The following is a 71,851-nucleotide window of genomic DNA, read 5'->3' as shown; positions in this document are numbered from 1 at the left end:
CTCTTCAGCCAGTAAGCATCTGCCTCCTCCTGCAATCTGGAAATCCCCAGGGGCCAGAGCACAAAGATAAACCAGTATCTTGAGGAGTTGCAATGTTTGGTTGCTGGGTAGAGGCCAAGGGAAGGTGGGTGTCCAGGTACAAGGCAGGATGATGGAGTATCCAGAGGGAAAAGAGGGCCCCAGTGAGAAGTCTTTGGAAAGGACAATATGACTCTCCATTGTTTGTTCATATTTGATTTTGTTTGCACTTTCTGCTCCGCCGAAGGTATCCTGTATTAACCCCTCTTCTTTTGCATGAAAGAAATGTGGACTATGAGGCATGGACTCATTGGAGAAAGTTAAACAGAGAAAACTCTCAGACTGTAACTGACTTGGGCATTAGTGTTGGGCTGATGGAGTCTGAAGGCCAGATCACCCCAGAATAGAAAATATAAGCCTTTACTCTTCCTATACAGGGCTGTCTAGATGTGGTGGGTATTACTGTTACCAAGAATGTATGAAAATAATATTTGGATAGGAAAGGTGGGAGAGAGAATGGGACATATAATTAATTGAAAGCAGAGAGGAAGGGGTAGGTATAATATTGGCATGGTGGAGAGACAGTTTTATGGGACTAAGAACGGTTTTGAGGAAAAAAACCCAGTAGTAGGGCTGATTGGGTGCATGTTTGGCTGAAGAGGGGAAGTATCCAGGTAGGAAGAAAGGGTTATCATAAACAGAAAGGCCTGATTCAAATACGTATGCCTTCGTTCTTTTACCTTTAAGACATTTTCATTTTGAATTATGTATTCCTCACTCTTTTAATAGAAATGAAAAATTCTCTCATATCTTACGATTTGTGAATCATGAGTTGTTGAAATTAAGGGACTTTTCTGTGCTAGTTTTAAGTAATTGACTCTCCAGGTCTGCATGTGAATATCCCCACAGTATTGAAGGCAAAGGCACGTGCAGGGCTGAAAATAGATCTTAGGATAACTTACCAGAGCTTTCTGAAAACAGTAAACATTAACAACCAGAGGGCACTGGTGTCTGTATCTTAACCTCAGTAGTGCCTATGTAGGTGTGTTCATGTGTTCACATAATAAATATTCATCAGGCTATATATCTGAGATTTATGCATTTCCCATTATATTCATAGTGTTTTAAAAAGTTAATGAAAAATCAGGGAGCAGGCAGTTGTGTTAAATGTTTTGGAGATGTCAAGTAAAACAAAAAGACAAAGAGTTACTGGACTGACAACAGATGCTTGATGGAGATCACTCTTAGTCTTAGCCAAACAATGTTCAGTATCAATAGGTTGATTGAAATAAATATTTGTAGAAAGAAACAACCAACCAAACCAAGTGTCCTGTTCTTTGCAGACTGACAATGTAAATCTCCAGCAATGCTAATTGAGAAGAAAAGTATATGGAGATTAAAAAGAAAAACACTCTCAAGGGCATGAAAGGTATGCCCAATTAGAGCTTCCAGGGCTGAGGCCTCAGCATCAGCTGAGGCTGCCTCTTGAAGAAAGGTGAATTTACACAGGGCAGCCAGGGGAGGAACATTCTGGATCAGACGTGAGTGAGGAAGAGGCTGTTTGGATTCTCAAGCTTTATGCAGCCCTTTATGCAATAATGCACAAGTCTGAGTTTGTGGCATCCAGAACACATGCGGCAGTCTCAAGCATACCCTGAATTTTTCTTTCACTCTTCACTACCGTTCTACTTCAAAAGTTTTCCCTTGTCTTCTCATGATCTATCACTGAAGATATCTCACCCAGTAGCTACACAGCAAGGTTTTTATAATCTGATTATGATGTGGATCTCACTAATTTATTCAATCTGTGCCATGATATAGCATTTCTTAAGCTCAGGGATTTTCTTTTTGGTTTGTTTCATATAGATCACAGTCTATAATCATGTCCCCAAAACTTGATTTTTTAAATAAAACTCCTGAGGACTTTACCACAGCTGCTGGTGGTACCTAACTATGGAGCCCATCAGTGCTAGGCTCCGTAGGAGGTGAATTGAAGGGGCAAATGTATGTCCCAGGATTAGGATTGAGAACCTGACGAATGTTCATCTAATGCTTGGCTAAGAGAGAAAATGTGTACCACAGCAGATGGGATCAAGGCACAGAATTCCATTAATCTGATTTATTCCATTACTCAGAGAGGAGCCAGAACCCTGACAAGAAGTAAAAAGAGGTAGCTTGAGACAGTATCCAAGGATAGGGATATGGTAACTTCACACGATGAAAGTCCTTTTTTTCAGGAGAGGCACAGGAAGCGATAGTTAAAGCAGGCTAGTCTTGAGGCTTGGCAAATAAGCACCTTTCATTTAAGATTGACTGAACACCTAAGAAACAGTTCTTGAGCGATATATGACTACTGTTCTGTAAAAACAAATCACACAGTTGCTGTGGTGACTCATTAGGCTGAGCCCTCAAGATACAATACTAGGGTGATGAGGGTTTTAGGAAGGCGATCAATTGTATTTAATATGGTCTGGTCTACACTTGAGATTCAAAGTCCAGGTCTGAAACAAAGGCATATGCCCACATCCTAAGGAAAGAAAATTATCTGGGAATAATAGAAAAAAGATTTGAAGTACTAATTTGGCCTGGAAAAAATATTTTTCATACCCACCTCCACTCTATCCTTAATCTGAATTCAGTTTGGCAAGAATTGTTGTATGGCAGCAGAAATGTGAGCTATGCTTAGGCTTTCTGATTAGAGATGGGTTGCAGGAAAAACTAAGGAAAACCTTTTCACAAGTGTGATGAAGAAGAAAAATAGCAACAAAGCAAATAAAACAAAAAATCCTCAACTTGAGAATTGACCTATAATGGAACTGATAGTGGGCTCCTATCATAGTCCAATGAGGAGAAACTTGTTGTGTACAGCCACTGGGTGAGACATCTTCAGTGGCAACTCATGGGAGGACAAGAGAAATTCTTCAGGCAATGCAGGATGAGCAGCTTTTTACTTTGTAAATGTGGTCTTCAAATCACACACACTCATTTAAGGATGTTATTTGGAGCAATCTAGAAGTATAGAATTAGGCAGGGAAAACTGTCTTCTGTTCTACTATATTATAGCTATATTTTATTGAACACCTATGTACCAAGCATCATGCTAAGCACTTTTACATAGCTTATCACTTAAATCTCAAAATATCTCTGTGAAGTAAGTATTATTAACTCTGATGGGTGAAGAAGTTGAGGCTTGGAGAGTTACATAATTTGACTGATGCAAAATGGCTAGCAAGCGATAGAGTAGGGTTTTCAGTCTAGGAGTATGGATCTAGAACCAATGCTTTTTGCCACTTAGCTATCCTGCCCCTTGATGATGTGGGACCAATAACAGATTTTGAGTAGGGTACATGAAAGTATGCAGGATTTGTATGCTGTATTCTGATGAACAGAATCTAGGGTTTCCATGAAGATGATTAACCAATGTCTCCCAAAGCTGGGTGATAACATCAGAGGAAGGAGCTTCCCCTTGTAAGGAGTCTTCTCAGATGGCAGGGGAAATGTGCCTATGACCAAACACCCTATGAAATCATGGAAACCAATCATCCTAAGGAGAGAGTAACTAAACAGCTATCACACAGGAATGGAATGGTAGTTAATGCTGACTTCTTTATATTCAGGTTTCCCCACTTAGATTGTTACAAATTATATGATATGGTAACACCTGAATGAGGCAATGGAGGGTGAATACATCAATAAACAGAGATGAACAAGTGGTAGAGCTCAGCTGCTGGCTGTGCACAGCAGTAGCTATCTTTGTCTCATCAAACCTGGCCAAGTGAAACCCCTAACCTTGTTTTATCCATAGTTGTCTTGTTGACTATCTATGTTGGGCTGGATGGACACCTGGGATTCATAGCTTAAACCCAAAACTTACCACACACTTACTACATGATCTTGGCTAGAATATTTAATCTAAGTTATACAAACTGTGTTTTATGGAATGGATGTTTGTCTTATTTTACAAATGGAGAAATACACTCATTATGAATACTGCACTTTTAACATAGTACTGGCACATACGATGTTAATAATAAAGTGCTTAACTTTCTAAAGGATAAAGCTTTCTTGTTTGGAATATCTTGGTTATCAGGAAGAGCGAGTTAGTTGTATTAAAGAACCATAACAACTTATTGGGGAGGGGGGTCATCTATAAGGTAACCCTAAGATTTTCCTTGTAGTAATTTAATCTATTAACTGAACCAAAGTGAATAGGATCCAGGGTAAATTTAGAGAAGGTAAGGATTATATTTATTTATAGACAATTTATAATCGCCTATAAAATGTGATAATGTTATTCTCTAATGGTTTTATTTTACTGAACTTACTAATGTATATCATCAATCGCAAGAATGCTGAATTTATGTTTTGTCTATGCAATATACTGAGCATATAAAATGTGATGTTTGTTCTCAAGAAGTTCTGGTTTCAACATTTAGTAACAGCTCACAGAGATAAAAAGTCAATCTTTCCTCTGTTAATTGTTCTTTCTGTGGAAATTGTTTACTGTAATGAGTATATATATCTTCATTCAAGTGACTTGTGACCACAGCTATGGATCACAATCTTCCTATAAGGCACTTCAGTGCATACCATAAACTCATAGAGTACTGGAATTGTCGATTTCGTCCCTACGGGAGATTTCAGGAAACTGCAAAAGAGGTAATTAACTTAACCTGGGCATGGGGTTGGGGGAGGAAGAGAGCAGGACACAAGTCCCTAAGGAAGGAACTCACAAGCTGATCCTTCATCAATGAATAGAAACTTGTAAGGAGGATGAAAGGTAGCACAGTATTAGAAGTCATTTTTCTGATCCTGTGATATCACCAAGCTGAGAATATCCCTAGGTTTTCCCAGCACCACAAATGGGAACTAATCTTATAGGACTGCATCGTTCTCTTACATCATCTATACATTAATAGGCAAGAAGTCTCACCTGTGATGCTGGGTCCAGCTTACAACCACACAATGGAAACCCCTGCCTCCTTCCTCCTTGTGGGTATCCCAGGACTGCAATCTTCACGTCTTTGGCTGGCTATCTCACTGAGTGCCATGTACATCATAGCCCTGTTAGGAAACACCATCATTGTGACTGCAATCTGGATGGATTCCACTCTGCACGAGCCCACGTATTGCTTTCTGTGTGTTCTGGCTGCTGTGGACATTGTTATGGCCTCCTCGGTGGTACCCAAGATGGTGAGCATCTTCTGCTCAGGAGACAGCTCCATCAGCTTTAATGCTTGTTTCACTCAGATGTTTTTTGTCCACTTAGCCACAGCTGTGGAGACGGGGCTGCTGCTGACCGTGGATTTTGACTGCTATGTAGCCATCTGCAAGCCTCTACACTACAAGAGAATTCTCACACCTCAAGTGATGCTGGGAATGAATATGACCATCACCATTAGAGCCATCATAGCCATAACTCCACTGAGTTGGATGGTGAGTCATCTACCTTTCTGTGGCTTCAATGTGGTTGTCCACTCCTACTGTGAGCACATAGCTTTGGCCAGGTTAGCATGTGCTGACCCCATGCCCAGCAGTCTCTATAGTCTGATTGGTTTCTCTATTATGGTGGGCTCTGATGTGGCCTTCATTGCTGCCTCCTATATCTTAATTCTGAGGGCAGTATTTGGTCTCTCCTCAAAGACTGCTCAGTTGAAAGCATTAAGCACATGCGGCTCCCATGTGGGGGTTATGGCTTTGTACTATCTACCTGGGATGGCATCCATCTATGCGGCCTGGTTGGGGCAGGATGTAGTGTCCTTGAACACCCAAGTGCTGCTAGCTGACAGGTATGTGATCATCCCAGCCACCTTAAATCCCATCATCTATGGCATGAGGACCAAACAACTGCTGGAGGGAATATGGAGTTATCTGATGCACTTCCTCTTTGACCACTCCAACCTGCGTTCATGAACACAGTATCTGTTCAGATCCAGAGCATTCTAGCCAACTTCAAAGATGCCTTAGAGATCTGTGGAGCTGGACTGGTTTACCTGGTACTATAAGGAATTCTAAGATGAAGCTATAAAGGATATCTTTGTGTAACTTTTAAATTTCTAACAATAATATGAATGAAATGTTTCTGATTTTCTGACATTTTTAATGGGTTAATACGATAGTGTCTGAATCAGAGTAAGTTTGGTATAGAATACAGCTCTGGAATTTTTCCTTCTATAGCTTCTGACCTATATTTCCTACCCAATATCCTACCATCCCCTCTGCTGAAGAAACCAACTGTTTGGTATCTTCCCCTAAACCTGACTGATATTCTCAGAACTGTTCTTTCCTCCAAGTGATTAAATGGAAGAAGCTATTAATATATGACCCTGCCCTCTGGCCCAATAGTGATCTCACTCCATTTGGGTCCTATGCCTACACCTAGACCAGGGTCCTTCCCAAGCTGTATGGTCTACTATTCATCTGGGGAGATATAAACTTGGGATCAGAGATGGTGGTAATTCTACAACACATAAACTGGAAGGAGAAAATTGGGATTGGCCCATGCATCAAAAGCCAATCACCAAGAACGGATGAAGAGAATAAGTCTTTGGTTCTCTGATTCCAAATCACTTTGGACACCCAGGTATATTGTTATGTTCTGTAAAATACCACTTAACTTTTAAATGTATCTCCTATTGTTATGCTAGTTGGAGTTAGTGCACCAATTACCAGCTTTTTGTTTTTAAGCAACAGAAGCTAAGTTAATATAAGTTTGGTTTTGGAAATCTTTCTTGTTGCTTCCTAGTCCCAGTCTGTGTAAGTTAACCTTAAGGCATAAAAGAAAGGGATCAAATATACACAGGTCTTTCTTCTTGTGGGCACCTCTCAGGGGATGTGCTCTGGGATGAGGAGGCTAATAGAGAACAATGTAGATAAAGAAGTTGACAATAGCAAAGACTTGGAACCAACCCAAATGTCCAACAATGACAGACTGGATTAAGAAAATGTGGCACATATATACCATGGAATACTATGTAGCCATAAAAAACGATGAGTTCATGTCCTTTGTAGGGACATGGATGAAGCTGGAAACCATCATTCTCAGCAAACTATCACAAGGACAGAAAACCAAATACCGCATGTTCTCACTCATAGGTGGGAATTGAACAATGAGAATACATGGACACAGAAAGGGGAACATCACACACCGGGGCCTGTTGTGGGGTGGGGGGAAGGGGGAGGGATAGCATTAGGAGATATACCTAATGTTAAATAACGAGTTGATGGGTGCAGCACACCAACATGGCACACGTATACATATGTAACAAACCTGCACGTTGTGCACATGTACCCTAAAACTTAAAGTATAATTAAAAAAGAAAAAAAAGGAGTTGAAATGTAACCACTGTTCTCCAGGTCACTGGATGCTTACATGATTTTTGGTTTTGTTTTTCCCCTTCAGAAAATCTTGAATTGAGTAATCAGTATATGTTAAAAGAAAAAGATCTTATATATAAGAGATATGTACATTTGAAAATCTTAATAAAAAGAAAATTTCCTACTAGTGTTAAAATTAAAGTGCGAGAAGAAACTGTTGACAGCAAGCTACTATATCTGAGTCTTAACACTTCCTGTCTACTGATAAACAACATTAATTCAGAGTATTAAAAATTAAATAAAACATGGAAAGCAGATAACACAACCTCTGACATATTGTATGAACTTAAAAATATACCCAATACATTTCTAATGCCATAATTTTAAGGGAGTAGTCCTATACTGCCCAGTACTCATATGACAACTCTTTCAAATAGACAAGCTCCTTAGTAACTTAACATCTATACCTTCTACTAATATTAGATTTGTTTACCTGCCAAGAATGTATTCAATTTTTGAACACCAGCAGAGTAGAAATCAGCCTCTTAAAAATCTGATAATGATGCACTGAGGTCCCAAAGGGCAGGAAAGTGAAACTTTTTTCCCTCACAACCCCCTAACATAAAAACAAAACAAAATTATGAGGTTATAACATTAAAAAACAAGATTATAAGTTGTTAAACACGTTTGACAAGATTTTCATTTTGAAATGTCACATTATTCTTTCTCCATAAGTAACCTGAAAAATTGGCTAGGTCCATTAAATGAAAGCATATTAGATGCATTAAAGAATCTGATGTAAAGCAACAAAGGCATAGTCCAGCCTGCACCCCAAACACTAATTTCTTCCCAGCATTTCCACCAGGAAGCTTGCCCTACCAGGTTTGTGTTTCAATCTCACTGGATTTTTCTAAAAGTAGATGGAACCCACTGCTAGTAGTCAAGTATTTACTGAACCACATACTTCCCAAAGTGTGCTGATTCCTTTCCATGGCTACCCCAAATGGAAAAACCTGTGCTTCTCACCATACATTCAGATATGGCCCCTGGCCCATCACATGAAGCAATGTGTGCTCTCTTAACTAGTGCCTGGGATGCACAGTAGATCCTTCATGTTTAGATTTTAAGAGATTACAACCAATCCTGATTGAAAAAAATGAAGACTGCCTATCTGTAGGTAGTTTTGAACCCAAGGCTTTGCCCCTATGTCTACCTTTTTTTCTTTTTTTGCAGTACCCAGGCATTTTACCCTCTTTGCAGCCTTCTCCCTTAAGGTTCAGGTATTGCATCCCTCAGTTTCTTTGCAAAACAAGGGTAGGCAAAGCTTGTCCCTGCCTTGCAGTGAAGGCTTGCACCAAACTGGGGATGCCACCCTAGGCATTGCAGGGAGCAGTGCAGGCACTCCACCTCCACGTGGCCACCTGCCTTCTGCCCTACTAGACCACTTATGAAAGGTACAGTAAAAGAAATTATCCATTAAATTCATATTTGAACGGAAGTATAATTAGGTATCCTCTAGTTTGTACTGCCCCTTTTAGATAAAAGCAGGTTATTTTTGTTTTGATTCTAGTCATATGAATGAAAGTTCCCTCACTTAAATATTTAATACACACACACACACACACACACACACACACAGAGTACTAGACTAGGGGTACAATGGTGAACAGACAATTAAGGTCCTTGTTTTCATATGGTTCTCAGGAGGGAAGTGTAAACAACTACTCTGTAGAAAAGGGTTTTCAGGCACTTAGAGCTTCAATCTTCTTGTCTGGTCTTAAAAATCAGACAATCTGTAATAATGTGGATTGTTTAACCTTACAAGTCTTCTAACAAGTAATTAGAGTACCCAAACAGGCTTATAAATGTAAAAAACAATCAAACTAACCAAAAAGAGTACATTACAAATGAGGCCATTTCATTCCTTCCTTCATTCTAAGTTTGAATGAATTTATCACCTAACAATCCTCCGTTTCTAGGAACCTTCCAAGATTTGTCTTAGTAGTGAAAGAACAACATGGATTTTCCCTTAACTCTTTTGTGCCAATTGTCCACAGACATAACTGAAGTCCTTCCTAGGGACCTACTTCTCAATTACCCCCAGGCAATCGCCCAACAAAGATGCTCCTCTAATGGAGGAAGGCTCAACCCTTTGCCAGCACCAGGGTCTGTGGTGACTCACTAGCTTATTCCCCTCCAAGCAGCTGATGGAAACTTCTCCCCTTCTACTGCTAATTCTCAAGAAGCAGCCTGGAAGCATGGTGGGCAGAATGCATTTATTTCTCCAGTTTGGCCTATTTTAACTCCTACATATATGAACAGCCAATGCAATTAAAGTAGAAACACAATTTTTAATATTCCTTATCACAGCCAGTTGAAGCTCCTTTCTGCCCAAAAGGTCTAGACTGTCAGCAGAGGCCCTGAGACAAAGGCACTGCTATAAGATGCGGACTGTATCATGGCACAGTGGGAAGGTCACCATGTGCAAAATCCATGGCTTGCCTGCCTCTGTGCTTCAGACAGGAACAAATGCATGGGATGGATCTGGGATCTATACAACAGCTCCATGAGGCAGGACAATAATATGAGGTTTTATGCTGAATTACACCCATTTTCCCAATGAGGACACGTAAAACCTCCCAAACATGTGAGAAGTTTCAGATCCAAATATAATAAATGATGTATAGGCATGTGACCTGCGAAGTGAGTTTGTTAACCTTGTTTCATTTGAGTGTGAAAAATGCTTTATAATTTTTATAATCTTATCTTCAGCAGCTTTGTAAGAAATATCTTGCTCCAGGGGCCGGGCGCAGTGGCTCATGCCTCTAATCTCAGCACTGTGGGAGGCCGAGGAGGGCGGATCATGAGGTCAGGAGATCAAGGCCATCCTAGCTAACATAGTGAAACCCCGTCTCTACTAAAAACACACAAAAAATGAGCCAGGTGTGGTGGTGGGCGCCTGTAGTCCCAGCTACTCAGGTAGCTGAGGCAGGAGAATGGCGTGAATCCAGGAGGCAGAGCCTGCAGTGAGCCGAGATCGTGCCACTGCACTGCAGCCTGGGCAACAGAGCAAGACTCCATCTCAAAAAAAAAGAAATAACTTGCTCCATTAAGGCCATTTCAGTTTCCTCATTCATAAAGTGAAAATACAAACTAAGGCTCACAGGTTTTCTGATCCTGCCACTTAGAGAAAAAAGGCAGGACTAGGACACTGGTCTCCTAGGAGTCCAAGGGACAGTGATTTGCCCAGCTTGTGCTTAGAGAGGGAAGGGCAGTGGGGTGGCTTGGGCAGGTCTCTGTCCCCCTGCTGCACTGAATTTCTCTTGCCAGGAGGTCAGAGAGTGAGGGTCACATAAAGGTTGCTTAGTTGTAGCAACCTCAGGGGAAGCATCCTCTGACTGGCCTCAGCACAACAACCGGCTCTGGGTATGGGCAGCATTTTTTTTGGCCTATTGGGAAAGCCTATCTAATGGTGTCCTGAAGATTGTACCTACTTCATCATCCTCACTGACTTAACTGTGACACCGGACAGGAATCAGGGAAGAGGGGGGGTTTGGCTACTACACGGACAAAGTCCTGATCCTTACCCCAACGAGTCACCTTAGAACTGCTCTGATCCTCACCATCAGCCCTGTCATGCTTCCCTCATGGGATGCAGTGCTCATTTGACTCGGCCTCTGCTTTTTAAAATAAGTGGTTTCATGACAGACTTCAGCCTGGTAGCAAAGACCAAAGGATCAGACAGAGGAATCCTTGGATACTGGGCTCAACTCAGTTTCAGGGGATACCTGTCAGTGGCTGGGTCCTCCAAGCCCCATGGGGGCCAGGCCCAATTCCAAGGCCTCTCTGGTTAGGATGGTAGCTTTCTTAGTCCTCCCCATCCAGGGAGCAGATGGCCAGAGGAGCAGTGTTGTTGGTTCCAATGCTGTAGCAAGGACTAAAATAGGGCAGGAGGCGCCCGGGGAAGGGATAGCGGGGGAAAGTGAAGATGTGGGAGCCACAGTCAGTCACATTGTAGAAAGAAATGTCATGGGCCTCATAATCCACGAAGATTCCCACCCGGCGAGGAGGGACTGGCAAGGACAGGAGGGGGTACTCATCGGTGCCTGCTCGGTACTCATTTCCCTTCCTCAGCCTTATCACCCAGAATCCATAGTGGGGGGATAAGTAGACCACCTCCTTCCGGTCTACATTTTGCTTACATACTCCCAGGCCCCACTCAGACCTGTCTCCCACCTCCACCTCCCAGTAGTGCCGGCCTGAGGAGATGCACTGGCTTCCCAGGACGATATTATAGCGGTAAAATCTCTCAGGATTGTCTGGCAGTTTCTGGTTGGTGTCTCCATAGTGCACACGTTTTCTGTCCTCAGACACAATGAGGCGGGAGTAAGCAGTATCTGGATCCAAGCGCACATCAGCTAGAAAAAAAGGTCCTGGTTGGTAACAGTGATATAGGGCCAGGAGGCAGGGGTGAGGGCTCTCTGATCAATTCAGCCACAGATTTCTCAATGATGAGTGGGTGAGGCTGGATGGAGCACCCAGAGGGCACTGAACCATTTTCTTTCTCTGGGAGGGGTCCTTCCCACTGTCCACTACAGTCTCCCCCAGGATCCATTACCTGCATAGGTCTTCAGGATCTCTCTTAGCCCCAGCACACGGCAGTCTGTCTTCAACTCCAGGGAGATTGGTTCTGGCTGCTGCAAGCTCCAAGATTTGCTCCTGGTAGAGGAGGGTGAACCTCAGGGCCAGGAGTCCCGGTTTTGTCACGTGGGCCTTATCTTAGTACAGGGAAGAGGGGCTTGGCCAGGGACGTAGTGAAGTGCTGCACCCCAGCGAAGCAGAGCCATGATGGTTATGGTTATTTGGCTGAGCCTCAAGCTGTTTGTGTGCAGAGGTGAGAACACCCGCATGCCCAGGCTGTGGGAAGGGTTGGATGTATATTTGATTCTGGGAGAGGAAGAAGTGCACACATTTTCTGTCGGACATGAAGCAGTCACAGGCAGTCTTTCTTCCTCTTTGAGCAATCTACTTGAAACCACATTTTATAGCTTCACTTGATATACATTTGATCAAGTACAAAGAAGAAAAAGGAAAGATCAACAAAGATTCCTTAGCCATTACCATGTAAGTGGGACGAGACTGTGGACCAGCACCTGCTTTTCTGTGTGCACCAAGTCTGTGCTCCGTCCCTACTTCTGGCTCTAGTTAGGCCCCACTATCCCCTACGGGGCTGCTTAGAGGCTCCAAGGGTGAGAACATACCTGTTTAACACTTCCTGAATATCCTGGAAGGAGAAAAAAAAAATGCAACACCTGAGTATGTGCTATTCCTCGGAGGGAACAGACATCAAACTGGCAGGGAGTTTCTCTAGGGGAAGGGAGACAGATACCAAGAATGGAGAGATGCCATGCAGAGGTAAGGAGAAGCCTATGGAAGGACGGAAGAGCAGGCTGAGCTTTGGCTGAACTGGCCAACTTCAGGCTCCATCTCAAGACTCTCAGGCTAGAGGAGAGGGCCTGGAATGACGCCAGAGCTGCCTGAGCACTGCCCCACCTATGACGCTACAACAGACCAGGTCATCCACCAGCCAGGGATAGTGAAACAGCAGGTATTAGCTGGGGAAACACAGGATCCATGATCAGCTGGCAGAGGGCTGGCAGTCCCTACTGAAGGGTAACTGATGCTCTCTCCTGGAGTCTCAGTCTATCTTCAGCTATCACTCAGGGTTACTAGGGAAACTTACTACTCACCTGCAACATCCAGCGGACAGGCCTCTGCGACCTCTCTTTCAATTCTGCAATCATCCTCCACAGGACCTGGCTCTGCTGGATGAGCTCACTATGGTTCAACTCTAGTTTCTGCATGGTCTCCGCTGCCTCCCGTTGTAGGCTGGCTAGAGCTGCTGCTACCTCTGCCCCCAGCTGCCGATGTGGTGGCTGCTTTTTCTCTAGTAATCGCTTGTATTTTTCAAACTCCCATACAATACTCTGTTTTCGGGTTTCCACCTGTATCTGTGGAGCCAAGATGGAAATCAGCACCGATACTTTCAGTCACCCAGTATCGAGCATACTGACATATGCACACACACATACTCTGCAATGGTACCAACCACGTGACAGGCTATGCAGGGGCAAAGATAAAGGATACTATTTTTCCTAGCTTCCTGTTCCCCCAGCTCCACCACATGCTTCTAGGTCTCTATTGTCACTCTTATTGACTCCAGTAGGGTCCAGGATATTATCTTAATACTACATGCTCTAGACTATTTTCCATTTTCAGAATAATGACAAGATGTGTTACATTTAAGTCCCTAAGGCAGTGTAACTTAACTACACTGTTAGGTAGTTCATTTGCACGTTGATATTATATCTGTTCAACGTGCTGTTTTAGATTGGTTCAGTGTTACTTTCTGTTGATCAAAAGTTCTAGTAGTTTGATACTTACTGGCCTCAAATTTATTTCAGAGGTGATTTTCCAATATTTTAATAACCAGACTCTTAGCAAATATGCTCTAACTTGGGAAAGTGAACGAGAAACTCTGCTTTACTAAGCATGATATAAGCTACGCCACTGTGAGCTGACACATATGGGCACATGCTTTTCCTTTCTATGAGGCTACAAGACCAGAGGTTATCCCTACATCACTATGGAGAAACTGGAATTAAGAGGTGACGTGGCCTACCTAAGGCCTGGGACAGAGAAAGTAGGGATTAGAACCCTAGGCTCTGTGATTTCAAGCCTCACATTCTGCCTCACAGAGATGAGAATGCTACCCTAGGCCAGCTCCAGGACCACACAGGACGACCGACACAAACTCCTTTCCCCACGAGGCAACCTGCCTTCCAGGTGGCAGTTCGTTTCCTTTCACCAACTTCAAGCTTCCAGGCCTCTTCTTGCTCTTTCTTCAGATGTTCGAGGGCCTCATGAAGTTCCCACTGCAAGAGACAAAACCCTCATGAGGCCACCTCCGGCAGCCTAGGCTTCCTAGCATTAGGAGCCTATGGGAGAACTAGAGTCCTTCAGGCAACCGGCCACAGTGAAGGCTGTGGGGAAAGGGAATGCCACAGAGGAAGCAGACTCTGTCCAGATGAAATCCAAGGTAGCTCTCTGGGCTGAGAATCATTTCAACTCCCATAGTCTCTAAATGTCTGTAAACTGGAAGAAAAGGTCCATTTCCAACCTCTCCAGAAAAGTACCTTGGACTTCCCTTTCCATGCCAATTTTTATCCTTACCTTATTTATTTTTATCTTACTGTCTGCCAGAACCTTGTTACTCCAAATGTGGTTCAAGTGGATCAGCAGCATCCATATCACCTAGGAGCTTGTTAGAAATGAAGAATCTTGGCCTCACCTTAGACTTACCAAATGAGAATCTCAATTTTAGCTAGATCTCCCAGGTGGTTCATATGCTTATAAAGGGTAAGAAGCACTTTCCTAGAATAGTAATGCAAGGGATTTCTACTGAAAAGCATAAAGTGTGCAGATACACCATTTAATTCTGCTATTTTAACAAAATAGCAACTATTTTGTTAAAATTTATCAAGTGCCAGGTATATTTTAAGCTCTAAATATGCATGTGATACTTACAATCCCCTGAGGCTGGTATTAACCTTATTTTATAGACAAGAAAACTGAGGCTTAGAGGGTGACCTACCCAAAGTCATTCAGGTAATAAATGGTTGGGCTAGGATTTAATCCAGCCCTTTACCCCTATGTTATACTATCTCCCTTTTCTAATATTCTCAAAAACAGAATGAGTTAGTAAATACTTTTCATATTTTAGAAATCCCTCCCATATACGAAAAGCTAATTCAGGGGATTTGTCTTACACTCTCACCTTCCTATTTCAACTCCAAAAAAGAGAATTGAGACCAATGCTGGATCACTGGATCACAGAATCACTGAGATAATGGTTCCAATAAAGATGTCATTATGGGCATCTGATGAAAGAGTAAAGAGAAGCCCAGAAGCTGGAAGTTGATGAGGTTAGCTACAAAAAAGGAGTCCCAGGTTTGTCAGAGATGACTTGTCTAACAAACAAACTTGGGAGAGGAGAAAGAGCAAGAAGACTTGAGTCACAGCCTCTGATCTTCCTTTCATTAACTGGACCTGAAGTCAGAAAGGACCTGAGAAGATTGTATTAGACGACCTCTCTCAATCTTGTGACTCACCCATAGTTCGTTCCACCTCTAAAATAAATTACCATGTTTTCAACTTTCTAAGCCTCACTTTTGTCTATAAAATGAAGGAGTGAAGTGATCCATTCAATGCCAAATGACTACTTGCAGCACTGCTAGGAGGCGTTTGCAGATCAGGTGTAGCCTTGACCGTCTATGTAAGAGCCTCATGCCTAAACTCATCCAAGGCATCCAGAATCTCAGTTAAAACCCAAACTGTTTTCCTTCAGATTCTCAGTATTGAAATCAGCCTTGGGTTAGGAATTGAGCCCTGTTAGGATCTGGGATGGGGTGTAGAGGAAGTGGGAGAGCAGGAAATCAAGGAAGGTCATGAATACGAGGAAAGGTATAGCTCTCTGTATCAGATTCCAGGGATCTGTGGGTGTCAGGAACCAAACGAGTTAGCTCTCAGTCTGTGGTGCTGGTGGTCAAGCCCTTGATCTAGAAGCAGCCAACTTGGGGCCAGGGTTAGACTGGAGTGGCCAGCTTCCATCTCTCACCTTGTACTCCCAGGCAACATCCTCCATTGGCACAACACTGTGGGCCTCATGCTCTGGGGACTGGCTGCAGGCCTCACACATTATCAGGACATCCTCTTTGCAGAACATCTTCAGCTTTTCCCCATGGCGCTCACACAGGTCACCCTTCAGCCCCATTCCTGGATGTAGCCTTAGCAGACGGACTTTTTCTACAACACTGGCCAGCTGCCAATTAGGCCGCAGGTTCCTTGGCTGGACAGGAGCTCGACAGAGGGGACAGGTGTAACCCCAGTTCTGGGATTCTCCTGGGATCTCCCAGAGTCCAGAGAGACAGCTGTGGCAGAAGCTGTGGCCACAATCAATGCTCATGGGCTCCCTCAGGAAGGTCATACAGATGGGACAGGCCACTTCTTCCACAATGGCTTCCACCAAGGCTGTGGGATCCATGGTTCCTTCTCACACCCTCCTCAGAACATGAATGAACCCAGGGAGAAGTAGTAAAGGCTGAGAAGAAGAAAGACAAATAAGAGAAAAAGGTAACAGAGGAACAGAGAGATCAGTAACAGGAATAATTAATTTCTGGGGGAAAACCACCTTCCTTTTGACCCTTTACTGACCTTCTTTAATAAGCATTGGCCTTTCCAACTGAAGGGTGCATGGTCTGAACGGGCCACATTACTCACACCATGAAGGGGATAATGGGGATGCCTAAGTGAGTGAATATTGGGAGTCCTCGGTTTTCATTCACTTGGTCAACTCTGATTTTCCTCTGGGTTCGCTCTACTAGACCATTACCACTCCAATCATGCTCTACAAATCAGCATTATTTCTCTTAAACTTGGGTAAGTTCACATAAAATGTGGTATTTCAGTATCTGAAGTAGGGCCATAAATACCTCCAGCCTCACTCTCTGGTATGTTTATATTTACATTTATATAATTCAAAGTGTCAAAAGGTAGTATGCCAGAAGCCCATTGCCTACAAGCTCAATTTGTTTTCTTGTGTTGCACACTAAAATGTAAAAACTGTAAAGGAAACAGCAGTTCTTTTCCTGTGCCTTTTAAACTCCTGCCCACTGCTCCAGCACTAACGTACTTATTATTCACTAAGATGTCAAGGTATTCTTCTGAGCTTTTAGTGATATGTTAGAAGCAGAGATGAAATAACATCCCTTGGAGATTAAAACAAAGATCATTTGATGATCATCACACCCATATTGATGAATCACTACTCCAGCAAGAAATCTGAGATTTTTGCCAGGGCCACATATGGGCATGGAACTTGGTCAATGGCAGGCTCTTGGCTCAGTTGGCAATATTTATTCATTCACTTTGCTACTTTGTGTTACCAGCTAGAGTCTATACAAGGAAGGGCCATGTTGGTCCTAGTTCCTGTTGTATCCTCAGCACCTAAACAGCACCTGCAATGCAGATATTGCTGAGTAAATATTTGTTGAATGAATTAACCAGCTAGACATAGGAAATAGTTCCTAAACCCAAAATCCTTTTAGCATTTGTGAGGTAAATTGAGAGCATACATTAATAATAAAAGCAAGCACTCTTTGAGCACTTATATGATGTGCCAGGCACTGTTCTGAGCACTTTACATGAATTAAGTTGGTTTATTTCACAACCCTAGGCAGAGGCCATTATTGTTCTCATTTTACAGATATTTGGCTTGGGGCTCTGCCATCCATCTTGGGCAAATTTCTTAACCTCTTTAGCTTTAAGGTATAATACAAATTCAAGAGGAGAGAGAAAAATCACGGTGGTTCAGCGCAGTCCAGTAGCAGGAAGCAGAAAGCAGGGCAGTAAATCTTGCAGGACTCTGTGATATGCCATTGGCAGGGCATGCCTTCTCACTAGACTCCCTGTCTCTTGCTTTTCTTCCTCCCACTATCACTACCAAACTGTGGGATCCAGTATCCTAAAACCTCATTTTGGTAAATCACTAACTTACTAAATAATCTATCCTGGCTCCCGGTTAACAAGATCTCTCCTTGAAACAGCACCTGTGCCCAGCTAGGCAAAGGAATAAACTTCCACACACTCCCGCAATCCCCTCGTCCATTCAATCTACCTGACTTGGGTTCCTTCTATTCTCCCAGCTGAAAATGACTTCTACATGATCCTGCTTTTGACGTCATTTGCCATGTATTTGTCTATTGTCTTACTTCCCATACTAGAACTTTTTCATGTGGATAGGGTCATTGTCTATTTTGTTCATTTCTATTTCCCCAGTGCCAAGAACAGTGCCTCAAATACTTGTTGAATACGTGAAAACTAAATGTAAATGTTGAGTTCCAACCGACAGTAGATTGAAAGTGGAAGATGTGTTAATATCCTTAGCTAAGTCAGTAGAGACATTAAGAGACACCATCTAAAGTCAATAAAACAATAAATGGAAGTTGATACCTATTATTTAAAGCTACAAATGGAAAACCTAAAATAGCAATGGAAAATTGACAAGATTGTGGCAGTAAGAAAGTAAGGCAAAGAAATATCAAAATGATAAATCCTGAAATACAGTGGAACGCATATTATTTTGATTTAGGGTGATAAAAACATCTAAAAGGGGAAAAACTAAAAGTGGCAGCCTCTGCAAAGATCTGGGGATGGGTAGTTATTGCTCTTCAAAATAAGACCTGCTTTAATGTTTAACTTTTTATTATACATGAATTACTTTGAGAAAATTCAAATAATTAAACGTTCGGTTGCTTTGACTGTGCCTTCCGTAGGGTACAGCGAGAGTCTGAGAAGGGCATTTGAGAAGGGGGCGGGGCCTGGAAGACTTCCAAGAAGGACCCCAGCGGGAAGGGAGTAGAGGGGCGGGCGGTAATCTCCGGAGTCAGGGAGCAGCTGGAGGACAGTAAGCTCCTGGCCTGGCCACAGGGCGTTGGGCAGGTCCCCAGGGCAGCGGGCGGGTGGGGGTAAAGTGAGCGTGCATGATCTGATTTCAGAAAAGGCAGAGTTATCTACCCACCTCCCTCCTCGGCCCGGACTGGCGCTTCGCGGCGGAAACTCAAAGTGAAGAAGCCTGGTTCCGCAGCGTCCAATGGCCCAGCGTCAGAAGCTGCCGTTCCCGGCAGCTCAGCACTTAGGGCCAGAGAGCGGCAGAGGCCCAGAGCCCAAAGCCCGGCAGCTCAGGCCCCGTAGCCCGCAGCTCCCAGGATACTACACCCGGCTCTAGGCCCCGCTCGCAGGACGGCAGCCAATGAGCGGCCGGCTGGGCCCAGGTTGGCTTCGCCCAGGGGGCGGTGTGTTTGTGGGGGCAGCCAATCACAGGCAGGGACTAGGGTAACCCTAGCCAATTGGTGATGAGACGGGGGTTTCGACGCTTCTAGGCATGTCAATGTTTTTTCTCTACTTCCTGGGTTTTTCTGATCCCTTCACCCACTCAGATTCCCTTAAACTGTAGAGGGTTCCAGGAGTTAGTTCTAGGATAGGTCAAAGGATTGAGGCTCCCGAATGATGCCGCTCGGGCCCTGCATTAAGAGAGGCTCAGGTGGCTATTCATTTGCCAGTTTCTCTTGTTAAACTCAGAGGCCTGAGATTGGCCAAGTCTGGTTCTGTGACCCATCTTAGCACAGGGTTGGGCGCACATATGGTGTGGGCTCTGCTGTTCCTGGCAAGATTCGCGACCTCTCATGGTTCCAGGCTTTAAGTGCTGGGTTCTTAAACAAAACAAAACAAAACCCTCTCTTTTTTCCTGGCATACTCTTATCCTGCAATACTTCAGCAACCAGCTTGTCGTCGCTATTGCCACAATCCACTTTTAAAGTGAAAAACAGACAACAGAGACCGGGAGTTGATGGAGAAATGGAACACCTGGTCAAAAATTGTCATTAAAAAAGGAAAAAAAAAATTAAACAACTGGTATCCCTTCCTCACCTAAACACATAGACACATGCACGCACACAAAAAAAACTGTTACTTAAGACAGTGATGTGGTTTTTTCTTTGTACTCCCAGGGCCTTGTCCTTCTCTCGACACTTAGGTTTTAATAAGCAAGTGAAGGCACCTCCTATCTACATAGAAAATAACCAGGAAATCTTCCAACTGAAACTCGATTCCAAATTATATAATATCTTAATTGTTAGGACAGATACTCCAGAATGCTCATGCCTGTGTCTGAGTCCAGGCCATGGTTAAAATTCTGAAGGGTGAGGCCCAGAAATTTCCTGCAACAAATAGGGCTATGAGAAAAAACAAAAGTATCTTAGGTCTGAGCTGTACCCTCTGTCTCACCCAGTTTTGGAGAAATGGCTGCTCTAATAGAATAATGAATGGATTAATTGAAATAAGCCTTTTTAAACATTTATTTAACATCAATTTTCTTGACAATATTATACTGGATGCTGGGATTACAGCTATGGGACATATAGTTTCTGCCTTTAAGGAGCTGAAGGTCAAGTTGGTTGTACTGCTCTGGAATCTCTGTGAAGTTAAAACAGTTAATGAGGAGATTATTTTCATGTGTAAGGTGCAATTTGTAACTATGACCGACTGTCAAGAACCCTGGCAATCAGGGTAGCTGGGGGTGGGGGCTTGTGTTCATGTGGGGAAGGCTGGAGAGAGGGCTTTCGAAGACAGATCAGTTTACTTCCAAGGCATAGAAGCTTTCCTTTACAGATGTCTTCAAAATGTTTTGTTTGTTTGTTTATTTGTTTGCTGTGAGACAGGTGTGTCCACGTGAGGCTCTGTCATGGACAAATTCCACAGCTGTACCTGCAGACCCCAACCCTCTGCCTTGAATCCAAGATAGACCAAGACAACAAGATGAGTGGCTAACTGTAGGATGGTGTCCATCTGTGCTGTAGGGGAGGAGTAGCATCAAAGGAGAAGAAAGAACTGAGAACTGTTTGGGGCACTGAAGATGTAGGACTAAGGAAGAGTTAGGGGGTTAGTACAAATCTGAGGCCTGATTTTCTGGAAAGAGACCAGAGACTGACCATATTGCATGTCATACAACATGCATGCTTAGAGACCCCTAATTTATTTTCTTCTCTTACTCTTTCTGAGGAAGTATGAGCCACACCCTCAATTAGTTTTCTATAATCTTGGGCTTGAAGAATATAATCTTAGGCTTGAAGGCTTTAAAGGGGAAGAAATAGCTGTCTGTGTTAGTGGCATGTCAGTCAGCAGGAGAACCTGCTAGGGGTGGAAGGAGGAGGGTAGGAATACATCCTAGACCATGGGTAGATACCCCGCTCCACCTTGAAAGTCTCCTACTGGACCTTTTATGATGGAGTTAATACCTCCTGTTTCCTCTATTCCAGATTGTTTTCAGTTTCCAGAAGGCAAAACTGACATCTCCCAGGAGTCCAAGTAGGAGAAGTTAGGGCCTCCCTTCCCTATCTACTCAGTGCTAGCCTTGGCTAAGAGAGAGGAAATTCCTGCCTAGAGGGGCCAATCTGCAGGACTTTGTTACCACTGTCACTTTGGCAGAGGAAGGAGGTCAGGGATGGAAGGGGAAGTGAGTCTAGAAATTAAAACATAGAATTCTGTCTAGAGGTGGTGGAGAGTCTTTCTGAAAGTGCTTCTGGGTTGAGGCTGTCACCTAGATGGTATATTAGGGTTTAAGTGTTCCAAGAATTTGAGAAGCAGGAAGTAGAAAAGAGAGAACAATTTCAGAAGCAGATGAAAGGAACAGTAATAGGAAGATCTAGCAAGGATGTGGTGGCGGAGTTTCAGTGTGAGATGCCATGGACAGGAAAATGGCAGCATATGTCTATGTATGTGTATGTGTGTGTGTGTGTGTGTGTGTGCGCGCGCATGAGACAGAGAGACATAAATAACTAAATAAAAAGGTATATGTCAGAATATAGATGTATATTACAATAGCAATTGTTAATAGTTACACACAACTAACAGTAAGATCTTTGTACGGTGGGAAGCGGAACAAGCCAAATACTGTTATTGGTTTTGATATCAGAGTTGTGTTAGATTAAAAGAAGTAGCTTTATATGTCCTTGTATTTGATGTCTAATTCAAGTTCTTTAAATGTCGAATCTGTTTCAGTAAGTTGCCATTCTCAAAGTGTCAGTGTCTCCATGGTTATGAACAATTACACAAATAATTATTTTTATTTTTATTTGTCATTACTTCTGAGTTTTTTTCTTGATTCTAATCCCTGATATTATATATTTACCACTACTTTATGGTTTTTTTTTTTCTGAGTGACACATCTTTCTTTCCAAAGATCTGTCTAGTTGATTGTTCCTTTGAAAGAACCTGTTAATTTATTTCAATTTTTTCTGATTTTATCTTTATTATTTTTTCTTGATTTATTTTACTTATATTTATTGTCTTATTTTTCTTGCTTCTTGCATTGACTGAGGAGTGTAAAGTTTTCTCTAAATATAAGTCAGGCTATATACCATAAATCATCTTGGTGCTTTCATTATCATTTGTTATTAAATAAATTGTTAAGCACAGTTTTAAATTTGGTTTTCTCTTGAGATTACTTAATTTAATTGAAATTCTATATATATATATATATAATTTACTTAGGTTTGTTAGCATTTTATAACCACAATGCAATAAGAGTTTTAAAAATGCCATTATAACTTATCATTTGGGAAACTGTTTTGTGGCCAACTATATAATTGCATTATATAATTGTTCAGAAGGTACTGGAAAAGAAAGCATATTCTCTATAGTGGAAAATACTAAATTATATAGTCTTCTTATCAGAGTATAAAATGTGTTTGTAGGGATTTGGCCTAACTCATTGCCACGTGAATAGCAGACAACTGAGGGAAGAGCCAGTTAATCAAAATGCCTACTAAAAACAAGAGTTGAAAACACCAGAAACCTATTTTAAACATAAAAGGGACTTATTAAAGAACATTTGGTAGTCCATTGATGATGTATGCAGGAACATCATCAAATTACCCCATAGATCCACTCTGATGAAGCTATCACTACTGGCTCCATTGAGCATAGTCAACTTGGATCTCACTCCTAAACCTGGGTGCAGAGATTGACACTAGAATCTCTGCCTCTGATATCTCTGGAAGATTTACTCTTCTGTCAGCAGTCTTCACCAGAATGATTCAATGTGGTATCTTTGCTTTTATTTTCCTAGCTTCTGAATTGGCTTCCTGGAGGTGTGCATGATTGACAGCACTTAGACAAAATGCCTTCTCCCATGGTGGGTGATTATTCCCATCTATTTTCTCCCTTTATGTGAGGGAGACATACAATCTCATCCATTGCCTCATGACTCACAGTGCTTCCCGAAAGCTGGAGAATGCTTTCTAGGACATTATGAGACTTGGCTGTATGACCGTCTTGGGTCGTTGAAATAGGAACGGAGGGAAGTGTTTCAGTTCCATACAGAAGCTCTAAGAGACATTGCATGTTTGTACCACCTTTTGTTGTTTTCTCATTGTCACAATAAAGGCATATCACAAAGAGGGACTCCTGCTTCAGCTTGAGTCCTGGATGCAAAGACATGTGGACTGGGATCCTAGCAACCCATCTGCCGCCAAGCTCACAATGTGTGAGTGAAAACATTTGTTGTATGCCCCTGAGATTTTGGAGTTTTTGTTATGGTATGAAAGCTGATTAATTAGGTAGGAAGGTGATTTCTATGGCTTTTCTTGGGGGAGAAGTAGACACCCCAAGAAAAGGAAAATTGGTCAAACATAGGAAGATCATTCAAGTGCCAGCTACAGTGAATGACAAATACCCACCACAAGCACAAGCTCTACATTCACAAAAACTTGGAAAACACAAGTAAGTCCTTAGAACAAAACGTGGCTACCACGTAGTATAATAGCTCATTCCCTAGTCAAAGAGAAGTTTAGATCCACATTGCCATCACTGGCCACAGTCCTTAAAGAGAATTATAATGCTCCCTGGGGAGAGACCAGAAAGGAAACACAAGGGGAAAAAACAGGATTGATGGTTTCAGGTTTTCAGAACTGTTTTATTTGTCAGTTGGTGTCTATCGTTTGGTGTCTAGAGCCCGGAAATTAACTCAGGAGTTATTTCCAATTAAGAAGTTAAGAGTGAAACTGTGATTTCCTTACAATGTGAGAAAAAATCCACCTATTTAAATTTTTTTATTTGAAAGAAATCGTGTATGAAACACTTCTGTTTTCTCAAATTAAAATTTGCAATATGCCATTCTTCCCTTAAGTATTATGCATATTACAAAACCTCCACACTTCCTTTTCCATCTCCTCTTGGTCCATTTTGTTCCAAGCACCCCAGTGCAGCACTGAGAATATTCTTTAGGGAGAAACAGCTACATTCTTTTGGGCAGTGTCTTAGTCAATTTATGCTGTTATAACAAAATACCTGAGACTGAGTAATTGATAAAGAATAGAAATGTATTTCTCACAGTTCTGGAGACTGGGAAGCCTAAGACCAAGTCACTGGCAGGTTAGGTGTCTGGTGAGGGCCGGGCACCTGCTTCCGAGATGGGACCTTAAACTCTGTGCCCTACAGAGAGGATGAATGCTGTGTCTTCACATGGCAGAAAATGCAGAAGGGCAAGAGGGCTTAATGCATCTCTTCCAGCCCTTTCATAAGCTTGCTAATCGTATTCATGAGGGCAGAGCCCTCCTGGCTTAATCATTTCCTAAAGGCTGTATTACTTAATACTATCACATTAAGGTTTAAGTTCCAATATATAAAGTTTAGAGGGACAAATATATTCACACCATGTCAAACAAGATGCATTCTATTGAGCAAAAATACATTTCAAAAAAAGTTTAAGGCCTGACATTTTCCACAGTTCTTATTACCTCTCTTTTCTTTGTATTTCATGGCATCTATCACAAATTTCCAAGGACTCTTTAGCTCTTCACCAAAGTGCCTTCTTCCTGCCCTGGATTTCCTTAGGTCTGTGAGTCTGGCTATCCATGGGAGGTTTACTATTGCTGGCCACATTCACGAGGGCTATAAAATCATGATCATCTGGTTCCTGAACATAAGCTTCTGTTTTATTCCAGAGCCCAAGCCTTCAGAGACCCAGAGATCTATTCTTGGATATGTACATATTCCCAGATTTTTGCTTCTCCTCACTTAGACTTTACATTCTCCAGAATTTCTATAAATTTTGTTACCTCTTTTACTAAGTAGTAAACTATGACTATAACTTCCTTTAATACTCTTTTTCCCTCTTTTTTTTTCCTGTCAGTACAAGTAGGTCCATCATTTTTTTTGTAAATGCATTAGCTCCATTTTTCTCTACCACTTATAATAGCCACATATTTGCTAGATCAGAATGTCTTCTGATCTAGCAGAAGACACTTAATTTTCTTTTTCAACTCACCCTAATTTTCTTTTTCAACTCAACTCCTAAGGAAATTTTTTTTCCTTCAATTTCTGATAACACTCTTAATTTGTTTCCACTTCTAAAGCTAAAACTGTCTTGTAGATACCTCTGTAACTCTTCATCAAGGCACTCTGTCATTCTTTTATCTGATGACTAAAATGATGCATCTGACACTGCTATTTCCATGCCAATCTGATTAAGAAAGCAATGCCATTCTTGTTATAGGTTTCCTTTCATTATGTATTGGTCTTAGGATTTGTGATCATTTTATTCCTGCCTCCTGACCCCTGCCTCCCACATTGGTTGAAAATGAAACTTCTTCTTTATCTGCTTAGGACGATATTTGCTGTGCTTGGACCCGTGTTCCAGAGCTCTGAAATCTACAACTTTGATCAAAGTTTAACCAATAAATGAACCAGAGATAATTTGCCAAATGTGGTTGGTTCCCAGGGAAAGACTATAGATAAGACATGCAGTTTCCTGAAAGTTAGTCATCTCTCAATTATGATACAGCTTAAAACAGAATTTAAAAAATCCAGAGAAACATATCTAATACAGTTTACTAATTCATGGCTGTAACAACTCAAAGGCCTAAAATATTCTTTATAGATCTGTACTTACTTTGAATTTAATTCACTCCAGCCCAGGTAGAATTATTCCACTCTTACCATTTGACTTAAGGAAGAAGACTTGCCTGCCCTGTGAGGTGAATCCCTGGCTCTACAAATCAAGATCTTGCTATTTTGCATGCAAGACCATTTGTGCTTGGATGCCTAAATAAGAGGGAGTCCTTCACCAATTCAGCACCTTCAATTGCTCCTATGGTACTTTGCTTCCCAATGACAGAACCTGGTCTAGTTTCTCCCTCATCTGCTAACTAGGCAACATGCCATTGGTCATCTTAACAAGAATAACTTGACAAAATGGAAGTGTATTATTTGGTTCAGAGTGGTTGTAAAAAGTCATAGAGATAAAGATAGCAGATAGACAGGTACTCTGATTTTGCTAAGGGGACAGATTTAGTGAAGAACAAGAGGCCAAAGATACAAATGAGATGTATATTGAGGGGATAGGGTCTAGAAGATATGGGAGGGCATGGTGTTCAGAGAACAGGTGGAGACGTTGTCTTGGACAGAAGAGATATCTGACTCTATATACAGAAAAAAAGACAAGAATGGGCGTAGATGTGTTTATAGATGGGGGGATCATCTATAAACCTAAGATTCTCGATTTCTCCATACATAAGATGTATACCAGATGTTGTTGGCGCCATGTCTTACTGCAAGCCTGTGTCTCTTATCTGAAAGTTTTCCCTTGTGTGGCAAACCAGGAATGCCAGGGAGTTAATAGTCCTGGAGCATCTCTTAGCCAGTGAAAATGGAAGTTGGAGGATCATTACTCAACTTCTTTACTCCTTGGGTGGTATAACTGAGGTATGTTCTACTCCCTCCCAGAAATCTCTAATGGAACTGAGTTCTAGTTGCCCATAGTGGTAATCTACTTGAAGATGTTCACTTTTTTACTCCTCATGTAGTACAACTGTCAGGTATGTTTTACTTCCTCCAAGAGATCTTTAAAGGAATTGAGACCCAGTTGCCCATGGGGATAAACTGATTCCTTTATTGGTTCCCTCCCCTCCCCTCCCCTTTCCTCTCCTTTCTTTTCCTTCTTCCTAACTTCCCAACTATTTCATCTTGCAGTCATCTCCCAAATAAACTACTTGAACTAAAATCCATATTTCAGTTGTGTTTCTGGGCACCCAACCTGTGATAACTCAGATTATCTGCTAAGTAAATTCTCAAACAACTTCTCCATCCACTTTACTCTCTTTCATACTATTGAGTTTTTAGACACTGGAAGGTCTATTTTTTTTTTTTTTTTTTGGTATTGAGGGTTACTTGTTTTGAGGCCTTTGCCAATAGCTTAATAAATAGCTTAAATTGGTACTTCCCTGACACTGTAACTGTAATTTGGGATAAGGGGTGGTTATGAAACACAGACCCAGATGACCAATACTCCTCTGGACATGGATAATTATCACATATATCCAGGAACATAATTTGATATTTTAAAAATATATAGAATATCTAATCTTTGAATTATATATAAACAGCACTCAAAAGATCACTATTATTATTGATTTTGTGCTAGCAAATTTACATGCTTTTCAATTTTTACAAAATCTCTATGAGGATTTGCCATATTCATCATACAGATGAAGATTCTAATTTATCTACCCGAGAGCCCAAGCTGTGATCTGAACCCTGGTGTGTATGAAAATCCTTTTTTAATTCAACTCTATCGATGTAGCATCCCTGAGTTTGGGGACATTTTATTTTTGAATATTGTGGCTGAGTGCCCTTCCTACAGAGCTATGAACCTTTAGCATGGCATATTAGTCCGTTCTTGCATTGCTATAAAGAAATACCTGAGACTGGGTAATTTATAAAGAAAAGAGATTTAATTGGCTAATGGTTCTTCAGGCTGTACAGGAAGCATGGCGGCTTCTGGGGAAGCCTTAGGAAACTTTGACTCATGGTGGAAGGCAAAGTGGGAGCAGGCATCTTACATGGCTGAAACCGGAGGAAGTGGAGGGAAGGTGTTACACACTTTTAAACAACCAGATTTCATGTGAGAACTTACTCACTATCAATGGGAACAGCACCAATGGGGAAATCTGCCTCCATGATCCAGTCAACTTCCACCAGGCCCCAAGTCCAACATTGGATTGGAGATGACAATTCAACATGAGATTTGGGGGGGACAGAAATCCAAATCATATCACACCATATAACATGGGTAATAATATTTTGGTTGAGAAGACATATACATATGCACATTCACATATACTCATATACACATATAGGTACAGTATATTGTGTGTGCATAAGTATATGTACATATACACATAGTATATTGCATATACATAAGTATATGTATATAAGTACACATTTAAAATATACCACACTATTATTTACAACAATTTCATCCAATTTGTCTTTGTCAATCCTTTGCTTATTCATAGGTTCATAGACTGGGCAACCCTGAGTAGTGCAGAGATCACCAGCCAGGTTTCAGGTTGTATGTAAGTTACCTGATTTCTCCCTTTAGGCCTGTTTCCTGTCTTTAAATTAGGTTTAATAATACTTATCTCATAAAATTGGTGTTTCCACTAAATAATGATGTATCTACCACACCTACTAATGTATCTACCATGTCTAACAGTGTTTTGCACAGTTACACATGGGAACTATAAAGGAAGGAAAAACTACTTGATGCTGTGTGGTACAGGATTGAAAACACCTCCCTACACTGGAAATTTGGCACTGGTTCAAAGTTTGTGATGACTACACCTATGCAGTTTAAACTTGATGGCAGTTATTGATCATCACCATGTTATCAGCACCAGGATTGTGCCTGACATGTATTAGGTGCTGAATACATTTCTGCTGAATGACTAGAACAAATTACTGTGGAAACTGAGCGGAGTATTAGAAAGGTCTGCTAGGAAAGGACTCACTGCCTGGACCTCATCCTACAATCTGATCTCACAGCAACAGAAAATGGAAATTCTGCCATAGAATAGGGAAGAGTAGTGTTTGCTTCCACTTTGAATCTTCATAGAGGCCAGCCCAACCGTAAGTAATTGTTGAGGACCAGACCCTGGCACCCAAATGTGCTTTAAGGACTTTTCTGCCTATCCCTGGGAAAATGTCTTTTTGAGTAGTCAGTCGAAAACAGGAACAAGGACCATCCCAGCCATTTGGAGATGAACAGAGACTCTTGCAGTCCTTCTGTATTGAGAAAAGGAGAGGGCAGGGTGCAGTTCTGAGGCTCAGTTTTTCCCGCCATCTCCTTGGCTTCCTGGAAAGGGACAGCCAAAAGGAAGTGGGTATTAAATGTTCTCTAAAGCTTCCCTCTGCCTACACATGGTCTTTGGAGTTGCACGTGGGCTACTCTATCTTACACCGCCTTCCCCAATCTGCAAAGATGTGAGATGAAGAGCACAATTGACACACAGTGTAAACAGTACTAATGCAGCCCTAATTCCATGGGGAGATAGCCATAGTTAGATTTGATTAAAAAAAAAAAGCATTCCTGGTAGAATGTACATCAAATGCAAAAACACAAAGGCACAATAGAACATCGCACAACAGGAAAGTCCCTGGAGAAGACAGCAGGTACTAGATCATGCAGGGCTATTCCCATTGCCAAGCAGTATGAGTATGGACTTTATCCAAAGGATAAAGCCATTTGAACGTTAAAGATAGGGAATGACATGATGGGATCTGTATGTGTACTAGACAATAGGTACTTGCAAATTTTAACAGATTTATTGGCCACAAAGTTTATTATAAGATGATCACTCATCTGATAATAAGCATGTTGTGATCCAGTGTGATTTGTATAGCATGAAATCAAGAAAATATTTTTTCCTGTTCAGTTCTGTTTATAATTCTTTTTCTTTTTCCATTCAAAATGCTGCTCCAAACATCATACATTCTCACTGATATATGGGAGCTAAGCTACGAGGATGCAAAGGCATAAGAATGATACAATGGACTTTGGGGACTTGTGGGAGGGGGCCAAGGGATAAAAAGACTACAAATAGGGTGCAGTGTATACTGCTCGGGTGATGGGTGCACCAAGATCTCACAAATCACCATCAAAGAACTTATTCATGTAACCAAATACCACCTGTACCCCAATAACCTATGGAAAAATAAAAACAAAATCAACAACAACAACAACAAATGCTGCTCCTTATCTCACTGTGCCCATTTATCTCTGCAGCAATAGCAAAGCTTTTTATGAAGGCACTGTGCTCAGGCATTAACATCCAATTTCCATTAAAGTCTTTCAGGGTTCAACCTTCTAACTTTTGTTAAATTAAGTTTAGCCTAAAGCTGCCTCCTTACATATCTTAAGTTCAGTCTAAAAGTTTCTCTTTAATAGTGAACTGTAACCTAACGAAATGTGTAAAGACTATAACCTACTCTTCTATCAAGCAAAGTTGTAGCCAATCTGTGAAAAATACCCTTACCCATCCAAACCCAAAGAATAGACTCAGGGACCCGGAGAACAGCACGGCAGTCTTGCAAGATCAGCGTCTGGCACACAGGCACACCTGGGATGGTTACAACAAGCAATTTATTTCCCTCCCCAGTTCCTCACTGGCTGAATACTGTGAGGTTACAATCTTTCCGAACGTCACCTATTGGTAGTTGGGTTAAGGCTTCAAGTGTGTTCTTTAGGGTTTTCCTGCTGCATTTTATTGCAGCCCACAATGCACTGTGACTATTTCAGGACTTTAAACATTTGACTTATGGCCCTAGTGGCTGTGCTTAGCTGATAAGAAAGGGTATAATTACCCAGGTTGTAAACTAGCCTAAACCAAATTCTTTGGTGAAGTGGGAGAGGGGAGTTAAGGGGGGGCCTGACTGTCAGGTGCCTAGCTGTTGGGTGAAAGGGGAAAGCAAGAAGAGGGGATGGTTTTGTACATTCTGCTTCTTGGTTTCTTTGTAGCCTGCTTAAACCTATTTTAAGGCCTTTAGAACTGAAAATGGACCAGCACATGTATGTTATTTTCTACAAATATCAGACAGTCAACTGTTCAAACCATGTTCAAAGAAGACAAATGCTCAACTGTAACCAATCTAGTTGTTTCTACACCTCACTTCCATTTTTTTCTACGTCACTTTGCTTTTCCTGTACATAAATATTACATCGTGTAGCAGCCCTGGAGTTGCTCTGAACCTGTTCTGGTTTTGAGGGCTGCACAATTCACAAATCATTCTTTCCTCAGTTAAACTCTACTAAATTTGTCTTAAGTTTATCTTCTAACAGATGGTGTTAGAAGTGGGATTAAAATTCGAGCTTTCAGTGATCCCCAGGAGCATCGATTGACCCAGCAAGGTGCCTGTCAGACCCGTTGTGTCCATTGCTCCCTCACAGCAAGTGGGGAAATGGGGCTCATGGGTATGTTCTTGCTCCAATTCTAAAGGTCCATGGATTTGTGTTTTGAGTTATATGAGTTTGAGCACATTTTTTATCTGAATTGGTCTCAGAAGTTGTGACAGAAACTGGACTTGGTGAAGGATCAGACTGGGTCTGATAATCAGCTGGATTGGATCTAGTTAGAAGCCTTGAATATCTGACTGGATCAGACAGAAACTGGCAGTAAATGGCAATACTGAAGTGGCTACGTTGTCTGGGGTATATACCTAGGGTTTGTTTTCACGCACCAGGAAAATATAGAACACACATCAGGCTTTTAAGAGCAGAGGTTTAATAGGTAGAAGAAAAGAGAAAGAGAAATAGCTTCCTCCACAGAGGAAGGGTTCTCTGAACAGAAAAGAGCAAGTGGAAAGGACTGAGCAGAAAAAAAGACTAGAAATATTCCAAGCAAAAGTCAAAAAGTTCGCTTTAACTTTCTGAGTGCAGTCCATTTAGTTCTTGTTTTGCTTGACATTCATGAACATTTCAGTTCTTCATAAGTCCCATACATTCTTTCTCTATTCCAATGTTACAGTCTTCAAAGCTATTAAAAACCTGGTTTGAGAACACCTGTTAAAGTCTTATAGCTTGACTATAGCCCATCTTTTCAGAAGGAACAAAGCAAGACAACAATTGTCTGCAAATGACAACATTTTCATGGTAGTTACAGTTAAAAACATGACTGACAAAGAAGTTTCGTTATCTCCACGGCTTATGATAACTTTACCCTTAATTATGATTGATAGCATATATTCAGACATTAGAATTTTAGAAATCTCATACAATTTTGGAACATATATTAGTATTATTCACCAAAATATGACTTAAAGAAGACTGGACATCATTTTGGAAATCTCATGTGACTAAACATGTCAAATAATCCTGTTTACCTCTTCTATGGATGTTTCAGGGGCCCTCTGAACCATTCAGAAAGCCAGGCAGCAGGAAAGACAATTTTGAAACTCGAAGTTTGATTTTGGGATGTCTGTTAAATGCTAGAGGTTTAAAACACTGGATGTTACGAAGTAGAATTCCAGAATGCTAGAAATTATTTATTTTGCCAAAATGATGACTCAAAAGGCAAAAACCTTTTAGTAGCATTTACTATTACATGAAACTCCTGTTTAAAGCCATATTTTACCCTTGCATTAGTTCATTAATGTTAACCCAATTTCATTTATTTTTCATTTTTTTGAGACAGAGTCTTGCTCTGTCACCCAGGCTGGAGTGCAGAGGCACAATCTCAGCTCTGCCTCCTGGGTTCAAGCGATTCTCCTGTCTCAGCCTCCCAAGTAGCTGGCAGTGCAGGTGTGCACCACCACGCCCAGCTAATTTTGTATTTTTAGTAGAGATGGGGTTTCACCATGTTGGCCAGTCTGGCCTTGAACTCCTGACCTCAAGCAATCTGTCTGCATTGGCCCCCCAAAGTGCTGGGATCACAGGCATGAGCCACTATGCCCAGCCCCAGTTTGTTTAAATGAAACCTTATAGATGATTCCATCTAACCTTAGCCAATTTGACCATGAGGTGAAATCTTTACAAACCGTTTATAACCCTTTTGCTAAAGGCCAGATAAGCATCTTAAGACAACCTTGCTGTGCTTTTATTTTGATGCTTAGTTTGTGAAAAGACCATATATTCAAAAGATCCTTTTGAATTAATGTTTACACACTTTTGCAAGATTAATTTTTATATCTTTCTGTACCTTGCTTAAACCTCTAGCTCTATCTTATCAAATTTAATATAACCCTTCATCCCTGGGCAAAATTAACATTTCCATGCTTTCCTATAATCTTTTACTAAAAACACATTTTACTGTTTTTATATGCTTTTCATATAAAACTATTTAGTGATCATGACGCACTGTTAAATCTTAGCAACCTTTACTTTTGGTGAAAAACCTGGTTAGTAAGCGATTTTAATTATGTACTATGTGTGGAGCTTAGGACCCAGACAGAAGTGCAGATAAGTCTTGTCTCTTTCCAGATTCTAACTCCATGTGCCTTACCTAACTGTAAAGCAGGCAGTATACAACCTCGAACCATTTAGCAAACCTTGTATCTAAGTTGAATTATTTAGACCACCTGTTTGCATTTTGATGACACTTGCATTTTACCAATAATCCTTAAGACTATTTTTACTTCTTACAGATTAAACTATCTGCTTTTAATTCCTGTGGTTTCATGAGGAAAAAAGGGTTTTTTTTTTCCCAAAACGGGGTCTGTGGTGCCTCGGAGTTCCATGCTACCGGAAGTTATCTTAGGGCCTCTCATGCGTGCATTAAGAGTGGCAAGACAAAAAATGGAGAAAAATAATTCAGTCGACTGAGAAGAAAAAAACCTTTTTCCAGAAAGACAAGATCCAAGAAGAGAAAAACATAAAGGACTTTTAAATATACCTATAACTTGAATATCCACTTTTAAGCTGAGAGCTTTTTAAGAAAATCCTTTTAAATCTCTCGTTACTAGACTTTAGCCATGCGCGGCAATTAAGATTTTCAGCTTTTGAACGTTACAAAAAGTAATCTCACGGGTGAAACCAACAAGCCTTAATTAGGTTATGACTTAACCTCAGGTGTACATGGTGTTTTCAAAGGGGTGATAGGCAGCTTTTGAAACTATCACTGGAAAGTTGTGACTGAGACAGTGGAAGAGATCTGACCCAACCAACTGCATTTTGTTTCCAGCTCCCAAGCTGTCCTTGGCCATCCCTGGGCATAGGCCAAACCAACTTTGGGAGGAGCTGGGTTTATAGTTAATAGTCTAAAGCAAAGATGGTAACAGCCCCTTCTTAAGATATGCTTACCTCTTGCCTGGGGAACAGACCAAGAAACTAGCCATAAGATTAGAAACAACGGCCTAGGAGTCACGGAGCTGAGGCTGCAAGATTCTGACCCTCCCTTAACTGCTCTCAAGATTAGTCCTTAAGATATTCTGTAAACCCTGCTCTTGATGGATCAGCTGGCACCACCTAGATCGACAAACTGGCTTATCTGATTGTGTGGTCCTCACCCAGGAACTGACTTAGCACAGGAAGACAGCCACCATTGTAAAATGGTGGAGACTAAAACAATGTATTGCCACGTGGTTCCAGGTCATGCTCCCAACGACCTGAAACAAGATGGAGGCCTGTAGTCAAGTTTGTTACTGATTATTTTGTTGGGCTGGCTTGAACAGCAGGCTTATGGGGTCCTGGGCCTGCATTCTAATCTAAGGTACGCTTTCTTTGACAGAACCATACAGAAAGACACACAAAGCATACCAGACTGGCTATGGCTTAAGACTAACCTCACAAATTCTTTTTCATTAATTAAAACTTTACAGAGAATATAAACAATAATCCTTATTATCCCTTTTGCCAGTTTTCATAGGGAGAGAGAAGCCAAAAGGTAAAAAATCTTTTAGTCTTTTGCTGGCATGTCAGGCTTCTAGGTTCCCTTCCCCCTAGCTCAACTCTAAGCCAAGCATTTTAAGGTTTGGGGAAATTAACTTTTCTCAGGTTGGAAGAACATTATAAAAAAGCCATTTTAAACTGTGAAAGTAGGAAAAACACCATAGAAAAGTCTAGGAGTTCCAATTAGGGTTGTCAAGAGGTACTGCCTCTCTTCCTATTGGAAATGGTGTTTCCCCTATTTCTTCACCTTTCCTATTTTCTCTTTTCCTTTTAGGCCTGCTATAGAAGACATATTGCTCACCTCCAAATTTCTCTGCTGCCTACAGAATTGCCTGCTTCTCAGCTGTGGTTAGGGTTTGGCTTAGGAGCAGCATAACATCCCTCCATGAGAAGTCAAATACCTAAGTTAAATTTTGGAAAGCTTCTGTATACCTATCAGGGTAGTTAGAAAATTGACCTAAGTCTCCCTTTATTTGTCTAAGATCTTGTAACGAGAAGGGAGCTTGAAGGGGCCCCAAATAAAGGGGATCCTCAGATAGTTCCCCTGGAAGTTGCTTCTCTAATTTTGGAGAATTATTCTCTTTTGGACCTGCCTGATATGATTGCTAAAAGAGCTAGGTTTATTTTGCGATGCTTGCAGAGGTCTAGTAAAAAGGTCATGCCCTTGTGCAAAAGAAAATGAGCCACATTTTTGTTAAAGTTTCCGGGTCACAGAAGTCCTTGTGCTTCAGAATGCACTCCAGAGGAACTAAACAATTATGGCTAGTCATGCTCACCCAAGTGGCTCTAGTCCTCTGCCTTTGATTTCCTTTTGACTTCCTAGACTTGTGTGACCTGCCTGGCTCCCTGAAAAATGGATCTCAAGAAAAACTATGTAATAGTTGGGCAAGGCCCCTTTAATGGGGCGGGGGGGGGGCCGTGCTAGATTAAACTCTATATTTTGCTATTATGGCTGGTGCTGAAGCATTTACTTTTATAAAATGGTTTTGGCTAACTTCCAAACTTAAAATCCCCTTAATAGTTAGACACCACTCTAATTGGAGGCAGAATAGGTGCCTTAAGAGAACGTAGGGACTGAATGGCCATTTTTCTGCTGATAGGACAGTATTGAGACTAAAATTTGGCTACAGAGGACATTTTACTCCTAATTGTTGAAGACAGAGCTTTCCCATTCACAGATGAAGCCTTTTTAGCAGTGCGAAAAGCAAGAATTGGGAAACTGCAGTTTATGGCAAAGGACTCACAATGTGTCTCATGAAGAGGATTTCTGTTTCCACTAGGTGGCGCTGTTGGCTTAGCAATACCTTGTACTCACCAGAGAAATGGTAAAGAAGTTTATTACTGAGTTACTGCATGTTTGCCAATCTCTCCTAACAGAACTGTTCCCCTGAATTGTAAAAATTCCTGCACATTGCATATACAGAGAGGATAGGAGACATAATGACCATGGATAGAAAAGAAAGGAAAATTTTGTGACAGGATAGCTGGAGATTCTTTACCAACACCTGGATGGACTGTTGGAGGCTGGGTTCAGTCCAGAAGCCTTTGAATAATGCCAGGGGTTCGTTGCTGCACGCCAAGAAAATTTAGGACACAGACACAGGCGGAGTTTAGGAGCAGAGGTTTAATAGGTAGAAGAGAAGAGAAAGAGAAACAGCTTCCTCCATAGAGGAAGGGTTCTCCAAGCAGAAAAGACCATGCAGAAAGGATGGAGCAGAAAAAAACACTGGCTGGCAGCGAATGCACCGATTGTTTTAGTTTGGTATGAGGAGGTGGTGTCTGATTTATGTAGGGCTCACAGATTGGTTCAATTAGGTATGACATTTACATGGCACATGGGGAAGGCTGGTCACCTTACCCTAATCTTATGCAAATGGGCTTTTCAGTTGATCAGCCCCATCTGGTCTGCTCCTTAGGATACACGTGGCTGGCAGAGAAGGGAAGATGGAACCACCATTATGAAAATGTCTAGTCCTCAGTTTCTGCGGCATTCACCCATGCAAGTTCGCAGCTTGCAGGCTGCTCTTTGTTAGAAAATGATTTGGGGGTTCCCTTGCTATCTGCCTAAGTAATTCCTTCTTAACTCCTATATCAGTACCACAGGAGGTGTAAACTCTGGCTTTCTAAAATTTGCAGGGATTTGTATCTTCTATTTCTTTTGTGCTCTTAGGTAGGGAAAAAATCATTGGCTAGCTTGATCAAGGGGATCTGAGAATTAAGCCAAGATTAAATGTAAAAATGGGATGCTTAATTACTGAAGAACTGAGTACTCCATCTTCTAGCGACACCTACCTATAGTATTAAGTATTAGGTCCGGGAAGCATCACACATTGACAAAAATTGTAAAATCTTACTAAAAATAATGAAAAATTATAATAGAAAGCTCCAAATGAACAACATTCCATTTTGAAAAGTGCATTTGAAAATTAGAGCTGTTTAATTAGGCTCATCCAGGGATGCCTATTGATGTGCAGATGCTTCTAAAAAGATTTCATTATTTTTATTGTCTTTAAGAAAACTCTTTATAAAAGACAAAAAGCTTAAGCAACTAATTGATAAGAAAAATTAAGTCTTCTAACATTTTAGTCTGGTTACTACCCTGCCCTGAAGGTGAAGAGAAAGCTGGATAAAGTGTCTTTAAAAGGTAGACCCTCAGGTAAAGTAGGCTTCATGTTTTTTTTTCAGAGCTATCCATGAGTCTACACATAGCAAATGCTTTCTTTGCACTATTCCTTAATGGACTTCACCCTAAATGCAGTAATTTTGGGTAAAAAACAGAAGCTAAGTTAAAATGATCACCTATGGAAAAAAATCAGCCTCCAGAACATACCTTTATGGCATTTAGGTGGATATTTTGAAATGCTTTTGAAAAGAAATTTACGTCTATAAAGCAACTGTCCATTTGTGAGGGTGTTTGCCTCTGTACACCAAAGAGAGGAAGGACTGAGCCACTTATCATTGTTTTTTGTTCACATAACAAGTCTTACTTTTGTTTAAGGTGCTTTTCCTGGCCATGTTGTCTTAAATGTGCTTTTACCTACATGCTTTTTCTTTGGCTTGAGGAAATGATGGTAGGATATTTAGGTCTGAAGTCTCAGCTCTGTACTTTTAAGATATAAATTTTCCATCTTGTTTCATCTAGGAGTCATCCCTTTAGAAGTGCAAATTTAGGACTGCCTAGCTAACAGTTGCGTAGGGCAATGAAACAAGCCATTGGAAGACTGATAATCTGAATGGGGAAAATAAAAACTCTTTGGAAGTTGACAAATGAAAAACCTTAGTGAAAGCTATAAGATGTGCCTCTGTGTGTTTATATGATATTTCTATGTGATTTAAGATAACATAAATAGAGCTAGTTTTAAAATTATCGTTAAAATTTTGTTAAAATTCCTATTTAGGAATGTCTTCAGAATTGTCAGTATTAAAAACAATTGAGACAATTTTGCTTGGGTTTACTAGTCAGATAGGCTTATGCTGATCCTCTCCCTTCTCACACCCCAAACCCTCCAACAGGCCCCAGTGTGTGTTGTTTCCCCCATATATCCATGTGTTCTCGTCGTTTAGCTCCCTTGTAAGAGAGAACATGTGGTATTTGGTTTTCTGTTCCTGTGTTAGTTTGCTGAGGATAATGGCCTCCAGTTCCACCCATGTCCCTGCAAAGGACATGATCTCGTTCCTTTTTATGGCTGCATCATATTCCATAGTGTCTATGTACCACATTTACTTTATCCAGCCCACTGTTGATGGACATTTAGTTTGATTCCATGTCTTTGGTATTGTGAATAGTGCTGCAATGAACATATGTGTGCATGTGTCTTTATAATAGAATGATTTATATTCCTTTGGGTATATACACAGTAATGAGATTGCTGGGTCGAATGGAATTTCTGCCTCTAGGTCTTTGAGGAATTGCCACACCGTCTTTCACAATAGTTGAACTAATTTACATTCCCACTGACAGCATAAAAGTGTTCCTTTTCTCCACAACCTCACCAGCATCTGTTGTTTTTTGATATTTTGTTAATAGCCATTCTGACTGGTGTGAGATAGTATCTCATTGTGGTTTTGATTTGCATTTCTCTAATGATCAGTGATGTTGAGCTTTTTTTCATATGTTTGTTGGCCCTATGTATGTTTTCTTTTGAGAAGTGTCTGTTCATGTCCTTTGCCCACTTTTTAATGGGGTTGTTTGTTTTTTCTTGTAAATTTGTTTAAGTTTCTTATGGATGCTCAATATTAGACCTTTGTCAGATGGATAGCTTGCAAAAGTTTTCTCCCATTCTGTAAGTTGTTTGTTTACTCTGTTGATGATTTGTTTTGCTGTGTAGAAGCTCTTTATTTAATTAGATCCCACTTGTTAATTTTTGCTTTTGGCATTTGCATGAAATCGTTGCCTGTTCCTATGTCATGAATGGTATTACCTTGGTTTTCTTCTGGGGTTTTTATAGTTTTGAGTTTCACATTTAAGTCTTTAATTCATCTTGAGTTGACTTTTGTATATGGTAATAACAAAGGGGTCCAATTTCAATTTTCTGCATATGGCTAGCTAGTTGTCCCAGCACCATTTATTAAATAGGGAATCATTTCCCCATTGCTTGTTTTTGTCAGGTTTGTCAAAGATCAGATGGTCGTAGCTTTACAGTCTTTTTTCTGGAATCTCTATTCTGTTCCATTGTCCTTTACAGAGAGTTAAATGCTGAGGGATTTTGTCACCACCTGGCCTGAAGGAAGGCTTCTGAAGGAAGCACTAAATATGGAAAGGAAAAACCAGTACCAGCCATTGCAAAAATATACCAAAATATAAAGACCAATGACACTATGAAGAAACTGCATCAACTAATATGCAAAATAAGCAGATAGCATCATGATGACAGGATCAAATTCATGCATAACAATATTAACCTTAAATGTAAATGGGCTAAATGCCCCAATTAAAAGACACAGACTGGCAAATTGGATAAACCCATCAGTGTGCTGTATTCAGGAGACCCATCTCATGTGCAAAGACACACATAGGGTCAAAATAAAGGGATGGAGGAAGATTTACCAAGTGAAGGGAAAGCAAAAAAAAAAAAAAAAAAAAAAGCAGGGGTTGCAATCCTAGTCTCTGATAAAACAGACTTTAAACCAACAAAGATCAAAAAAGACAAAGAAGGGCATTACATAATGGTAAAGGGATCAATGCAACAAGAAGAGCTAACTATCCTAAATATATATGCACCCAATACAGGAGCACCCAGATTCATAAAGCAAGTTCTTAGAGACCTACAAAGAGATTTAAGACTCCCGCACAATAATAGTGGGAGACTTTAACACCCCACTGTCAATATTAGACAAATCAATGAGACAGAAAATTAACAAGGATATTCAGGACTTTAACTCAGCTCTGGACCAAGCAGACCTAATAGACATCTACAGAACTCTCCACCCCAAATCAACAGAATATACATTCTTCTCAGCACCACATAGCATTTATTCTAAAATTGACCACATAAGTGGAAGTAAAACACTCCAGCAAATGCAAAAGAATGGCTGGCTCAACATACACAAATCAATAAATGTAATCCAGCACATAAACAGAACCGGTGACAAAAACAACATGATTATCTCAATAGATGCAGAAAAGGCCTTCGATAAAATTCAACACCCCTTCATGCTAAAAACTCTCAATAAACTAGGTACTGATGGGACATATCTCAAAGTAATAAGAGCTACTTATGACAAACCCATAGCCAATATCATATGGAATGGGCAAAAGTTAGAAGCATTCCCTTTGAAAACTGGCAAAGACAAGGATACCCTCTCTCACCACTCATGTTCAACATAGTATTGGAAGTTCTGGTTGGGGCAATCAGGTGAGAAAAAGAAATAAAAGGTATTCAAATAGGAAGACAGGAAGTCAAATCGTCTCTGTTTGCAGATGACATGATTGTATATTTAGAAAACCCCTTTGCCCATGCCTCCAGCTACAAAACAATTCCATTGCTTTTTTTTTTTTTTTTTTTGTTCCAAAATAAAACCTCAGCCTACCCCTGCCAAAAAAAAAAAAAAAAAGAAAGAAAACCCCAGTGGCTCAGCCGCAAAACTCCTTAAGCTGATAAGCAACTTCAGCAAAGTCTCAGGATACAAAATCAATGTGCAAAAATCACTAGCATTCCTATACACAAATAATAGACAGAGAACCAAATCATGAGTGAACTCCCATTCACAATTGCTACAAGGAGAATAAAATACCTAGGAATACAACTTACAAGAAACCTGAAGGACCTCTTCAAGGACAGCTACAAACCACTGCTCAAGGAAATAAGAGAGGACACAAACAAATGGAAAAAAATTCTATGCTCATGGATAGGAAGAATCAATATTGGGAAAATGGCCCTACTGCCCAAAGTAATTTACAGATTCAATGCTATTCCCATCAAGCTACCTTTGACTTTCTTCATAGAACTAGAAAAACTATTTTAAATTTCATATGGAGCCAAAAAAGAGCCTGTATAGCCAAGGCAATCCTAAGCAAAAAGAATAAAGCTGGAGGCATCATGCTGCCTGACTTCAAACTATACTACAAGGCTATAGTAACCAAAAGAGCATGGTACTGGTACCAAAACAGGTATATAGACCAATGGAACAGAACGGAGGCCATAGAAATAACACTATACATCTACAACCATCTGATCTTTGACAAACCTGACAAAAACAAGCAATGGGGAAATGATTCCCTATTTAATAAATGGTACTGGGAAAACTGGCTAGCCATATGCAGAAAACTGAAACTGTACCCCTTCTTTACACCTTATACAAAAATTAACTGAAGATGGATTAAAGACTTAAATGTAAAACTCCAAACCATAAAAACCCTAGAAGAAAACCTAGGCAATGCTATTCCAGACATAGGCATGGGCAAAGACTTCATGACTAAAACACCAAAGGCAATTGCAACAAAAGCCAAAATTGGCAAATGGGATCTAATTAAACTAAAGAGTTTCTGCACAGCAAAAGAAACTATCATTAGAGTGAACAGGCAACCTACAGAATAAGAGAAATTTTTTGCAATCTATCCATTTGACAAAGTCTAATATCCAGAATCTACAAGGAACTTAAACAAATTTACAAGAAAAAACAACCCCATCAAAAAGTGGACAAAGGATATGAATGGACACTTTTCAAAAGAAGGCATTTATGTGGCCAATAAACATATGAAAAAAAGCTCATCATCTCTGGTCATTAGAGAAATGCAAATCAAAACCACAATGAGATACCATCTCACACCAGTTAGAATGGTGATCATTAAAAAGTCAGGAAACAATAGATGCTGGAGAGGATGTGGAACACTTTTACATTGTTGATGGGAGTGTAAATTAGTTTAACCATTGTAGAAGACAGTGTGGCCATTCCTTAAGGATCTAGAACCAGAAATACCATTTGACTCAGCAATCTCATTACTGGGTATATACCCAAAGAATGATAAATCATTCTACTGTAAAGACACATGTACACGTATGTTTATTGCAGTGCTGTTCACAATAGCAAACACTTGGAACCAACCCAAATGCCCATCAATGATAGACTGGATAAAGAAAATATGGCACATGTACACCATTGAATACTATGCAGCCATAAAAAAGAATGAGTTCATGTCCTTTGCAGGGACATGGATGAAGCTGGAAACCATCATTCTCAGCAAACATAGGAACAGAAAACCAAACACTGCATATTCTCACTCATAAGTGGCAGTTGAACAATGGGAACACATGGACACAGGGAGGGGAACATCATTCACCCGGGCATGTCAGTGGGCGAGGGTGAAGGGGAGGGAAAACATTAGGACAAATACCTAATGCATGTGGGACTTAAAATCTAGATAATGGTTGATGGATGCAGCAAGCCACCATGGAACATGTATACCTATGTAACAAACCTGCATGTTCTGCGCATGTATCCCAGAACTTAAAATTTAATAAAAAAAACTACCAAACTATTTTCCAGAGTAGTTGTGCCATTTTACATTCTCACCTGCAATGCATTAGAGGTTGTTTCTCTGCATCTTCGCTAGCATTTGGAGATACGCCATGCTCACTTATTTATAAAATAAAAGATCTATTTCTAGATAATTCCTGATGAAATTTATAAACTGCAAGTGAAAAAAAAACTATCTGGTATGCATCTAGACAGATATACCTACAGAGGAAAGCTAAGTCATACTGGCTGGCATGTAAGCTCCACAAAAGCAGGAGATTTTGTCTGTTCTGTTCATTAAAGTGTTTCCATCACTTAGAAGAGTACCTGTCATATTAGGCACGCAATAAATATTCATGGATGAATTAACTGCATTAAGAAGTCAATCTTTACTTGAGGTCATGAAAATATTCTTTTATATTACCTCAGGAAGGCTACTTGGTTTGCCTTTTGTACTTATATATGCAAACCACAAAGAATTAATTCTTATAAGTAGTGTGAATTTAGGGTTCAAATTTTATTTTTTCCGTATGGATATTCAGTTATTGTAGTATCATTTAATAAAAAAAATTCTCCTTTTCTGATTGCCTCACAGAATTACCTTTGTCATTTAGCAACTGGCTGTGTATGAGTGGGCATGCTTCTGAAATTTTATTTCCATTCATTGACTCAATTGTCTATCCCTGAACAAATACCACATATGCATAATTACTATAGTTTTTAAATTTTTGATATTTAGTATATAAAATCTCACTTTGTCCTATTCTTCTAGAGTTTCGTGGCCAATTTTGGCAATTTACATTTTTATGTATATTTTAATCAAGCTTACCAAATTTTACACAATCACCAATTAGGATATTATTGGGATTGTATTGATTCTATGGAAAAATTTGGGGGCTAATTAGATTCTTCACATTATCGAGTTTTCCAATTAAAAAGAATAGTGTTTTCTTCCATTTATTTATGTCTTCTTCAGTTTCTTTTAAGGATGCTTTGTTGTTTTCTGTGCAGAAATTCCTCTACATTCTTTGTTAGATTTACTCTTAGACATCTGATTTTTCTGTTATTGTAAATGCTTAAAAAATTTTGTAAAGAAATACAGTGGAATTTTGTAAGTTGACCTTGTATTCAGCAATCTTTACATACTCATTTCTAATAACTTATCAATAGAGTCTTTTGGATTTTCTACTTATACAATCACTAATCTACAAATAATGACTAATTTCATTTTCTAATTCTCATACCGTGTTTCTTTTTCTTGCTTTATAACAGGTTATTAACACAAGGAATCATTTTTATCTTTAGGTACAATTACACTCTTTTTTTTTATGGGAGGTTGTAGGGATTTGTGTGTGACACACATATCATTATCTCATAACAAAAAACAATGGCATTGGTCATCTGAAAATGAAATTTGGATACTATAGAAACAAGAAAACGTCATACAGGAAAGAGCTTCTTATAGAAATAGCACCTAAAACAGAATTTAAATAAATGTTAGTTTTTAGAGGAGGGAAACAAAGAGGTTGACCATTCCAGATAAAACAAGCATTTGAGCAAATGCTTGGAAGAAGGTATACAGATAGAGAACTTTATTTAAGGAACTAGAAGGATGCCAGTGCAGGGCCATATTGAGGGAGAGTTGAGGTGTCATGAGATGGGGCTGTCGAATTAGGCAAGTTCATATCTTTTAGGACCTCCAAAGCCATGAGTATATGTTTGGCCAAAGCTCTCCATTATCCATTGGACCTTTTAACATTCCATTTACATTGAGTGATTTTTCCTCCCTTCTTTCCTTCAAAAAATATTGAAATATAAGTACAGGAAAACTATTATATTTAAAATCATACTGTGGGTCACCTTAATAAGATCTATTCTTAATACTGTAAAAAGAGAAAAAAAATGAATGCTTGAAAAGTGCCTGTGGAAATTACGCCAGCTAGGTACGTAATGTTATTAATATTAGTAATAATTTATGGGGCCTACCCATTAAACATGCCTCAGTTGAAGTAATAGAGTTGTGAGGTATGAGTGCAGATCAACAAGACCAATAATTTCTGCCTTAAGAGTGGATAGAAGAGGACTCTGTACACGTTCCCTTTTATACATACACATTAGTGTCCACCCTCCCTACAAAGATACAAAGATATGTTCATAAGTATGAAAAATAATATCACAACGTTAAATGCTATCAGTAAAACAAGGAGAAAAAGGGTAAAGAGGTCCCGCCAAGATTAGGGGTCAAGAAAAGTCTTTCTAAGCAAGGGTGTTTAAACAGAAAAGGCTAAGAATTAAAACTGGGAATGGGATGAGTGTTTTTACCAGGGGAAAAATATAGGTGAAGGCTGAAGGGTGAGAGACAGCATGGCACATTGAAGACGTGGAAATATTTTGGGTCCAATAGGACTTATGTATGCAAAAAGGGAGGTAAAATGGTTGGAGATGGGGATGGAGAGTTGCACTGAGATGGCTTATGGAGTTCCTATGAGTTGGGTTCAGGAGTGTGTTCATTCTACAGGCAATGGGGAATTCAACTGTTCATTTTAAAGGCAGTGGAGAATTGCCATCAACTGATTTGTGTTTGGAAGATCACACCGGCCACAGCATAGACAACAGATTGGTAGGAAAGTTCTTCAGTGAGTCTGACCAGTGAACAAGTTATTCTGATGATCTAGGCAAAAGATTATCTTGGCTTGGAATGGAGAAAAGGCAAAAAAAGATGGAGAAAGATAATCAGACTGACAAAATAGATATCTAGTAGATAAAATAAAGAGAACTCGGTGACTGATTGGATGTGGTTGGAGAGGAAGGTGAGAGAGAGATGGGGAGAAGGCAGGGATGATGACTTCTAAATTTTTGACATGGCCAACAGAGTGATTTATATGACGTGGAACATAAAACAGACAGGGAGCGGGGTCCAGATTGAAGACCAGAGATGATGAGCTTAGTTGATAATGAAATCAATGGGCTTAGAAATAATGAGTTAGGTGTTGAGTTTGAGGTGCCTGAAGGACACCTATGTCCAATAGACTTTACCATATTTGGAGTTTAGGAGATTGGTCTGGCCTGCTTGGGTGATGAAAGCTATTGGACAAAGTAAGATTACTCATAGTTACTATATAGAGGGGGAAGACAGATTGTCTTCCTGGGCCATAGCTACCAGTAATGTGTGGACTAAAGGACAAGCAGCCTCTCTGCCAACTCCATCCTGTTGACATTTAGTCTCTTCTAGTTCCAAAATATACATTTTAAAATCTGTGTGGAGCTATAAATCCTCCCAGTATTGTCCATTTCACTCTTCTGTTCATGTGCAAATATCTTAAAAGGGTTGTCTACATCTACTCTCTTCATCTCTTCCTAACAAACTCCTCCTCACACTGCTGCATTCAAGATTCCATCCCCCACCCTGTTATCCAGGTAGCCAGTGACCTTTGATTTCAGTCTTTTCACTGCTTGAGCTCTCAGCAGCTTTCTGAACTGCTGACCAATCTTCCTTATCAATATATTTTTTCCTCTCTCTTTTGTGGCACTGTCTACTGGATTTCCTACGTCCTTGGCTCTTCCATTTGTTTTGACTAATAATAATGAACACAAACATTCACTGGAGACTTGCTAGTATCTCATTTTGTTTTTCACATTAAATGCTTTCACATTAAATGCTTATAGTAGTCATACTATTAATAAATGGGTGGACGCAAGTCTGTTTCCTTCTAGAGCCCCATGTTCAAACAAATATGCCACACGGTCTCATTTCTGGAGGGACAGGACATCTATGATTAGCGACCCAAGGAAGAAAGGGTGGGCTTGAGAGGGTGACAGGGAGAGCTAAGGGGCAGCGTAGAGCAGTGGAAAGAGCTCAGATGCTAGAGTCAGGTGGGTCCTTGGTTCTTAAAGGCATCATCCTCAGAGCCGTTGCTCAGGGACGGCCACGAGGCTGCAGATCCCTTATGCGACCACAAGGTGGCAGCATGAAGAAGCAAGAGTCCCTGACACGGCTTCGACCCCCTTGGGTAGTTACTGTGTTCGGAGCGCTGGTATCCCTGCGTGCTTTCTGCTGAGTGCCCACCCCTCCATTCCAGCAGGTCCTCTCTTCCAGCCCCGTTATTCCTCTTCTCTTTTCCACCCCGCGACACAGCCTCCCTCTAGTCTCTTGAGCTGGGCTCAGAGGGATAGTGACAGAGGTCAGTCCCTTTGGGCAGGAGTCAGAGCTCAGCTTTCCTTGGGCGTCTGAGCAGAGCGTCAGTGCCAGGGAGACCCTACTCGTTCACTCTCCATCACTCCACACACTCCCGAGGGGCCCCAGAGAAGCTATAATTGGGCGGCCTCCATGTGCTGGGGAAGCATTGGTGGTGAGCGTCCCAGGCTCAGCCCAGGGAGGTGAGGCAACGGGAAGGTCTGCAGAGACAGGCACAGAAGGCTCATTGCATAAGGAAGCCGGGATTTGATCAGTCAGCTTGGCTGCTTGGAGAGGTCTTCCAGTGTACACCTTTTCCAGATCACAGTAGCCCCGTTCCTGGACCTTGTTCCTACACAAAGGAATTTCTTCAAGCCTGTGAGACCCACTCCAAGCTTTGCCTATCCTTTGTCCCAGGACAGGACTCCTCAGTTCCTGCCTCCTACTCTTCACTTAAGCAAGGCAGGGGAATTACTTTACCAGGAAAAAATGTGCGTGAGTGTGTACGTGTGTGTGTATGTGCACGTGTGTGTTGTGGTGGTGGTGGTGTTGGTGGTGATTGGTGATGAAGAAGGAAACTGAAGCTGGGCTGGAAAGTGGAGTTAGAGGAACACTGTGAAGGGCCTTGTCTGCGTACTGTGGAGTTACTAGTTCTCACTTTATCTGGAAGGCTATGGGAATCACTCCTAACTTGCTCAGCAGGAGCCCGAGGTGTCCAGTTTTGCTGTTTAGATGGCAGTGGTGTGGAAGGTGGTTTGGAATAGACTAGGTTTGGAGGCAGAGAGGTAAGTTGGAAGGCTCCTTTTATAATCAGGGCAGAGTGGATAATATAATGAAGTTGGGAGGAGGTGTATTAAGTAAGAGGAACAGCCCCAATAATTAATTGGAAAAGCTGAATTGCATGTGGGGGTGAAAGAGAAGAGGGGTCAAGATGAGACCAGCTGCCTTGACTTGGGTGATGTGGGTCCTGGGCAGTAGAATTCTCTGAGATCAGGAACAGGTTTGGAAGGGGTCCCTGTTAGAGGCAAGATGAGTGGGAGGCCCATAGGCTATCCAGGTAGAAATATCAAGGAGGTGGTAGGTTATATGGCTGAATCTCAGTACACAGGCTTAGAACAGTGTGGTCTGTGGAGAGAAAGAAGGTGAGCCTGGGACATTGTGTGATCACCAGGGAGAGTAGGTGGAGGGAGGGGTGTGCCTGTGAACACTGTGGAGTAACAGCAGCAGCACTGGCTGATTTTCTGTTCATATCTCAGCTGCATCTGATTTCCATGACGTGCTCCTCTTGCTGAGCACAAGCTGGGACTGACTCTCACCTGGGGCTTGAGAGATCCTGATGGCAGATGCTGTTTATTGTTTGTTTGGGAGCTGGAAATGGAAATGATAGTCACTCTTCATTCACCTCCCTGCCCCCAAGAACACCAGAACAATTTTCCCCAAGGTTCTCTGATTTAAAGCACAAATTTCCTAGGGGAAAGGGGCTTATTGTTTTTTGTTTGTTTGTTTTGTTTTGTTTTTTGAGTTGGAGTCTTGCTCTGTCACCCAGGCTGGAATGCAGTGGGGGTGATCTCGGTTCACTGCAGCCTCTGCCGCCCAGGTTCAAACGATTCTCCTGCCTCAGCCTCCTGAGTAGCTAGGATTACAGGTGTGCTCCACCATGCCCGGCTAACTTTTGCATTTTTAATAGAGGCAGGGTTTCACCGTGTTGGCCTGGCTGGTCTTGAACCCCTGACCTTGTGGTCTGCCCACCTCGGCCTCCCAAAGTGCTGGGATTACAGGCGTGAGCCACTGTGCCCGGCGGGGCTTATTGTTTTTTAAAAAGATTTCCAAAACCCTGCCCTGGCCATTCTGATTTTCTGGGCCTGGAGCAGGACTTGGAGGGATGGTGTTTTCAATTATTTTAGATGTTTCTATCAGGAAAGTTTGAGAAACGGTATTCAGGCCTAAACACAAACATCTCTTGAAATCTCATCCCAGACTGAGCCCCTGCTCCCTATCTTAAATTAGATTATAGAAGGTCTTAAAGGCAGCTATAGACTGAGCCTCTAAATCTGAACCCAGACCCACCCTAACCCCAGCATACATCAGAAGAGCTGGTCAATGTGGACCATTCTGAGCAATCCTACAAGTCTGCTCTGATGGGAAAAGGCTAAGAGCAGTGCCCTGGGCAGCAACATCAGCTCTGAAGATGCAGGACTGTCTTACATGTTTTATGAGTGGGTCTTCACACACTGAGATTCATGGGACAGTAATAGAATCTGCTTGTGCAGCACTGGGACCTTGGAGGGTCAGGGTAAAGCTCAAGGTGTCCAGGAAGTTGTATATAAGGAGAATCAGGGCAGAGAGAGACTAGGGTTCAGAATTACTGGGATGACTTAGTCCTGTTTGTTACTGTCACCACTCCAGTGCCTTCTCCTCATTAGTCCTTTCTGTCCTCTGAGCCACAACTAAATAATGTTTCTACTTTTCCCTTTCCTAGACCCTGGATTTGGGATGCAGAAGCCCCAGCTCTTGGTCCCTGTCATAGCCACTTCAAATGGAACTCTGGTCCACCCAGCATACTTCCTTCTGGTGGGTATCCCTGGCCTGGGGCCTACCATACACCTTTGGCTGGCTTTCCCACTGTGTTTTATGTATGCCTTGGCCACCCTGAGTAACCTGACCATTGTCCTCATCATTCGTGTGGAGAGGCATCTGCATGAGCCCATGTACCTCTTCCTGGCCATGCTTTCCACCATTGACCTAGTCCTCTCCTCTATCACCATGCCCGAGATGGCCAGTCTTTTCCTGATGGGCATCCAGGAGATTGAGTTCAACATTTGCCTGGCCAAGATGTTTCTCATCCATGCTCTGTCAGCCATGGAGTCAGCTGTCCTGCTGGCCATGGCTTTTGACCGCTTTGTGGCCATTTGCCACCCATTGCGCCATGCTTCTGTGCTGACAGGGTGTACTGTGGCCAAGATTGGACTAGCTTCCCTGACCAGGGGGTTTGTATTCTTCTTCCCACTGCCCTTCATCCAGAAGCGGTTGTCCTACTGCCGAACACATAGTCACACACTCCTTCTGTCTGCACCAAGATATTATGAAGCTGTCCTGTACTGATACCAGGGTCAATGTAGTTTATGGACTCTTCATCATCCTCTCAGTCATGGGTGCGGACTCTCTCTTCATTGGCTTCTCATATATCCTCATCCCGCGGGCCGTTTTGGAGCTGTCCTCTTGTGGGGCAGCACTCAAGGCTTTCAACACCTGCATCTCCCACCTCTGTGCTGTTCTGGTCTTCTATGTACCCCTCATTGGGCTCTCGGGGGTGCATAGGCTGGGTGGTCCCACCTCCCTGCTCCATGTGGTTATGGCTAATACCTACTTGCTGCTACCACCCGTAGTCAACCCCCTTGTCTATGGAGCCAAGACCAAAGAGATCCGTTCAAGGGTCCTCCGTATGTTCTCACAAGGTGGCAAGTGAGACACCTTAGTGTCTCACTTCTACTACACTACGGAAGATGGGAATATTAGGATCCTATTGAATGCCTTGGTGATTAAAGCATCAAACCTATTGTGCTGTCTTCTTCCAGCAATTTAAGTAGATCATGTATTCTGTCTCCAGGAATGTGTCAGTACTGAACTTATGACCCTGTCTGGACATCCTGGAGAATGACTGCACTAGTCCCTCTACCATGGTGGTCTTGCCTTCTCCTTCTCTCTCAGCTAGAAAATACATCTAATTTTGACATGGGAGGCTGTAAAGATCACACCTCATGGTTCATTCCAGTCTTGAAGTATGATTTTAATGTTCTCGCCCCCATGTGCCCATGTTGGTGAATTTGCATGGACTATATAAAAGTTATTGCAAAGACCCTAAAGTGGTTACCCAGCCATAATCAGGGGTTAATGAAGGTATTTGGGGAATAGTAACTGGAGAGACAGCAACAAGACAAGAGGCAGCTCACATGCAATGTGGAAGTTTCTGTATGCAGGAGGGTGTGTTGGAAGATTTCACAAATCTGCCAATTTGCATCTGTGTGGCTCTATACGACTATTTGTCCATAAGAGTGCCATGTATTCTGGTTGTGGGTGTGAAGGTGTGGGTGTGTTTATGTGGACACATGTGCTTTTCAGTGTGCATATATGTGAGAGAGAGGGTGCACCCATGGAATACGTACTGGCTGTGTCCTGGTGAGTGTGGTAGCTATGTCCTGGCATGTGTATGTTTCATGAGTCGTGTCTCTGATTGTGCATTTGTATTTCTGTGGTATCTGTTAGTTGGTATATGATATGTGTCTACGTGAGAATGCTGGTGTCTGTATCTGTATGGTGGGCAGTACCTTTATGTGTATCTGGTAAGAATGCTGCCTCTATCTTTTCTTCATATTTGTAATATGTGAATGTGGTGCATGAGTGTGTGGAATGTGTAGTATTGGGATGTCTGTATCTTTCAGCGTGTTTGGGCATATGTCTACTGTGCATAATATTTGTGATGTAAAACCATTTTGTGTGGTATATGTGTTATCAGTTGTAAGTCGATGAAATGTATGTCTGAATTCTGTGTGCATATTGTTGGTACTGATAGTATTTTCGTGCATGTCTGGTATATATGTTTTAAGGCAAACTTTCTTTGTGTGTTGGGTGTGTATGTGACACAAAAGTGGGAACAGCATCTGTATTTCTGAGCATTGATTGATGTGTGGTGTCTGTATATATCTTGGAATGGAGGAGGGAGATTGAAGAATTCTGGCTGTGAGCAGCAGAAATAATTTCCAAAGTTGAGTGACATGACTCTAAGATGCCCAGTTTCTCGGCCTGGGGTCAGCCTGGGTGACAGCTCAGTCTGTGGGAATGAAAGGAAACATGGTGCTTCCTTGCTTCACCTTTTCACAGGCCAGACCACAGCTTCTTCATCCTGAACACAAGGATTTCAAGGGCTTTTGTTACCTCTTCCTACCTTTCCTGCCTCTGCTATCTGAGGCACTGGCCTCCCTAAACCCTGCCCTCCTGCCTCAGTAGCAGGTCATGGTATCCTCACCTCTCCCTTCCCTTTTTGGCTTGTCTGCCAAGCATATATAAAAAGCCTCGGTTCCCCATCTCTACTAAAAATACAACAATTAGCCGGGTGTGGTGGCGCGTGCCTGTAGTCCCGGCTAGTTGGGAGGCTGAGGCAGGAGAATCACTTGAACCCGGGAGGCAGAGGTTGCAGTGAGCCGAGATCACACCACTGCACTCCAGCCTGGTGACAGAGCGAGACTCTGTCTCAAAAAAAAAAAAGCCTTGGTCATAGAGAGTTTCTCCTAATCCCTCTAGGAAAGCAAGGGTGGAGGGGAAGCCAGTCAGTCTCCCTTCTGTTGCCCTGTGGAAACTCCCTTAAGGCAGGAAGCTGAAAAAACTAGAGTTCACCTCATTATTCACCTTGTCTCATGTCTCACTGTCCTTCCACATGTCTCACTGTTACTCCGTATTGGATGGAAGTAGAAGTCCCTTTGGTATTTTTTAAAGTCTTTGCCATGTCTAAGTTAATGAGGTTAATGGAGGCAGCAGAGATGGCTCCAGGGTTCTGATAGCAAGTGTCAGGCTGCATGCTCTGTAGGCACCAGAAACTCTTGTCACCAGTAATTTTGATGTGGTCTAGTTAGAATGGTCTGATTTGCCATTATCTATTTTAGCATAGCTTGATTTAGCATGTCCTGTGTTCTGAATTTAAAACTTACAGTTGTGAAACTGATCAGTAAAAAATAAGGGGAGACCAACTAAAAATCATGTTGTTCTATTTATAGATGTAGTTTTTACTTATTTCAAAATACAAGGTATTTAGTTTTACATTCAAATTGTTCTCTAACTCTCTAAAATGTTCTCTGACTATTTTTGCCGTTAAGAGAGAAACCAGATGTCACTGGTCTTACGTGGCTGGTGTTGGGGGTAGGGAAGGTTAAAGAAACCAGGTTCTCTGTCCTCAGCCAGAAGTTCAGTAATCCAAGGCCAGAGAGTGGATGGCAGAGGCACTGTCCCTGGGGACCTTGGTTATAAGTTAGCCAGACACAGGGACCAGAGCCTGGGAGACGAAAAAAGATGTAGCCCTAGGGCTTTGGGAAGAGGAGGATGGACCCAGTGAATTCCACGCTCAGCAAGGACCTAAACAGTGTCCCCCAAAGGAGAGAAGGCAGGACAGAAAGAACACTTCAGGATGGAAGCGGGCTGACACTTAACCGTGGAGTGTCTCTGCAAACTTCCTTTGCCATTCTCCTGTTTGAGTTTGATAAACCTGAGAAGAGACTTGGATAAAGACCGTCATGAAGACTACACTAATGAGTTTCTTCTAGCTTTTTTCTATTCACTTTCCCTATCTAACTTCACATTGGGAGTTGGCATGAGGATCCCAGCAGCCCATCAGGGGAGGACTCTAGAGACCCCTTTCCCCATTGCCTCTCCTCCCCATACCCCCAGGCATATCCTCCCAGGGCACAGAAGCTGAGAAGCAGTCCAGAACCACAGTGGGCTAGTGAGGGGTACCTGCTGATGTACCCTTTGGACAGCATTCTGCCCCACCCTGCAGGAAGAAGCAGAAGGAGGGAGGGGGTAAGGCAGAGAATAAATAACCCTGACCAGGGAGGTCCAAGGGAGTAGGCGGAGACAGAGAGGCTGTATTTCAGTGCAGCCTGCCAGATCTCTTCTGGAGGAAGACTGGACAAAGGCGGTCACACGTTCCTTCCATACAGTTGAGGTGAGTGCAGGAGGCCAGGGGCATCTCCAGGTGCATGGGTTACTTGCAGCTAGGGGTCTCCTGTTAGACTTGCTGAGTGCATGAGAAGCCAGGCTGTGAAGAACCAGAAGTGTGAGACGTGTAGGAAGCCCCTGACTCAAAGGACAGGCAGCCTTAGTGATCTCTATGTTTGTGTGATGAACAGAAGCATGTGGGTGTTGCAGGTAGCCCAAGGGTAGTTTTCAAGCAGTTTTTCAGTGATTAGTTTACTAGTATACCCATCTAGAGGCTGGCAGGGGCTGATGTGAATGAGGACAGATGACAGGCTGGGCTGGGGTTAGACTGGGGCTGCACTGGGGTTGGGTTGGGGTTTGGTGTGTGAACAGGTGAACGTGGTTGAAGCTCAGTCTATGACTGAGGGTGAGGCTGCAGCTGGGGTGGAAGTGGGGCTCTGAGTGAGGTTGGGCTCATTCGATGCTGTACATCAGGAGTCAGGCTGTGGCTGAGACTGGGACTTAGTAATCTTCCTGGGGCTCCGATCTCAGCTTGGTCTGTGTTTAGGATCAGGATTCAGTCTTCAGCCCATTTAAAAAGTAGATTAGTGTCCACATGGCAGCACCCCTTGCCTTGTACTCTTTACCCTAGAAACACTAAGTCAGTTTCAGCTTTCCAAACAAGGTCTGTTCTTTTTCTCTCTGGCTCTTTGTATTAGCCAGGATGTATTTTTATTTTTTATTTTTTATTTTTTTATTTTATTTATTTATTTTTTTGAGATGGAGTCTCGCTCTGTCGCCCAGGCTGGAGTGCAGTGGTGCAGTCTCGGCTCACTGCAAGCTCCGCCTCCCGGGTTCACGCCATTCTCCTGCCTCAGCCTCTCCAAGTAGCTGGGACTACAGGCGCCCGCCACCACGCCCGGCTAATTTTTTTTTGTATTTTTAGTAGAGATGGGGTTTCACCATGGTCTCGATCTCCTGACCTCGTGATCCGCCCCCCTCGGCCTCCCAAAGTGCTGGGATTACAAGTGTGAGCCACCGCGCCTGGCCCAGGATGTATTTTTAAAAACAAACTAGATCAGGTCTGTTGCTGAAATTCCCCCAAGTCACTCAGAATTAAACCAAAGCTCCTTGCCATACCCTGCAGGACCCTGTTACCTGATGAGGTCCTTGCCCTCCTCTCATCTCATCTTCTCAAACTCTCTTGTGCTCTTGATGCTCTGGCCACCTTGACCTTCCTTTTATTCCATGAATCCCCCAATATCATTCTTGCCGGGGGACCCTTTTCTCTTGCTGTCTCCCACGGTTGGAATGCACTTTCCCTGGATCTTAGAATGGCTAGTGTTTTGTCATCACATGTCACATCCTTAAGAGAGGCCTTTACTGACTCCTGTTTCCAGTATGAGTGTCCTGCACCCATCTTCCTCTGTCCTATCACTCTGTCTTTCTTTCGTGCCCTTATCTTCATCTGAAATTTTATTTGTTTACTTCTCATTATTGGCCTCATGTTATATGAGCTCCATAAAAGCCATCATCTTGTCTGATTTATCTACTGTTTCATCTCTAGTTTTTGACTCTCAATATGTTTTTGTTGTCTAACTGAATGCTGCTGTGCCCCGCCCCATTAACTGCCTGTGCTGCTGCCCCATTACCTGCCTGCAGCAGGTCCCGCTGCCATGGCTTAAATGTCACCTCCTCAGGGAAGCCCTTGGAGCCTAAAAAGCTTGCCGAGCTATTGTTGTCTTTGCTTCTGAGGCTCTTTTGCTTACCCTTGTCCCAGAATTTATCATAATGTGCCGTGATGGCTGCATATTCGTCTCAATTTCTCCCCATCCTTGGAAGGCTGGAACGATATCTCTGGTACTTAGCGGAGTCTGGCACAGAAGTCCATCAATGATTGTTGAAAAAATGACTACACTGATCAAAATCCCACTTTGGGCATTTCCCTTGCCTTACATTTGCTTGCAGCCAGAGTAGCTCTAAAGGGAACTGGTAACTAGGCACAGCTTTGCAGATCTTTAGAACACTTACCTGGTCCTACTCAGGAAGTGGAGGAGCAGAGACCTGAACTCTAGGAACTCTGCCTAGGGGTGATTTTAGGTGGTCAGGCTGACTTGAGTGAGCAGGGTGGGGTGAGGGCTCACTTTGCTTTCTGGGAGTTAGAAATTGCTCTCTCTCGTCTTTCCATTTTCATCTTGGCCATTTTAAGAAGAGTAGCCAACACCTTGCAAGGGTTCATCTGCTTTATTAAATACAAGCAAGGTGTGGGGCACAGTGGGTGCAGATAATTTGAATGGAAGTAATTCTGGGGCTACTACCCTCACTAAGTTTTAGGGAAGGGACTCTATTTAAGAATCAAGTGACAAGCTCATCCAGTCCTTGCCAGCCACAGCATTGCCCCTGAGGTCTGCCTTCCCTCTCTGTGCCTGGGAAGAGGAGCCAGAGGCTCCCAGGTATGTCTGGGCTTCTCCCCAAGGACATTCTTTTCTAAATATTCCCAGAGGCCGACAGCAGCGCCAGAGGCCCCCACTCCATTGCTCTGGGCATGAAACATTCTGTGTGTTTAGCCCAGATAATGACAGTGACAATGAATCTCCTCCTTGTTCTCCTTCCACACTGAACCTAAGTGGGGAGAGCTGGTCATGTGTCCTGAGTCCAAGAGGGGCCCCTGGACTCATGGGTCCTCAGTGTTGGATTCCTGAGAGATTAATATTGAAATAGTGCTTACAAAGCAAAGTCCCTTCTTAAGGAGATGGAGAGGAGCAGGGCAGTAGCTTGGCATATTGTAAAGCAATGGATTTAGCATTGAGGGCTCTAACTAACCCCCAACATCCTTATCTGTCAAATAGGATTAATGATATCTGCTTGACAGGTGGATGAGAGGCTCTAATTAGATAATAAGGAAATACTTGGTAGAGGACAAGCCTTTTAATCTCCATTGTGGGGCCTATCCGTGTCACAGCCTTTGGAGTTAGGGCTGAAAGAGGAGGTGAGTGCCCCAAGTTCCAGTGCAGAAGAGTCTTCTTTGCAGCCCTCTTGGTTTCCCTTCTAAGAGTATACCCAGGGCAGCTGTGCTACTTACCAAGCCCTTCTTATACCTTGCCCTTTGGGTGGATTTTATTAGCTTTCAGAAGGTGCAGCAAAATTAAAGGCAGCCCAGAATGAGGGAAACTGTATAGGCCTTGGTATGAGACTATCTAGGTTAAGTTTCTGCATTGCCAGTAACCTGTTAAACTTTGGTTATGTTATTTAACGTCTTCGAGCCTCAGTTTTCTCACCCATAATATAGAAAGGATCCACAGTACTCACCCATAATATAGAGAGGATCTATGGTGCAGCGAGAAGGATGTTGATGACTTTGGCCCCTTTGCCTGAAGTTCTAGGTTAAATCTGGTTTCTCTGCCTTAAACTTTCCCTTCCCAGCAGATTGAATTAAACACCCTCACCTTCTGCAGAGCTGTTCCCAGATTAGAGATAATATTTATACAGATGGCACTGTATAGTTTCTGTCATTTTGTAGGTGCTCAATAATCTATGTTCATATTATAAAAACAACAAAATCAGGGTTAAAGATGACCTCATTGTTCTCTTGGGTCAGAAGAGATAGGGCTAATAGGCTAATGGTACACCTTTGGAGTACCAGCTCACTGAGTTCTAATTACTAACAGCTGCTCAAGCTAGAAGGCCATCTGGAAGTCATCTGGTCCCTCTGCCTGTCTCGTGGAGGGACTATGGAACATTGGGATGCTTCAGGGCTGGCCAGTCTGAAGGGTGGCACTTGGGCCCTCTGGCTGGCTCCCTCTCCATCCCTTCATTTCTCTCCTGCTGTCTGGTCTATCTCTCTGACTGCTTTTTCACGGGTCTATGAGAAGGAGTTCTAGGGAAGAATGTGAGGATTGGCTGGTGAGTGGGGCTGGGCTGGCATTAGGAGACAGAGTTCTGAAGCCCTGGGGGAAGGAAGGAAGAGGACTGAAGGCCTCCACGTGGATTTCCAGTCTTTACAGCTGGGAGCTCCTGTTCCCCTATTCCTGAGAAAAGGCTAAGATGTCCTTCATAGTTCCTGAAGAAACATTCCTGGAACTTGCTAAGATAGTTCAACTTATTCACAGAAAATCTCAGCACAGGGCTATTCCTTGGGGATTAGAGCAGTGTGTGGGCTTTCTAAAAAAGAAAGAAAAATGCTTTGTTAGTTTATTTCTTCTTGATTGTGCCTTATTTTAAAAATAATTTAGTTCTAACTTCCTCCACAGCTCAAAACCATCTCATTGAGTTTTAATTACTAACAGCTGCTCAAGCTGGACGGCCATCTGGAAGTCATCTGGTCCCTCTGCCTGTCTCGTGGAGGGACTGTTGAACATCGGGACGCTTCAGGGCTGGCCAGTCTGAACAGTAGCACTTGAGCTCTCTGGCTGGCTCCTTCTCCATCCGTTCATTTCTCTCCTGCTGTAGTCTTCTGGGGTCCAGGCTGATATTTTAGCTCCAGCGATAGCCGCCCATTTTATACTGCCTAGGCACCTCCCTCCCAGGCCAGCTGAATCTTCCTTTTGTTGATTTCTGGTATCTTTGTATCAGTGCCCAGTCTTGCTATTGTGAGAAATTGACTGCTAGTAAATATGTGTGTGTATGAGTGTGTACATAGAGGCCGAGTGGTGATTAAGGTGACAAACTTGGGGAATTGAAAAGTATATGAAATTTCATGCATTTTCAGAGACCTTGTTGCCCATTTTTGTGGAAAACAATGCACTATGTGTACTCTGATTTGGTTTTTACAATTCCTTTAGACATTCCTTATCTCATACAATTTCACAGCAGCACTTTGCAGTTATTATCATTCACTGCATTTATTTAGCACCAAGACTTGTGTTCTAAGCCCCAGGATTCTGCTTACCATATCACTCTACCTTCAGAGGCAATAGTGTTGCATATGCCCAGCCAGTTCTTTCCCAGTATGTTCCCTAAGACAGCACATTTTTTTAATCCTGAGTATCAACCTGCTCTGCCATATCTGTTCATGTAAAACTGATGGATAGCATGGATATCTGACCTTCTGCAGTACCAGAACCTTCTTGCCAGTGTTTCCAGGTGAGGGTTCTTAGGTCTATCCTGCTCTTAGGCACAAATTGTGCTGCATGTCCACTTTGCATTTATTAGGACCAAGACCTTGCAGCTGCTCTGTTTTTTTTAATATATATTTCTGTGGCCCTCTGGCTCCTTGGGTAAGAAAGGACTTTTCTGTTTGACCCTAAAGATTGTTTTTACAAAATTAAAATTGCACTGACCTTCCAAACATTATCTCATCCTTCTCAAAATTCTCTCTAGTACAGATAACAGGCAGTCTTAACTATGCCCTTGGCTGTGTTACCCTCATGAGATGTATACTAAGAAACTCTCCTGTTGATAAAACTCATTTTCATCTTCCAAAAACATTAACTAAACAATTAATAAATATAATAAGGTTCCTGGTGTTCAGGAGCTCATAATTCAGGGGAAAATATAGCACTAATTATAGTTACTATTATCAAGAGGGTAAATACTTTAAAAAGACCTAAATAGTGTTCTCTTTGAGCACAGAACAGTAAACATTTAATTATGCCTAGGTAAAAGAGGCTTAGGAAAAGTAGTATAGGAGAGAGACAGTAAGCCAGGATGCAAACAATGAGTGCGGGAAGTCAAGGAGGAAGATTTGGGAGGAACAGTTTTTCTTGACAAGGGGATGAGAAGTAAAAAAAGATAGAAAGACACAGAGTCATGGGAATCAAGGCTATATTTGTCAAATAGCATGAACTCCAATGTGGCTAGATCATAGGGATCATGGTGAGGAGTGGTGAGGGAGGAACCCAGGCCCGGGTGATGAAAGACAGACCTTTAGCCACGTCATAAGAAGTTTAGTCTTTATTCTAGAACCAATATGGAGTTTCAAGGGTATTTTTACAAATAATAGGGAGCGAGCTGGTTTCATCTGGTTAGATTGTTGGGACTTTGTGGATGAGGAAGGTTACCCTAGAGACGTGGCAGTCAGGATCAGAGAACCTCGCTTGTATGATGGTTCAGGCCACCATAACAGAAAAAAAGAAACACTGGAGGAAAATGGTTAACAGCAACAGATATTATTTTTTGCATACTTACTATGTGTGAGGTATTGTGTTAAGTGCTTTACATTTATCATCTCATTTAATCTTCACATTGACCCCCTATTATCCAGGGACTATTATAATCATTTTAATGATGAGGATGCTGAGGCTTAGAAAGGTTAAATGATTTACCCCAGATCACACAGGTCTAGAGATTTTAGACTGGGTTTAGAATGATTGATGCATTGATTTCAAGGATCATGGTTTCAATGGCTATATAATACTCCCTCTGAAAAAGTTTGTTTTTTGAACATGGAGAGTTTGATGTGCTTGAAAGACGATCAGGTGAACCCTTTTAGTAAGTCTTCAGAATTATGAACCTGGATTGCAAAAGAGAATTCAGGGTTCATTAAATAGGTTTGGGGATCAATTGTTTATACAACAAAAATGGATTTACTGAAGGGGATGAGATGGCCCAGGAAGAGAATATAGAACAGGAAGAGCACTGAAGATATAATTTTGGAGAGAAGAGTGAAGATCCAGAAACGAAACCAATAATTAGTGATTAGAGAGAGCCGAGGAACAGCAGGAAGGAGAGGGAGAAGCTCTAAGAAGCAGGAAACTGCTCCTGGTGCCACATGCTGCAGAGAAGCTGCAGCAACGAGAGGGGATGTTGATGACTTCGGCCCTTTGCCTGAAGTTCTAGGTTAAATATGGTTTCTCTGCCTTAAACCTTCCCTTCCCAGCAGATTGAATTAAACTCTCTCACCCTCTGTTCTACTATTCATGCTCCCATTGTTTTCCCACTAATTTCTGTCTGGTCTGAGGAAACCTCTGGGTGACCGCTTGATGCTGGTACAAAGATTTGTGACACAACCTGAGCCCACGGGACCTCTGCTGATACTGGCCATGAACTCTGACTTACACTCAGCCGCTTTCTGGTAACCCATGCAGAAACCCCTACCCCAGCTCTCAAACATTCCAGGGCCAAATCTGTGTAAAAACTACAATAAACATGATCTAATAAATACAAGTTGAGTCTCCCTAATCCAAACATCCAAAATCTGAAATGCTCCAAAATCTGAAACTTTTGGAGCACCAACATGATGCTCAAAGAGAATGCTCACTGGAGCATTTCAAATTTTGGATTTTTGCATTAGGGATGCTGAGCTGGGTATGTATAATGCAAATATTCCAAAATAAAAAAAAATCCCAAAATAAAAAAAAATGTGGTTTCAAGCATTTCAGATAAGGGCTACTCTGTAGTAGGAACACATGAATATTTGTAGATGGAGGAAAGAAAGGGAGGGAGGGAGGGAATCAGTTCACTCTTAACAGAGACATACGATCTGAGATGACCCAAGTCTGACATTTTCCACCTCAGTAATATCAAATCATTTTTATAGTCAGATTCAGTTCATTTGCAGACTGAATTCTGCTATAGGATTGATTACGCCTCCAGTGCTTCTAATGCCATCACCCCTCAGGGTTATTATTCTAGTTGTATCAATCTCACTTGCTTAGATTGGGCGGGTCTCCTAGAAGCAGAACCTGAGGTGGGGGTTCTTGTCCAAATGACATATTGAGGGAGTACATGGCCATGAGAAGAAGAAGGAGGGAATCCTGGTAGGGCAGGGGAAGAAAGCTAAGCAGGGCTGTGGTCTCAGCTGGAGACAAGCCTCAGGCTGGTTCCTTGGGAAGCTCTGAAGTACAAATTGCATCAAAGTGTTTGTTGCACCCAGAGGCAATGGGGCTTGCCTTTGGTACCCCTTATGTCAGGCAGCCACTGGCCTCTAGATGTGCATCATGGGGGCACAGTGTAACCCTCCTGAGTGAGGTGCCTCCCATTTGACCAAGGACAATCCTCTGGAAAGAAGGGGAGCTGTGAGCCCTTAGCACTCAATGCTCAGTGCAGATGGGAGATGGTTACATTGGCTTTATGAATGGGGTCTGGCTGGGACACCAATGGTATCCACTATAGCCATCATTCTTTATTTGAAATAAACTGAGTAGTCTGAACAAGTGTGAAGCTTTGGGTGGTCATTTGGACAAGAAGGTAACATAGAGTTAGAGTTCAGGATTAATTTAGGGTCAGTTTTTTATTGGATTACGGTTTGTCATAATAAAATAGAATATGAATTGTGACTTGAATATCATCAATTCAATCTTTAAGATTGAAATGGTTATTAAAAGGTCAAATATTAAGTTACGGTTAAATCTAGAATTGGGGAGATCATTAGATTAATGATAGGGTTAGGTTTCAGTATTAATCTGTTACTACTAGTGTTGTTACACTTGGACTGGAATTTTTTCTTAAAGATAGTCTAATGATATGCTTAGAATTGCAGTTACTATTAAGCATAGGGAAGCATAAAGGTAAGCTAGGATAGAGGAAATGGTGAGATATTTTTATCACCTAAGATTCTTTTATATTCAGCCAGTAGCCTTTCTTTGGAGAACTAAATGATTTGGAATATGCTTAAAATTTTTGTCTTAGTCTTTCACTTGCTGTCAGGATTAACAATACAGATGGGGTTAGTAAGTAGGACTGGATGAACTTGTGTCTGGTTCTTGAATTATGTCAGATTATGTGAGATTGCATTTAGAAAATGATTAGAATTTGCATAAGAAATGGAATTAGAGTTTGAGTTAGAGAACAGGATGTCAGGATAGAGTGAGGTGTTAGGTATTGGGATTCTTATGGATCTGACAATGGCTTATCTTTGCATTCCAGCCTCTACCTGCCTGGTGCTGGTCACAGTTCAGCTTCTTCATGATGGTGGATCCCAATGGCAATGAATCCAGTGCTACATACTTCATCCTAATAGGCCTCCCTGGTTTGGAAGAGGCTCAGTTCTGGTTGGCCTTCCCATTGTGCTCCCTCTACCTTATTGCTGTGCTAGGTAACTTGACAATCATCTACATTGTGCGGACTGAGCACAGCCTGCATGAGCCCATGTATATATTTCTTTGCATGCTTTCAGGCATTGACATCCTCATCTCCACCTCATCCATGCCCAAAATGCTGGCCATCTTCTGGTTCAATTCCACTACGATCCAGTTTGATGCTTGTCTGCTACAGATGTTTGCCATCCACTCCTTATCTGGCATGGAATCCACAGTGCTGCTGGCCATGGCCTTTGACCGCTATGTGGCCATCTGTCACCCACTGCGCCATGCCACAGTGCTTACATTGCCTCGTGTCACCAAAATTGGTGTGGCTGCTGTGGTGCGGGGGGCTGCACTGATGGCACCCCTTCCTGTCTTCATCAAGCAGCTGCCCTTCTGCCGCTCCAATATCCTTTCCCATTCCTACTGCCTACACCAAGATGTCATGAAGCTGGCCTGTGATGACATCCGGGTCAATGTTGTCTATGGCCTTATTGTCATCATCTCTGCCATTGGCCTGGACTCACTTCTCATCTCCTTCTCATATCTGCTTATTCTTAAGACTGTGTTGGGCTTGACACGTGAAGCCCAGGCCAAGGCATTTGGCACTTGTGTCTCTCATGTGTGTGCTGTGTTCATATTCTATGTACCTTTCATTGGATTGTCTATGGTACATCGCTTTAGCAAGCGGCGTGACTCTCTCCTGCCCATCATCTTGGCCAATATCTATCTGCTGGTTCCTCCTGTGCTCAACCCAATTGTCTATGGAGTGAAGACAAAGGGGATTCGACAGCGCATCCTTCGACTTTTCCATGTGGCCACACACGCTTCAGAGCCCTAGGTGTCATTGATCAAACTTCTTTTCCATTCAGAGTCCTCTGATTCAGATTTTAATGTCAACATTTTAGAAGACAGTATTCAGAAAAAAAATTTCCTTAATAAAAATACAACTCAGATCCTTCAAATATGAAACTGGTTGGGGAATTTCCATTTTTTCAATATTATTTTCTTCTTTGTTTTCTTGCTACATATAATTATTAATACCCTGACTAGGTTGTGGTTGGAGGGTTATTACCTTTCATTTTACCATGCAGTCCAAATCTAAACTGCTTCTACTGATGGTTTACAGCATTCTGAGATAAGAATGGTACATCTAGAGAACATTTGCCAAAGGCCTAAGCATGGCAAAAGAAAAATAAACACAGAATATAATAAAATGAGATAATCTAGCTTAAAACTATAACTTCCTCTTCAGAACTCCCAACTGCATTGGATCTCAGAAAAAGACTGTCTTCAAAATGACTTCTACAGAGAAGAAATAATTTTTCCTCTGGACACTAGCACTTAAGGGGAAGATTGGAAGTAAAGCCTTGAAAAAAGTACATTTACCTACGTTAAAGAAAGTTGACACACTCTGTTCTGAGAGTTTTCACAGCGTATGGACACTGTTTTTCCTATTTAATTTTCTTATCAACCCTTTACTTAGGCAAATATATTATTAATACCCTCATTGTAGCCATGGGAAAATTGATGTTCAGTGGGGATCAGTGAATTAAATGGGGTCATACAAGTATAAAAATTAAAAAAAAAAAAGACTTCATGCCCAATCTCATATGATGTGGAAGAACTGTTAGAGAGACCAACAGGATAGTGGGTTAGAGATTTCCAGAGTCTTACGTTTTCTAGAGGAGGTATTTAATTTCTTCTCACCATCCAGTGTTGTATTTAGGAATTTCCTGGCAGCAGAACTCGTGGCTTTAATCCCACTAGCTATTGCTTATTGTCCTGGTCCAATTGCCAATTACCTGTGTCTTGGAAGGAGAAGTGATTTCTAGGTTCACCATTATGGAAGATTCTTATTCGGAAAGTCTGGCATAGGGCTTATAGCAAGTTACTTATTTTTAAAAGTTCCATAGGTGATTCTGATAGGCAGCGAGGTTAGGGAGCCACCAGTTATGATGGGAATGATGGAATGGCAGATGTTGAAGATAACATTGGCCTTTTGAATGTGACTCGTAGCTGGAAAGTGAGGGAATCTTCAGGGCCATGCTTTATTTGGGGCTTTGTGTAGTATGGAATAGGGACTTTGAGACCAGGAAAGCGATCTGACTTAGGCATGGGAATCAGGCATTTTTGCTTCTGAGGGGCTATTACCAAGGGTTAATAGGTTTCATCTTCAACAGGATATGACAACAGTCTTAACCAAGAAACTCAAATTACAAGTACTAAAACATGTGATCATATATGTGGTAAGATTCATTTTATTTTTCAATCCTCAGGTTCACTGATATGGATCCCTATAACACGCTTTCATCCCCTTTTGTAATGGATATCATGTTTGGAAATGCCTATTTAATACTTGTATTTGCTGCTGGACTGTAAGCCCATGAGGGCACTGTTTATTATTGAATGTCATCTCTGTTCATCATTGACTGCTCTTTGCTCATCATTGAATCCCCCAGCAAAGTGCCCAGAACATAATAGTGCTTATGCTTGATACCGGTTATTTTTCACCAAACCTGATTCCTTCCGTCCTGAACACATAGCTAGGCAATTTTCCAGCCTTCTTTGAGTTGAGTATTATTAAATTCTAGCCATTACTTCCAATGTGATTGGAAGTGACATGTGCCACTTCCATACCTGGCTCATAAAACCCTCCTATGTGCAGCCTTTCATGTTGACATTAAATGTGACTTGGGAAGCTATGTGTTACACAGAATAAATCACCAGAAGCCTGGATTCCTAAAAAAACTGTGCAGAGCCAAACCTCTGTCATTTGCAACTCCCACTTGTATTTGTACCAGGCAGTTGGATAAGTGAAAAATAAAGTACTATTGTGTCAAGTCTCTGAAAATGATTTTGTTGTTCTTAAAGCATTCTAGCCTTGTAAATAAAACACTAATTTCATAGTTGTTGAATAAACAGATTGAAAACTAAAGGAAATAATAACTGAAAACTGAAGGGCTCAGAAAAGTCTGCTCTTCATCCTTTATGCTTACATAAGAGGTATATTTATACCTACATAAGAGATACAAATTTATCAAAGAAGGAACTATTTCCTTACGCTAGCATAATTATCACAAAGTCCTTATTAATCATTATAACATCAAGCTGTGTCTCATATAGGTTTCTATTAGTTTGCTTTGGATCACTTCCATCCCAACTTCTTAGGAAACTTACATTATTGTCTCTTCTCCCTCATGGATATTCAACCTCACTCTCTCAAATGAATCATTCCTAGCATTTATCTTGTTCAAGTCCCTTTCCATATTAAAAGCAACAATGACAACAACTAGTATAAATCTGTCTAAACTCATATTGCTTCTGTCTCTTCCCGTTAACAGCCAAATTTCTTAGAGAAGTTATCTATAACTTACCTTCACATACACATCTCTCATATAACTCTTCCATTATTCCAGTTTAGTTTTGGCCTTGGTCAAACTACCAAAGAACTTTTACTATACATCATCAGGAACCTCTGTGTGTCTGAGGTTTAGTTTTTATCTTCCCTGATTTCTCAACAACGTTTAACACCGTTGACCACTCTCTTTCTTGATACATTTTCTTCCTTTGCCCTTTGTGGCATCACACTCATGGTTTTCTTCTTATATCTCTGCATACTTCTTAGTTTCTGTCCACATACATTCTACTCTGCCTGGTGAGAGAATATGGTGTAAAAGGGTCTCTAATCAGGCCTCTAATTCCTACACAATTAATACTTGTATTTGCTGCTGGTCTATAAAATTTGAGTTAATGGCCTCTAATTCCTATGCACTCATACACACACACACACACACACACACACACACACACACCACTCACTTTACCATTTGTATATCAGTGACATAATTTGTATCTTTAGACTAGACTATTGGGCTAGTCTAGAGCTCTAGGTGTATAGGTCCAATGGCCTGTGTAACCCAGCCATTTGGATGCTTCAAGCTCAAAGTGTCCAAAAATCAAACTAATGATATTCTTTATGCAATTATATTCATCATTCTTGTTTCATATATATCAGTTAATCTCACCACCACTTATTCTGATGTGCAAGCCTCAAACCTAGGAGTGAAACTTGGCCTTTTCTTTTTCTTCTCTTAACCTTCATATTTAATTCCAAATAAAGTTATATAATTTCTACTGCTTTTATAACTTTGATCCCGTGTTTCTCTTTATTTGTACCACTACTCCCCTAGTCCAAGCCACAATAAATGCATCTGGGCTATATCGATAGCCTTATAAGTGGTAAATTTGCATGCATTATAGCTTTAATTCAATCTATTCTCTGCAACACAGTGTAAAACCGTCTTTCCAAAGACAAATGTGCTCATGTCAAAACCACTCTCTCCTCTGCTGAAAATATTCATTTTGGTTGAGCCCATTTCTATTTTCAGTCTTCTCTTCAACCACGGGCTCCTTGCTCACTGACTTCCAGTCCCACTGCCTTTTGTTTCATTCCTTGATTTCACCATAATTCCTCCTTCTACAAGCTCTTTGGAGACATGGTTTTTTATGCCTAATACTCCTTCCCCTAAACATTCTTTCCCAGTTATTATTATTATTATTTTTAACATTCAGACCTCCCCTTAATTATCATTTCTTGAGAAAAGTCATTCCTTACACCTTAGGGCAGGTCAGATACCCTTATTGTATACTTTTATAGAACCATCTATTCTTTTTTATTTGTTTGTTTGTTTGTTTGTTTGAGATACAGTCTCACTCTGTCGCCCAGGCTGGAGTGCAATGGCATGATCTCGGCTCATTGCAACCTCCGCCTCCTGGATTCAAGCAATTCTCCTGCCTCAGGCTCCCCAGTAACCGGGATTACAGGCGCCTGCCACCATGCCCGGCTGATTTTTTCTATTTTTAGTAGAGACAGGGTTTCACCATGTTCTCCAGGCTAGTCTTGAACTCCTGAGCTCACGTGATCCATCCACCTCGGTTCCCAAAATGCTGGGATTACAGGTGTGAGCCACCGCACCTGGCCAGACCATCTATTCTTAATTCACTTATTTAGTCATTTTCATAGGCAGAATTCTAAATTGGCCCTACAGAAATGTCCTGCTCTGCTTCCCAGAACCTTTGAATATTATGAGATTTTCAAAACGTGGAGTCTTTTTTTTATGTTGCTCTTTTTTTCTAGATTTTTCTCTTCCTTATTTAATTCATACTTAGCCTAGAAAAATTCTAATTTTTTCAAGGTGAAATAAAAATTATTCTCTTCTTTGTGGAAGCTTGCCACACCTTCCCAGGAATGTTCTGTCAACGACCAATTTGTAGTCTCTAGCAATCTTTTGAGAGGAACGTTATTATGGCACTTATTGGTTTATAGTCTGGCTGTGTCTTTACTTGCCTTTCTCCTGGCACAAGGTTGTGAGCTTTCAGAGACAAAGGAACACGTTTCATTTATTTCTCAGTCTTTCATCCTCATCACTACTTTCTTACAAAGTAAATGCTGAACATAAATTTGTAACATAAATAAGCCTGATGGGCTTCCCACTGTCTTAGCACAGATTAGGGATTTTCAGTGCTAGCTGGATCTAACAGGTTTCTATAAGGCTATAGCAGTCTCTTTAACGTTACCCAGGCCCTATAATATTTTGTAATTTCATCAGCCTTGGCTTCTCCCCATCAGCATCCTGAGCATGGCCTCCCTGATGGGCTTGGACTTCATACTGTAAATGATGGGGTGGAGCACAGGAGGTATCACCAGGTACACATAGGTAACAAGAGCATGTACAATGTGGGGCAGGTGCCTCCCAAAATGGTGGATCATGGACATGGTGATGCCTGGAATAAAGAAGACAAAGACAGCCAGAATGTGGGAAACACAGGTGTTGAGGGCCCAGATGCACTCCCTGGGAGCGGCCAGACCCATGACTGTGCACAGGATGAAGGTATAGGACACGATGATGAGCAGCGAGTCTATGCCCCCTGTAGATACAACCACATAGAGCCCATAGCATATATTGATCATGATGTCAGCGCTGGCCCACCTCATTACATCAGGGTGGAAACAGAACGAGTGGGATAGGATGTTACCACCAGGGCAGAAATTTAGACACTTAACCAGAAATGGCACAGGAAGAGGCACAAGGTAACTTGAGCCACGATGGCCAGCCCAATCCTGATGATGACATTATTTGTGAGGACAGCTGCATAGTGCAGGGGGTTGGAATGGCCACAAAGTGGTCAAAGGACATGGCCGGAAACACTGAGGACTCTGCCACAGAGAAGGAGTGCAGGAAGAACATCTGGACCAGGCAGGCGTTGAAGCCAATGAGCCGACAGTCAAACCAGAGCACAGCCAAGGTGATGGGCAGTGTGGACAAGGTGAGCCCCGCTTTGGGGAGCACCAGCATGGACAGGAAGTAGCACATGGGCTGGTGCAGGCTGGGGGTCCTCTTCACAGCCAGGAGGATCAGGCAGTTCCCAGTGAGGGCCACAGTGTACATGGAGGAGAAGGGGATGGCGAGCCAGCCATGAATGGCCTCCAGCCCTGGGATGCCAATCATGAGAAAAGCAGGTGGTTGGAAGAAGGAGATGTTGACATAGGACAGGGAGGGGGTCATCCTAGGAGGCAGCCGAGGGCTCTGGAGAGATGTGAGCTCTTCAATCTGGGTAGAAAATAAGGAGAAAATACAAAATTATTGGAAGTACACCACTTCAGATATCAGGTGCCATTGGTTCATGCACAATAGCAAATATGAATCATATTTAAAAATGCACTTCCATCTAAATGAAAAGGGGGAATAACTGTAAATTAAGCTTATTGATGACAAAAGTTCCAGTTGATAGCATGTAACACTGTTTTCTTTTTATATTTAACAAAGTGATACTTTCTTTTAATATACATAAAGTGATCCTGAAGAGCTTAGTACAAAATGCTGTATTTTAAACAGGAAACAGTGATCCCATGGAAATAAATTGCAGATCTACTGTAGAAACCTGAGGGGTAGAAGGCATGGGCTTGTTATTCTTATTTTCTTGGATTCAGCTTCTACATTCCCAAACAAACAAGCAAATAAGAAAACAAAAAAAAAATAGTTTAAAGGTAGATCAAGAAAAGAGATGAAAAGCAGCCATCCAAATATCTTTAGCAGAGATTTAAAAACCCACCCAAAACAGGTCTGTGAGCTAAAGCAAATTTTATGATGGTAGCTGGGTCCACAGTTGTATCTAGTCAATGTAATCAGCTCACACCGAAGGTAAAAAATGACCAAGAACTGGAGGGTAGGAGAGTTAAGAAGTATTGTGTCTACTGGCCAGAAGATTGTGTATATTTTGTGAAATATTTTTAAAGAATACATAGAAAATTAAAGTTGCTGTTGGTGTCAGTTGAGTTATTCTCTATTCTTTCTCTGTTATGCATTACTTTTCGAGTGAATATCAAGCCCTGATGGAACTGACTCCCTTTAAAGATAAGTAAAAAACAGAGAAGTTCCAACATAGAATTTATGCAGACATATTTTGTAAAAATTAAAAGGGATAAACTAAGTTAAACATATATTAAATACTCTTTGAAATAAGGAGTTACTAGAGGAAAGAGAAAAAAGTTCTATATAAATTTTTTTCTAAATACTTAAAAAAGTTAAAGAAAACATGAACAAGATTAAATGTTGTAATACTAGAGTGTGAAAATAAGTTGATAATAAAGAAAATAAAAATCATAGGCCAAAGAAAATAACCTGGGGCAAAAAATAAAAGCTACTCTAAAACTGAAAATATTCTTATTAGAAAAAGGTATACTGCTTAGAAACTTACAAATATGACAAATAGAATTGAGAATAATCAAACAAAATGAAATTAAAGCAATGATAAAAGTAATTAGAGAAAATGTAATTGATATGCTGAATAAAATAGTGAAATCTCAAACACAATAGGTATTCCTGAAGAGGTGTAAAATAAGAATAAAAAGAAAAATATTCAAATATATAATAAAATATCTTTCTAAAAAATTATAAAAAATCCAAGTCTCTGTACCAACATGCTTATCTACCAGAAAATAAACATTAATGACTAGGCAAATATAGACATATTTAGGTATAATTATTATATTGCAAGGATAAAAATCCTATAAATTCCCCGATGGAGGCAACAAATCTTAAAATGAAAAAGTATCAGATGCAACCCAGAAATCTCTTAAGACCAATAGATCACAAAAAAAGGGATTAATGTGTACAGAAAAAATGGATGTGTAAAAAACATCAATTTTTTACATCCAAATGTGTAAAAAAATGGATGGAATATAAACATTCTTTTTTTTTTTTTTTGAGATGGAGTTTTGCTCTTGTTGCCCAGGCTGGAATGCAATGGCGCAATCTCGCTCACAGCAACCTCCGCCTCCTGGATTCAAGCGATTCTCCTGCCTCAGCATTCTGAGTAGCTGGAATTACAGGTGCACACCACCACACCTGGCTAATTTTGTGTTTTTAGTAGAGACTGGGTTTCACCATGTTGGTCAGGCTAGTCGCAAACTCCCGACCTCAGGTGATCTGCCTGCTTCGGCCTCCCAAAGTGTGGGGACTACAGGTGTGAGCCACTGCGCCTGGCTGGAATATAAACATTCTTAATGCATCTAGAATGTTGTCTAGTGGAAAAGAAAAATAACATACATTAAAGTCAATATTTTTATTATTATTTATAATATGGACTAATATTGTAGGATACATTTTTTGAGTGATTATATTAATGCCTTTGAGAGCCAAGACTTTCAGGGTAAGAGAAAAAGAATACATATTTAAAATCAAACAAGTTAATTAAAATGTTGTAATTATAAAGTTAAGTTTGAAATATCAGAATAAGCTCAAGAAATATTTATCTTTTAAGTAATATATATTTTTCAGCTTTATCCTCAGAAAATGACTCAGTAGCAAGAACATCTCAGTAGCAAGGAATACCTCTAATACTTAGCTGTGGTTTTTAGATAACATTTTCCCCTAAAAGGAGTCACGTGCCTTTTGATAAATAGCTGATTTCAAACCTTGTGTTGGAAATATAGCTAATGATATTGGACATCTTTTAATACTAGAAGACAAAGAATCATTCAAAGCCAATGGGAACCATTTAAAAAAGACAAAGTAGTCAACTTGAAGAGGCTCCCACTTTCCAAATAGGGCCAATTCAACATTAGTAAGAATGGAAGATGAAAAAGATGGAAACACATTGCGTGTGTTTGTGTGTGTGTGCGTGTGTGTGTGTGTGTGAGAGAGAGAGATGTACATATACATATACACAAACTCACAATTCATTGGTCAGTGATGCTATTAACTGGTACTCAGTATTTGAAAACTTGTGCATAATCTGCTTTGCTTCTACAAATGGTTGCATGGTTAAAACAAAAAAAATGGCAAAAAGTATCACAGCGAACAGGAAATAATAGAATTAAAGTACCTTTTCTTTACCTAG

General features: G+C 41.4%; 3 protein-coding genes and 1 pseudogene across 7 annotated transcripts; 2 read left to right on the top strand and 2 right to left on the bottom strand.

The window, feature by feature from the left end:
* The first annotated feature begins 4,932 nt into the window (after window positions 1-4,932).
* On the top strand, window positions 4,933-5,931 carry LOC116477367 (olfactory receptor 52I2-like). Its single transcript, XM_032168079.1, has one exon. The coding sequence runs from the start codon at window positions 4,957-4,959 to the stop codon at window positions 5,929-5,931; it is 975 nt and encodes a 324-aa protein (XP_032023970.1). The 5' UTR covers window positions 4,933-4,956.
* Window positions 5,932-9,485: 3,554 nt separating this feature from the next.
* TRIM68 (tripartite motif containing 68) lies at window positions 9,486-19,178 on the bottom strand. Of its 2 annotated transcripts, XM_032166810.2 has the most exons (7): window positions 18,974-19,178; window positions 16,013-16,495; window positions 14,175-14,270; window positions 13,086-13,346; window positions 12,597-12,619; window positions 11,954-12,054; window positions 9,486-11,753 (listed from the first exon to the last, which is right to left on the bottom strand). In XM_032166810.2, exons 2-7 carry the CDS (start codon window positions 16,436-16,438, stop codon window positions 11,203-11,205), a joined length of 1,458 nt encoding a protein of 485 aa, XP_032022701.1. In that variant the 5' UTR covers window positions 16,439-16,495; window positions 18,974-19,178; the 3' UTR covers window positions 9,486-11,202. The 2 variants fall into 2 exon arrangements, with proteins under 2 accessions (XP_032022701.1, XP_032022702.1); XM_032166811.2 differs by lacking the exon at window positions 16,013-16,495 and having other exon boundaries at window positions 9,487-11,753; window positions 18,974-19,006.
* Window positions 19,179-46,578: 27,400 nt separating this feature from the next.
* LOC116477364 (olfactory receptor 51E1) lies at window positions 46,579-65,300 on the top strand. 4 transcript variants are annotated; one of them, XM_058446866.1, is made up of 3 exons: window positions 46,579-46,638; window positions 49,282-49,373; window positions 62,292-63,287. In XM_058446866.1, exons 2-3 carry the CDS (start codon window positions 49,296-49,298, stop codon window positions 63,285-63,287), a joined length of 1,074 nt encoding a protein of 357 aa, XP_058302849.1. In that variant the 5' UTR covers window positions 46,579-46,638; window positions 49,282-49,295. The 4 variants fall into 4 exon arrangements, with proteins under 4 accessions (XP_058302849.1, XP_058302847.1, XP_058302848.1 ...); XM_058446864.1 differs by having other exon boundaries at window positions 46,590-46,710; XM_058446865.1 differs by lacking the exon at window positions 46,579-46,638 and adding an exon at window positions 46,734-46,809.
* A 2,754-nt stretch (window positions 65,301-68,054) lies between these two features.
* LOC116476246 (olfactory receptor 51I2-like) lies at window positions 68,055-69,015 on the bottom strand (annotated as a pseudogene).
* Between the last annotated feature and the right edge of the window lie 2,836 nt (window positions 69,016-71,851).

The sequence above is a fragment of the Hylobates moloch genome, unplaced genomic scaffold (assembly GCF_009828535.3).
Source record: "Hylobates moloch isolate HMO894 unplaced genomic scaffold, HMol_V3 SCAFFOLD_11, whole genome shotgun sequence".
Taxonomy (NCBI): domain Eukaryota; kingdom Metazoa; phylum Chordata; class Mammalia; order Primates; family Hylobatidae; genus Hylobates; species Hylobates moloch.
This window is presented reverse-complemented; position numbering and strand designations above follow the sequence as displayed.

Coding starts and splice junctions, on each gene's coding strand:
- LOC116477367 (XM_032168079.1), top strand. CDS start 4,957: ATGCTGGGTCCAGCTTACAACCACACAATGGAAACCCCTGCCTCCTTC.
- TRIM68 (XM_032166810.2), bottom strand. CDS start 16,438: ATGGATCCCACAGCCTTGGTGGAAGCCATTGTGGAAGAAGTGGCCTGT. Junction 14,271..16,012: donor ATGTTGCCTGGGAGTACAAG/GTGAGAGATGGA, acceptor TGTCTCTTGCAG/TGGGAACTTCATGAGGCCCT. Junction 12,620..13,085: donor CTGTCCGCTGGATGTTGCAG/GTGAGTAGTAAG, acceptor TTCTCCTTCCAG/GATATTCAGGAAGTGTTAAA.
- LOC116477364 (XM_058446866.1), top strand. CDS start 49,296: ATGCAGAAGCCCCAGCTCTTGGTCCCTGTCATAGCCACTTCAAATGGA. Junction 49,374..62,291: donor ACCCAGCATACTTCCTTCTG/GTGGGTATCCCT, acceptor TTTGCATTCCAG/CCTCTACCTGCCTGGTGCTG.